Here is a 72089-nt window from a genome sequence, read left to right on the forward strand (position 1 = left end):
ACTTTTATTTTAGTAATCATGATTAATTTAATAATAATATAGATAACACTGATAATGACAATAGTGATAGTTTTAATGATAGTAAAATAATAATTTTAATAAAAATGATAATAAGGTTAACAATTTTTAGTAATAACAATACTATTTATGCTAATTCTTTTATTAATAATAAAATGATAATATTTATAATAATACTTATGTTACTAATAATAATAATAATAATAGTACTAAAAATGATACTAATACTAAAAATTAATGATAATATTATAGTTATAATACTTATAACAATTATAATACTAATAATTAATAGTAATAACAATTAATAATAACAATAATAATAATAATAATAATAATAATAATAATAATAATAATAATAACAATAATAATAAATGAATATGCTAGTAAACTACCTTATAAATAAGTTCTAAAAATAATAGGCCATTGCAGGTCTCGAACCTGTGACCCCTCGTATACCTGACAACATCCACGACCACTCTTCTGCCTCTGTCTTTCCTGATTTAATTCCACATTCAAATTTACTTAACCTTTTCTATCTGTTACCATTCTTCTTCATCCTATAAATCAATCCCAGGATCGACCCCAGCTTATTAGCTAATTCATATGACACTTTAGAATTTATAACAGGCACAGAATCGACTGTTAAGTGATTTAAGTTAATTAAAATGAAAAAAATTAAAGAAAGGAAGAACTGAACCTGACTTTGTTGAACACGAGTGACCCAACATCCAATCTCGAAATCTAGGGTGTTTCAGACCACGATCACAACACGAAATATGTTTCAATTACCTCTTAAAAACTTTCTGTAACCTCAATTGAATCTAAAACATCGAATTGAGTTCGAATTTGATGATGAACAAGAAGTTTGACTTTTTGAAATAAAGGTTTGACTCGAAAATTCACGTTTGTTATTAGGAATTAGAAAGTGAAACTTTCCAGATAGTTTGAAGTAAAGGTTCCTAACAACATGGCATTTACACATTTTGAAATTGATAACGAAATCGATTGTTTTGAAAAATGAAGTATTGACAGGGACGTAAGCCTGTGTTCTTTGATTTTTTTAATTTAATTCGATTGATATGTAGTAGATAAATGAAATGTATAGGTCGCAATTGATGTTAAAAGGTCGTATGGATTGTCTCACACTGGAATGGATTGAGTTTTATGGCGATTAGAGATCAACAGACAATTAAATCGAGTACAGAAAAATAAAATAAAAAAATAATAAAAAGGAGATAGGGACGTATAACAGAGTTTGAACTCTTGTGCTAAACGTTGAAATCAATTCGTACCGCAAATCAGACAGGGAATATATTGTCAACAGTTTGAGAACGATGGAGAACAGATTTACTTAATTCTTGTGTTATTACATATATATTCGGTTATATTTATATATTAATAATTATATATATCTGTATAGGTATAGATATATATATATATATATATATATATATATATATATATATATATATATATATATATATATATATATATAGATAAATATATAACTCCAATTTATATATATATGTATATATATATATATATAGATAAATATATAACTCCAATTTATATATATATGTATATATATATATATATATATATATATATATATATATATATATATTTATTTATTTATTTATATCTGATTCTTTTTATTTTTGATAATATATCTATATATATATATATATAATTATATAATTGTATTTATATATAAATCCTTATTTATTTACTTAGTTTATATATCCGTTTTATGTATTTATATATATAAAATCCGTATATGCCTGTAAGATATATCTATATATTTCGTTATTTAATTATATCTGTATTTTACATATTAAGGAAGCATGATATTATTTATAATACAACTTTAATATTTAACATTATTATCAATCAATATTAATATTAATAATAATAATAATAATAACAAAACTAATAATAATTATAATAATAATAATAATAATAATAATAATAATAATAATAATAATAATAATAATAATAATAATAATAATAATAATAATAGAGAAAATAATAATATTAATGATGTGAGCTGTATTTTACAAGTCCACTTTGCACGTGAATTTAATATAATATATAATTAATTATATAAATTAATTATATTATATTTATAATTAAAAAATATGTCGACAAGCTAGTGTACAAAAGAGATGTGAGCTGTCCAGGCAAGCCATGCGATCGCATGGCATTTGCACTAGAAGCCCATGCGATCGCATGGGCATCAGATTCAGAAAACATTATAAAAGCTCGCGAGTTTTGAAATGTAACTTATACATTTGAGTGTTTTGGTCATTTACTTCTATAAATCATTGTCTCGTTATTTACTAATGTAATAATATTATCAAACGTTTTATAACCAAATTAATATTACATTTTATCATATTGATAAATATATATTTTCAATATTATATACATTTGGTTTCTCGAACGCATTTTCGTACGCTTAGAAAACTTGCATTTTACGTTTCGTGACTCGTACTTTTGTCAAAATATAGTCTTAAATTACCAATAATTTATCTTATTTGAAATGTAACTTATACATTTGAGTGTTTTGGTCATTTACTTCTATAAATCATTGTCTCGTTATTTACTAATGTAATAATATTATCAAACGTTTTATAACCAAATTAATATTACATTTTATCATATTGATAAATATATATTTTCAATATTAATAAACACGTTTTAAAATACATATCGCAAGTTAATCATATAGCTAATTCCAACAGTTAATATTCCTTATTATTGTATGTGTTCAAATTACGTTATTTAAACAAACATTTTAACATTTATTTCGAATGTCGTTAAAAATGAACGATTTCCCAAATCAACGTGGACCTTACAACAGAGACTCGTAATAATATTATAATCCTTAAGAGACTCAATAAATATCTTTTAATTCAATTATTTGGCATAATCTTTTAACTCCGTAGTTAAATATATCAATCATGTAATCAAACCAATAAGTTTAATGCACAGTAACATATACTCAACACTTAGTTACGTTTTCAAGTTATAGTATGTATCTATTTACATATAATTGTTCGCGAATCGATGAGAACAATCGAAGGGTAATTGAATAGTTCAAAATTTTGGGATTCAATTTCATAGACTTTGCTTATCGTGTCGGAAATATTAATTCACTTATAGATTTTCGTTTAAAATAAGTCGAAATTTTCAGGGTCATCACATTCACATAGCAGTGAAAGTAGGTAATAGCATGCAACAAGTTCATATAGCAGTAAAAGTAAGCAGTAGCATGCAGTAGTAGTAAGCAGTAACATGTAGTAATATAATACAGTAGCATGCAGCAGTTCCGCAGAAATAGGTAAACAAGCAAGTTGTAGATTAGTCCTATTAGTGAATCCTACTCGGCCTGGTCTAGACTCACTAATGCAATCTAATTCCCTACAACCAATGCTCTGATACCAAATGTGACGCCCCGTACAAAACCATCGTGTACGGTTCATCAACAACAGGATCATTACAAGGTCAAACACTATATGATGTTTGAAAACCAGTTTTGCATTCATAAAAAGATAGCGTTTTACAAAAGATAACGTGCTTCGTATGAATAAAAGCGTTAACATAAGTATGTGACCTAAAGGTCATTACAAAGCCATTGTTTGAAAAATAACGTAAGTTACGAATACAAAAGAAAAGTTCCATGATTGAGACATCTCTAAGTAATGCAGCGGAAATCTAACACAGCAGGTCCATAACAGCAAGTCTATAACACTAAGACAGCAATTCTAACAGCGGAAGCAACATCGTCTAAGCACCTGAGAAATACACGCTTAAAAGTCAACACGAATGTTGGTGAGCTATAGTTTGTTTGTAATCAGTAATGTAGACTACGAGATTTCAGTGCTTCAACAAGCAGTTTAAATCAGTAATTCGAATCAGTATGATAAAGTATATGCTTATCTGTGGGCACCCGGTAACTAACTTAACGTAATAGTAATACCCCCTAAAAGTGCACTTGGCGAGTGCGTATGTCCTCGAAGTATCAAACACCCATTAAATGCTAGCGCGACTAGCCCGAGTGGGGATGTCAAACCCTATGGATCCATATCTAATATTCGCGTTCACTGGTTCAAAACCAATGATTAAACATTACCGTGCTAAAGGGAATGTTTATGCCATTATATAACCCACACATATGTAAAGTTTAAGTTCTCGTGTCAAGTAAGCAAAACATAAAAAGCACATGTATTCTCAGTCCCAAAAATAGTATAAGTAAAAAGGGATGCTATAACTCAGAGTGAAAATGCGGTAAAAGTCGATACAAGGTAAGTAAGCAAGTAAGTCGGTCCGAAAGGTCCTCAACCTAAGTCAAAAGTTACTAAGTCAGTAAGTTGTCCCAAAAGGGTTTAAAAGTACATAAGTTAAATCATAAGTGTCATCATCATCAACATCATACGTAAAAAGTAAAGTAAGATTTAAATCAAGAATAGAGATCGAAACAAAGGCTGACTTCGTTCAGTTGCTACGACCTCTATACAAAATGAAATGACATGAGACCAGTAGCCAAGCCTCCGTATATGAGTCCTCTAACCGCTGACCAATTTCCAGAACCTAACTCGTCTTTGTTTGACCGTGGTGAGGGTTTAAGTGTGAGTAGGTCAGAAATTTCAGCACAACGTTACAAGGGTGTAGTGACTTTCGGAAGGCTATAAATCCTAAAACGTATATCGGATTAAGACGAGGCCTAAACGGAAAATCATCTACTTGAACCAAACTAACAGAAAATAAAATTTTCCAGTAGCCTAGGTGAATAATCGGATCCAGAAAACAGTAAACAATGCTCTGGTAGGGTTCTTGGTGCTTGATGCTCATCACGGTTCTCATCCTTGATGCTTATAGCTTTAAGTGTACAACTCGTTGATGTGTTTGCATCACTATGACCAAGGTTCTACCATCAAAACACAACGATCAAGACTAAAAATCAAAACACAACTCATGTGAGAGTTTGAGCAAGGTGATGAACCAAAGTTGCATCACTTTTCTTAGTTTCAACACAATTACAAGTCTTATTAAGCTATAAACTTTGAATTAAACTAAATAAGCAAGACCCTAAGCTAGAGAGCTTAGATCTTAACTAGACATTAAAGATCTTAGACTAAAAAGTCTAGATCCCATGTTCTTGGTGAAACCCTAAGTCAAAACACTTAGACTTTCCACTTTACACAACCATAAGCTATGAAACTTAGATTTTGTAAAGTAAAGTGAGCATAAATAAATAAATTCTTGTTTTAACAAGTTAGATGACCATAAGTTATATATCCTAGATCAATCTTACATGTGTGAAAGTTATAAACTAGTAAGCTTAAACTTTCTTGTTCTTGAACCTTCAAAGTTAGACTTTGGTTACAAGATTTATGAGATCAAAGTTAACAAGTAATCTTTGACCAAGTAACTCAAACAAATCAAATTCCATAACAATAATAATAGATTTAAAGTTAAAAGTAAACAAGTTCAAGTAAGGATCCTTTATGTAAAAAGATATCAAGTCATAAACTTGAATCTTCATGAAATAAACTTCAAAGTTCCAATACTTGAATATAAAGAAGATCATAAAGTAACTTGATCTTAAAAGTTGTAATAAGTTCATGTAGAATCAAAAGCTACAAAGCTTTGATCCTTGTTCTTGCTTCTTTATCATAAAAGAGATCAAAGAATGCAAGATCACATGAGGATTGAAGTTATAAAAACCAAAATCCAAAAATAGATAATGATGATGGTGATTTACGATTTTGGGAAGAAAAAAGGAAGAGAAAAAGATTCAAACCTTCAAGTTTTCTTCAAGAAATGATGAGAGAAAGTAGAGAGAAAATTGAGAGGATAAGTGTGTGTGTTTGAAATGAAGTGAATGAGAATGTAATAAGCCTTACAAAAAAAGTGAGGGTGTGTGTGTGGGGGGTGGCCGATGGCCAAGGGAGCAGGGGGGACCATGGCTTGCTATTGGATGGTGGTACATGGTGGTGGTTGTACATGTTGGGTGGTTTGAGACATAATACTAGTATTAGTACACAAGCATGCATGATAATTGTCTCATTACTTCATAGACTTAATTATTAATTTCATGGGCTAATTAACCCATTAAGTGGTCCACTAAGTTGAGTAGGTTGGGCCATGGAAGTCCATTAAGGTTCTAAGTACATTAAGGTACTAGTAAGCCCAAGTAAACACCTAAGCATAATTAAGGAACCATAAAACTAAGTAATTGTCACTAATAAGCAACAATTATGTTTACGTAGCCATAATATCCCAATTATGGCAAAAATTTATCGTGTACCAAGTTTGTAGCTCGTTTCAAACGTCAAGTAACACTAACGGTCGTAAAAGCATTCGGGGATTAAGTTAAGTGATTACACACTTAATAGCACGTTGTAAGATATTAATGAAAGTAATTAATCATTAATTAAGATCCCAGAGCATAAACTAGCTCAGTACGCACATATACTCAGTTTTGTGAAAGCACAAAGCACAAAAGCAAGTCGAAAAAGCCGGGTCGTTACAAGTTTCTTCAGAAACTTATGTACCTACTGATCTCGAGAGTGCTATGCACACAATGTCACTTCATCCACCTGAGGATATATGGTACATGGATACGGAAGCAACTTCACACGTGACTTCTAGCTCAGGTAATATAAACTCTAATTCTCCTATATGTTTATCTAAACAGGTGTTTGTTGGAAATGGCCAAACTATTCCAATCAAGGGTTTCGGTCACACTCTACTCCATTACCCTTCACGAACTATTTCCTTACACAATATACAACATGTTCCTAATATAATTAAAAATCTTATATCTGTTCGACGTTTATCTATTGACAATAACATTTCTTTGGAATTTGACCCTATTGGTTTTACTGTAAAGGAATTCCCGAAAGGCAACCCCATCCTCAGATGTAATAGCCATGGAGATCTATATCCACTCACCACATCCATGCTCCGCCAAATAAAGGATCATCAATCCATATTTATTACTTTATCATCCAACGTATGGCATCATCGTCTAGGACATCCGGGCACTAATGTTTTACGTTCTCTTAGAAAAAATAAGTTTATTCAATGTAATAAGACTATGTCTTCTTCTATTTGTGAATCTTGCGTGTTTTTATTTCATCTACTTCTAATACTTTATTGCCCTTTGACATAATTCACAGTGATTTATGGACTTCACCTATTTTAAGCACCAGAGGACATCGTTATTATGTGATTTTTCTTGATAATTTCTCAAATTACCTTTGGACCTTTCCAATAGGTAGAAAATCCGATGTCTATTCTATATTTCTAAAATTTAGTGCTTACATTAAAGCCCAATTTGGCAAGTCCATCAAAACATTTCAATGTGACAATGGTACCGAATACAAAAACAAATCCTTTTATCAATTTTGTGCCACTAACGACATGGATTTTCATTTCTCATGTCCACACACTTCTTCTCAAAATGGAAAATCTGAAAGAAAAATACGGGCAATAAACAATATAATACGGACGTTACTATCTCACGCATCCATACCACCTTCTTTTTGGCATCACGCACTACAAATGGCCACTTATATCTTAAATTTTCTCCCATCTCACCTCTTGAAATTTCAATCTCCAACACAAATCCTCTACTCTAGAAATCCCTCATATGATCATCTTCGAATATTCGAATGTCTACGTTATCGCTCTTCCCTCCACCACCATAAATAAACTTCAACCCCGATCCACTCCATGTGTCTTTCTCGGGTATCCACAAAATCATCGTGGATATAAATGTTATGATATAAAAACCAAGAAAATAATCATTTCACGTCATGTTTTGTTTGACGAAAATAAGTTTCCTTTTGCTCAAATCTCTTCATCGCCACCTTCTACCTATACATTTCTTCAAGAACCACTTAATCCAATATTTGTTCATACACCTATGACACAAACCACTACTAATTCTACATCCCCTCTCACCACTCATCAGTCTAATTCTGGGCCTCCATCACCTACAAGCCCAACAATAACGCCATTGTCTTCTGTGTGACGACCCGGGAATTTCTGATCAAATTTAAACTTTATCTTTACATTATTCCGACACGACAACAAAAATTTGTCTCAAAGATTTTAAACTATGTTGATACATTCATTTAACCTCGACCAAGTTCCAATGATTCATGAACCATTAAATGAACATACATGATTATGTATGTATATGTGTATATATTATAACTTGAAAATATTAACAAAGTATTAGACGTATAATACTTTACATAAACGTAATTGTTTCAAAATATATATTCAAATAGTTATCGATGGGATTAGAAGATGTTATCAAATAATTGACTTAACAGATACATTGAATTAGAATTACGAGTATCTGTTAAGAGGTCCACTTAGATTTAGAAAACCTTTCATTTTAACGATATCCGAAATATTTGATAAAAGTGATTTACAAAAGTGTCATTAATGAGAGTTAGTCAAAAGTTAGTAATCATTTCCGTTTAAATTTCAAAAATATACTTTACTTGATTAACTCGTGTCCCTAGATAAAGCAACCCTTTAGTTTTCATATTAAAAACATTATTTGGTAAAATAACTACTATTATTTAAAAACGAGTTAAAACTAACTTTGAAATCTATTTGGTTTTGAAAGGCTGAATATTATATCATTAGTTAAAATATTTCAAATATATTTATTAGGTACAAATTTACAATTTTAAATAAAAATATATATATATTTTTAACTTAGTCATAAAACGTCCCAATTTAGAATAATATAGCTGGGTAAACAACGAGTCACTAATTTATAGAAGCAAATAACCACAACGCTCAAATTTTATAAGGTACATTTTTACAAAGTAATTTATTGATGAATAAATCAAAATATTATTAAAGGTACACGTCGCATAACGTAAAAGGCTAGTTTTCTAAATGTACGAAAGTGCGCTCGAAAAACCGAAAGTGGTACATGAGTCAAGTGACAACGTACGAGTCATTTGAACAAAAATTACATTTTTACCATGCACGTAAATATAATATAATATATAACTAATTGTATAGATTAAATAATAATTTATAATTAATATATTAAATTAATATGATAACAGATGTAATATGAAGGTACGGTGGCTAAAGATTTTCTATTCTTACACGTTTTTTTATAATTAATATGTTATATTATTATATTAAAAAAAAGAGACAATAAATCACGGATTGAAAAAGAAAAAGAAAAAGGGGATGGGATCCCTACTTTACTCACGTTCATGTATTTTTTTATTATTAATTATTATTAATATTATTATTATTATTATTATTATTATTATTATTATTATTATTATAAGTTGTAATTGCTATCATGAATAGAGAACGAAGTAGTTAGGTGGCTCAACTCCTTTAAAAATGGATCGGTGCAGTTTGTGAATTCATAAATCATTCCATTTATCTCTGTGCAACATATATACATAAATATATATTGTATTTAATTTTATTATTATTATTATTCTTTTTATTAAGATTATTATTATTATTAATCATATTAGCAATATTAGTAGTAGTATTATTATTAGTATTATACATAAAATACTACGACAAGGGTACGCGCGAGTTATTTCCAAACAGGTTTTGGGAGCGGGATAGGGCTAAGAAAATTATGGGTTGTAGCTATGGAGGTGATGGGTATGGTTCATGGGTATACTCATGAGGTCAAATTTAGTGTGGGTCATCTCCGTTGCGTCTACGTACCTTTCCTGCAATATTGAATCTCAATATTGATACGTGAGTACTCGTAAATTAATTTTTACATAATAATAGTGTATCCCTGACTAGTGCTCGAGTATTTAGGATTATGCATGCTTGTATTTTTAATATTGCCCTTAGATAGGTTATGTTGAATCTTGAATTAGTTACACCTGTGATTGAGATAAGGTATAAGATATGCATGTCCTTGGAAAGCTAGCGAAAAATTAAGAACTTTTCCTTTAGATATCGAATGGTTTCGATGAATAGATTAGAAGTTATAGTCAATTGAATTTTTGTAAAAATGATTATTATTATCGTCGTTATTATCGTCGTTCTAGTTTTTATCAAATTATTATTATTATTATTATTATTATTATTATTATTATTATTATTATTGTTATTATTATTATTATTATTATTATTATTATTATTATTATTATTATTATTATTATTGTTATCAATAAAAAGTATTATCATTCAAAATTGTTATTTTTTACTATTATTACTATTGTTATTATCGTTAAAGTTATAATTAATATTATTAGTATTTTTATCATTAAAATAGTTATTAGTATTAATATTATTATAATAGTTATTATTATTAGTATTATAATTAAAACTAATATTAGTAACACTTAATTATTATGATTATTATTATTACCATTAAAAGTGAACGCAATATAAAAGACGATTTAAAAACTACTAACAAATCGATTAGGAAATAATGAGTATGAGTATCATGATGAAATTTAAAATATTGTAAGATAATTATCATTTTTTTATTATTTTTATTACTAATATTATTAAAAGTATTAGTAATATTAAAAATATCATTTTTATGAAAATTATTATTTTTAAAAGGAATATCATTGTTAATCAAAAATTTTATTTTTATTATTATCGTTTTATCATAATTTCATTTTTTATAAAAATTAATATTTTTATAACAATAATTATTATTACAAAGTAATACAACTTTTACTTACTATTATTACCAATGTTAATTTATCAAATAAATAAGTAATACAAATAATGTAATTACCTTAATGAAACCTATTAAAATATTTTTATGAACTTTATAAATTTTATTACTTAAGATATATAAAAGTATATTTTTATATAAAATTATATTTATTAATAAAAGAATTATATCATTTACTCTAGTAAAATCTTTTAAAAATATTTAAAAATATAAAACGACGATATTTAAAATATATAATAATCATGTATAAATTTTGGAAATCATTTTGAGTCAAATTGACTTTTGTTGACTTCTGTATATTAGTCTCGAGCATTAAGATTGTGGTACACTATGACTTGACCTAATTTATTAAACAAATATTGACCAACATATAAAAATATATAATTAATATAGGTTCGTGAATCCGAGGCTAACCTTGCACTTGTTCAATGATGTTATATGTATTTTTACTACGAAATACAGTATGGTGAGTTTCATTTGTCTTTTTACCCTTTATATTTTTGGGCTGAGAATACATGCGAAAATTTTATAAATGTTTTACGAAATAGACACAAGTAATCGAAACTACATTATATGGTTGAATGATCGAAGCCGAATATGCCCCTTTTTACTTGGTAATCTAAGAATTAGTAAACCGATCTACTAATTGACGCGAATCCTAAAGATAGATCTATTGGGCCTAACGAACCCCATCCAAAGTACCGGATGCTTTAGTACTTCGAATTCGTTTTTATCATGTCCGAAGGATTTCTCGGAATGATAGGGGATATTCTTATATGCATCTTGTTAAGGTCGGTTACCAGGGGTTCACCATATGAATGATTTTTATCTCTATGCATGGGACGTATATTTATGAGAACTGGAAATGAAATTCTTGTGGTCTATTAAAATGATGAAAATGAATGATTATGATAAACTAATGAACTCACCAACCTTTTGGTTGACACTTTAAAGCATGTTTATTCTCAGTATTGAAAGAAATCTTCCGCTGTGCGTTTGCTCATTTTAAAGATATTACTTGGAGTCTTTCATGGCATATTTCGAAGAACGTTGCATTCGAGTCATTGAGTTCATCAAAGATTATTATTAAGTCAATTTATAGTTGGATAGTGGATATTATGAAATGGTATGCATGCCTGTCAATTTTCGATGTAAAGAAAGTTTGTCTTTTAAAAAACGAATGCAGTGCTTATAAAATGTATCATATAGAGGTCAAATACCTCGCGATGTAATCAACTATTATGAATCGTTTATAATGTATATGAATGGGTCCTTTCATTCTGGGCCTGCTACTCCTCTCGGCCCATCACCCTCTCATGACACTTTATCAACCGATCAGTTTACTCATACTCCTAGCCCTTCCTCATCTTCTACTACCAACTCAAATACTTCACACCATACTACTCCTATAAATGTTCCTGATTCCACTACATCTCCCTCTTCCTCACAAATACGTCTCCCATATCAAATTCAACTTCTCCTACCTCTTCTACTACTCCTACACCAAACGAAATGCCACCACCTCCTACTCGTTCCATTGTCACTCATAGAATGCATGGCATCTTCAAACCAAAACATCAATTTAATCTCTTAAACACCACATCTCTATCTCATATTCCATTGTCACTTCGACCGTGTCTGCATGTCAAAAGTTTTGCTTATCATTTTTGTCGGAAAATTGCCTGCTTATCATTCTTAGTCTAGACACATCTTATTGTATTGATTGCATGAATAGTGTATAGACAAAATTCATATCTTAGCGTATCTGTTAATTCATATCTTAGCGGATCTGTTACTGTAAACTTTGCCCGACATATCCCGTAAATTTCTCCGTAATCTACGAAATATTTTGCTCTATATATATAGATATTCTATGTAATTAGAATATCACCCGGTAGCCGAAAAAAAATTATTTCATATCGAAAAATCCTTTATTCAATCGTACAAAATGGAATTCGTCATCAGTTCAAGTCACTCGGATTCCGAAATAGAATCCCACTCAAGCTCCGAAAGCAGTGTGACCGGAATGGATCAACCAATCAGCCATCATCTATTCTGGAAAAATTGGGGATGGGTTCGTAGCCTTCTTAATCATTGGAGACAAGAAGAAGGTGATCCTTTCCATCCACCACATTGTCCTCTTGGCAAAGAACCTGAAGCACTTACTAGCGAACCTGTCCGAAACACCATTTTCTCTCTCATTTCCAGAGTATTTCGTCACGATTATATACTATATCAAATTCTAGATTTTATTTATCCACTCATCTGAACCGACAATCACCCCGGTGTAATAGAAGAAGTCAACGAGCTTCGCGCTCGGGTAGTGGCTTTGGAGAATATGGTGCAAAGGTTACAAACACCAGCAGCAGCACCAGTAGCATAACCAGTACCGCCATCATCAACGCCAATAGTATCATTACCACCCCCAACCACCACCGCGTTGTTAACCTCAACTTCACAATCTGTCCCACGAGCATCAACGTCATAAGCTCTATAGATAACAAGGAAGACCAACAACAACAAACAATGAAGTATTGATTCATAACTTCATTGGAGAAACATTCCGCGGTGATTATGTAATCTCCAAAGTCTTAGAGATTAACTATTCTAGCCCTAACCATAACTCAGATGAATGGACCAAAATGATAGAAGAAATAGTAGAAACCCTGATAAGAATGGTGCATGATTTACAAGCTAGACTTGTTTTACCAGCAGTATCAATAGTACCGTTAGTGTCACTAGCACAGTCAGTGCCGTCAGCATTGTCAAAATCAGCAGCACCTATAACATCACAAACTCCGCATTTCAAGAATCACCGTGGACATCATTACGAATCAATAACACGTATATTGTATCAACGAGTTATGAAGTATTAACTCATTCCCTCTGAAGAAAATATATGTATATTATATATATATATATATATATATATATATATATATATATATATATAAACTTTGAGATCAAAATAAATCTTTCCGTACTAAGCTATTATGTGTGAATCTTAACTACTCGGTTAATTCATATTACTAAAATGCAATAATGTACGTCCTTCGTCCGCAACTTAACCATCGTTAACTACGATCTCTGTCTCAATTCAATAAATTCCAATTCATAGAAAATCAAGTGTATTATTCAAACATATGTTTGATTTTACACTTTCATCTTCGATATACTCAAAACTCTCTAAGAAATATCATTCGTACCTTGCGAAGCTCCAGGGCCGGATTTAGGCCTGTGCAAGCTGTGCGGCTGCACAGGGCCCATGACTAATGAGGGCCCATAATTTATTACTCTCTATAATGGCTTACGGAACCGATAAATGGTAGAAATCCAAAAGCCCAACTAAAAATTTTGAAGTCCATAACCAATTCAGTATTTAAATTCTTAATAAGTTGTCATAAAGTGTCTGCTCCATTATTTTATACTAATACGATATTTTATCTACACAGCGATGTGGGATGTATTATTATCCAAAGAAACGTTTCATTTAATATCTAGTATGCTCTTAGTTTTTATGTTATATATATATATATATATATATATATATATATATATATATATATATATATATATATATATATATATATATATATATATATATATATATATATATATTAAATCATAGACGTTTTAACGTTTCACTCCGAAAGGCCTACTATTTAGTTAATGAACAGGGCCCATAAAATTGATGGGACGGCCCTGCGAAGCTCACAAGAATTCCACGAACACCAACATCATGCATCAACAAATATACACAGCGATGTGGGATGTATTATTATCCAAAGAAACGTTTCATTTAATATCTAGTATGCTCTTAGTTTTTATGTTATATATATATATATATATATATATATATATATATATATATATATATTAAATCATAGACGTTTTAACGTTTCACTCCGAAAGGCCTACTATTTAGTTAATGAACAGGGCCCATAAAATTGATGGGACGGCCCTGCGAAGCTCACAAGAATTCCACGAACACCAACATCATGCATCAACAAATAACGAAGTATTGATTCATAAATTCAATTTCATTGAAGAAATACTCCGTAAGAGTTATGTAATTTCTAAAGTCTTTAGGGATTATTCAATTCTAGTTTCAATCGTAAATCAAATGAGTTTAATTTAATATTAACTCATTAAATCTATGTTACATCTGAAGAAAATATGCACATATATATTTTCATAAAGACTGTAATAAAATTTTGTTGTACAAAATATTAATTGTGAAAAAAATTTTAACGGGTAGGTAATACCCAAGAGATATATAAATTCACAATTAATATGTTACATTCTTCGAATCTGATTAAGCAAATCATCAACTATACTCCCTGATCTCACAATAATATACATTCTTGTATAGAAATCAAAACAACCATTATCACCCAAATTTGATTATGCATTCTGATTTTGACAAATCAAAATCCAAGTCATGATTTAACAGAAGACATCACTCTTAGATTCCTACATTTTCAAAGCTAAACTTTGACTTCAAAACTGTGCTAGAACATCATATATATATTAACAATTACAATCGGTGTTCAAACTCTTTGAAATTCCTGAAGACGCTTCAAATAATGAACAATCGAGATGATGATCCAATCACATGTTACTTACAGTTATGTACATGAAAAATCCTCAAAAACAAAGTCATAGATTAACACGTATCCATGTCAGACCCTTTGTTATTTATTAGCTAAAATAACTTTTCAATCCCTTTCCAAAGTAGTCAATTTTGTCACAGCTCCAGCAAGTCAACTTCAACTTTTCAGTAGAAACAGCCTTATTATAACCCTGATATATACGTTGTTCTTTCGCCATCGTTACCGGGAAACCATTTATATTCCACCACATTGGCAATAAACTTATCAGCAACCGTAATGATCTAGGATTTTTCTAAAAAAAACCATTATATTTATCAAAAACCCATCATTTACTCATCTGCATTTTATAACGAGAATTTCCATACGAATCATCGGGAAAGCAATCAGTATTTTAAACTTTGTAACGTTTCTACGCCAACAGTTATATATGCACATATAACATACTTCGAATGTGAAGTTTCTGAGAAACACCCCAATCTACGATTTAGTTCTCTGAAGTTTTGGAAAAGCTGAATGAAGCAGCAAAAACTGTAAACAACCTTAACAGTAAAAAGTTTGATGATAAAGAATAGTGTATTGGCAAAACTCAGAAAAAGAGAAGTTTTGGAACTGGAAAACGGATTGAGCAAAGTATGAAGGAGACTGTGGACAAATCACAAAGGCTGAACCTGCCTTCAAAGAATCTAAATGATTCAATATCTGCTGAAGTCATTAACGAATACCTTGCTCCTGACTTTAAACCCCTGCGGACAATATTCTTCATCATCCTCTTATAATAGAAATCCTAAGATATTATCATATCTTTCATTATAAATATCTTCGACATTTCTGAAGATATTTTCACAACTAATCTTATCTGAAGTCATTTACCTCTTTGCGCTATCGGTGTTACATCATATAAGAAACTATTAGTTTCTATATTCTGTAAACTTTTGAGTTTAAACTATGAATGTTTTGAAGTAGTGTTGGGAACTGATGCATGAGTTAGTATAATATAATGACACTTGATCAACGTAATTATATTACAGTAAGTCATGCTGAGTTCTAATGAAACGTGATGATTCACAGACTCTAACGTCATCATGTGCCATGTTACACGACTCTTGTATTCTATTTAAACTTCTAGAATATCAAGAAAATATTTCTTGATGATTCGGTCTTTTCCAGGGTATTCTGGTAATTTAACAAATCAAAATCGTGACATTACCATTCCCTTCTTAGAACATTAACAACGTTCATTCTGAAACTTATATCTGCGAATTCTGGACCATTACGAGAGATGCCTAATCGCAAGAAGAAGAAACGGAGGGACAAAGCTCCGAAATAGAATTTAGAGTATAAATCGCAGCAAATAGGAGGGAGTATTAACTGTGGATGACAATGATTATAGGAAACAGAAATAAGGACATTGAAATATAAGGGGAGATATAAAACCCGATAACAACACATAAATTACAAACCGTGTATATCAATGTTTATCGCAACATAAAGACACGGGAGAACTATAAGTACTATAACCCCAAGGGCAAAGTAGAAATAAGCAAATTCCTCTGGTGGAAGTTGAAAAAGGAGAATAATTGTTGTGATAGTAAGGATAAGGACAAGGATTAGAACTGGATTAAGCATTTTCGTAATCTTTTGGAGGTATGAATTAAGAAAGAAAATATAGGAATGGTGAGAATAATGGAACGAAAGAGTTTAATTTATAATGGAAATATCAGACAGATTAATCGAGGCAGATCACCGTATTTAATTATAGAGATCTTAATTCCTTTACTCGTCGAAGAATCAAATCTTTTAGATTTCGAAGATTTTCTTTAAATACCTTGAATTCCAGAATTCAACCAGGACTACGTCACCAATTAATTCAAATCTGTATTTACTCATTTTCATTTGTTTGTGATAGCTTCATTCGTACATTTCGAAGAATTGAATTATTTATCCTTATTACTCTATAGCGACAAAACTCTATTTATCAACCCATATTCGTCATGAAAACATTTCTATTGTTAGCCATGACCACCTCACTCAAATTTAAGGACGAAATTTCTTTAACGGGTAGGTACTGTGACGACCCGGGAATTTCTGACCAAATTTAAACTTTATCTTTATATTATTCCGACACGACAAGCAAAAATTTGTCTCAAAGATTTTAAACTATGTTCATACATTCATTTAACCTCGACCAAGTTCCAATGATTCACGAACCATTAAATGAACATACATGATTATGTATGTATATGTGTATATATTATAACTTGAAAATATTAACAAAGTATTAAACGTATAATACTTTACATAAACGTAATTGTTTCGAAATATATATTCAAATAGTTATCGATGGGATTAGAAGATGTTATCAAATAATTGACTTAACAGATACATTGAATTAGAATTACGAGTATCTGTTAAGAGGTCCACTTTGATTTAGAATACCTTTCATTTTAACGATATCCGAAATATTTGATAAAAGTGATTTACAAAAGTGTCATTAATGAGAGTTAGTCAAAAGTTAGTAATCATTTTCGTTCAAATTTCAAAAATATACTTTACTTGATTAACTCGTGTCCCTAGATAAAGCAACCCTTTAGTTTTCATATTAAAAACATTATTTGGTAAAATAACTACTATTATTTAAAAACGAGTTAAAACTAACTTTGAAATCTATTTGGTTTTGAAAGGCTGAATATTATATCATTAGTTAAAATATTTCAAATATATTTATTAGGTACAAATTTACAATTTTAAATAAAAATATATATATATTTTTAACTTAGTCATAAAACGTCCCAATTTAGAATAATATAGCTGGGTAAACAACGAGTCACTAATTTATAGAAGCAAATGACCACAACGCTCAAATTTTATAAGGTACATTTTTACAAAGTAATTTATTGATGAATAAATCAAACTATTATTAAAGGTACACGTCGCATAACGTAAAAGACTAGTTTTCTAAACGTACGAAAGTGTGCTCGAAAAACCGAAAGTGGTACATGAGTCAAGTGACAACGTACGAGTCATTTGAACAAAAATTACATTTTTACCATGCACGTAAATATAATATAATATATAATTAATTGTATAGATTAAATAATAATTTATAATTAATATATTAAATTAATATGATGACAGATGTAATATGAAGGTACGGTGGCTAAAGATTTTCTATTCTTACACGTTTTTTTTTATAATTAATATGTTATATTATTATATTAAAAAAAAGAGACAACAAATCACGGATTGAAAAAGAAAAAGAAAAAGAAAAAGGGGATGGGATCCCTACTTTACTCACGTTCATGTATTTTTTTATTATTAATTATTATTAATATTATTATTATTATTATTATTATTATTATTATTATTATTATTATTATTATTATTATTATTATTATTATTATTATTATTATTATTATAAGTTGTAATTGCTATCATGAATAGAGAACGAAGTAGTTAGGTGGCTCAAAATCCTTTAAAAATGGATCGGTGCAGTTTGTGAATTCATAAATCATTCCATCTATCTCTCTGCAACATATATACATAAATATATATTGTAATTAATATTATTATTATTATTATTATTATTATTCTTATTAAGATTATTATTATTATTAATCATATTAGCAATATTAGTAGTAGTATTATTATTTGTATTATACATAAAATACTACGACAAGGGTACGCGCGAGTTATTTCCAAACACGTTTTGGGAGCGGGATAGGGCTAAGGAAATTATAGGTTGTAGCTATGGAGGTGATGGGTATGGTTCATGGGTATACTCATGAGGTTAAATTTAGTGTGGGTCATCTCCGTTGCGTCTACGTACCTTTCCTGCAATATTGAATCTCAATATTGATACGTGAGTACTCGTAAATTAATTTTTACATAATAATAGTGTATCCCTGACTAGTGCTCGAGTATTTAGGATTATGCATGCTTGTATTTTTGATATTGCCCTTAGATAGGTTATGTTGAATCTTGAATTAGTTACACCTGTGATTGAGATAAGGTATAAGATATGCATGTCCTTGGAAAGCTAGCGAAAAATTAAGAACTTTTCCTTTAGATATCGAATGGTTTCGATGAATGGATTAGAAGTTATAGTCAATTAAATTTTTGTAAAAATGATTATTATTATCGTCGTTATTATCGTCGTTCTAGTTTTTATCAAATTATTATTATTATTATTATTATTATTATTATTATTATTATTATTATTATTATTATTATTATTGTTATCAATAAAAAGTATTATCATTCAAAATTGTTATTTTTTACTATTATTACTATTGTTATTATTGTTAAAGTTATAATTAATATTATTAGTATTTTTATCATTAAAATAGTTATTAGTATTAATATTATTAAAATAGTTATTATTATTAGTATTATAATTAAAACTAATATTAGTAACACTTAATTATTATGATTATTATTATTACCATTAAAAGTGAACGCAATATAAAAGACGATTTAAAAACTACTAACAAATCGATTAGGAAATAATGAGTATGAGTATCATGATGAAATTTAAAATATTGTAAGATAATTATCATTTTTTTATTTATTATTTTTATCACTAATATTATTAAAAGTATTATTAATATTAAAAATATCATTTTTATGAAAATTATTATTTTTAAAAGGAATATCATTGTTAATCAAAAATTTTATTTTTATTATTATCGTTTTATCATAATTTCATTTTTTTATAAAAATTAATATTTTTATAACAATAATTATTATTACAAAGTAATACAACTTTTACTTACTATTATTACCAATGTTAATTTATCAAATAAATAAGTAATGCAAATAATGTAATTACCTTAATGAAACCTATCAAAATATTTTTATGAACTTTATAAATTTTATTACTTAAGATATATAAAAGTATATTTTTATATAAAATTATATTTATTAATAAAAGAATTATATCATTTACTCTAGTAAAATCTTTTAAAAATATTTAAAAATATAAAACGACGATATTTAAAATATATAATAATCATGTATAAATTTTGAAAATCATTTTGAGTCAAATTGACTTTTGTTGACTTCTGCATATTAGTCTCGAGCATTAAGATTGTGTTACACTATGACTTGACCTAATTTATTAAACAAATATTGACCAACATATAAAAATATATAATTAATATAGGTTCGTGAATCCGAGGCCAACCTTGCACTTGTTCAATGATGTTATATGTATTTTTACTACGAAATACAGTATGGTGAGTTTCATTTGCCTTTTTACCCTTTATATTTTTGGGCTGAGAATACATGCGAAAATTTTATAAATGTTTTACGAAATAGACACAAGTAATCGAAACTACATTATATGGTTGAATGATCGAAGCTGAATAAGCCCCTTTTTACTTGGTAATCTAAGAATTAGTAAACCGATCTACTAATTGACGCGAATCCTAAAGATAGATCTATTGGGCCTAACGAACCCCATCCAAAGTACCGGATGCTTTAGTACTTCGAATTCGTTTTTATCATGTCCGAAGGATTTCCCGGAATGATATGGGATATTCTTATATGCATCTTGTTAAGGTCGGTTACCAGGTGTTCACCATATGAATGATTTTTGTCTCTTTGCATGGGACGTATATTTATGAGAACTGGAAATGAAATTCTTGTGGTCTATTAAAATGATGAAAATGAATGATTATGATAAACTAATGAACTCACCAACCTTTTGGTTGACACTTTAAAGCGTGTTTATTCTCAGGATTGAAAGAAATCTTCCGCTGTGCGTTTGCTCATTTTAAAGATATTACTTGGAGTCTTTCATGGCATATTTCGAAGAACGTTGCATTCGAGTTATTGAGTTCATCAAAGATTATTATTAAGTCAATTTATAGTTGGATAGTGGATATTATGAAATGGTATGCATGCCTGTCAATTTTCGATGTAAATAAAGTTTGTCTTTTAAAAAACGAATGCAATGTTTATAAAATGTTTCACATAGAGGTCAAATACCTCGCGATGTAATCAACTATTGTGAATCGTTTATAATGTATATGAACGGGTCCTTTCATTCTGGGCCTGCTACTCCTCTCGGCCCATCACCCTCTCATGACACTTTATCAACCGATCAGTTTACTCATACTCCTAGCCCTTCCTCATCTTCTACTACCAACTCAAATACTTCACACCATACTACTCCTATAAATGTTCTTGATTCCACTACATCTCCCTCTTCCTCACAAATACGTCTCCCATATCGAATTCAACTTCTCCTACCTCTTCTACTACACCTACACCAAACGAAATGCCACCACCTCCTACTCGTTCCATTGTCACTCGTAGAATGCATGGCATCTTCAAACCAAAACATCAATTTAATCTCTTAAACACCACATCTCTATCTCCTATTCCAACCACTCCCAAAGAAGCCATCTCGGACCCTAATTGGAATAAAGCCATGACCGAAAAATATCAGGCACTCATGGAGAATAAGACTTGGATTCTTGTTCCTAGAAATAATGATATGAAAATTATTCGTAGTATGTGGATTTTCAGGCACAAATTTCGATCCGATGGTTCATTGGAACGTTACAAAGCTCGTTTAGTTGGTGATGGTCGTACGCAAACAGTTGGCATTGATTGTAACGAGACTTTTAGTCCCGTAGTTAAACCCGCTACCATCCGGGCTGTCTTAAGCATCGCTTTATCGAAATCATGGTTAATTAATCAACTTGATGTCAAAAATGCTTTTTACATGGCCATCTTCATGAGACAGTTTACATGCATCAACCGTACGGGTTTCGAGACCCTAACAAACCCGATCATGTTTGCCTTCTAAAACGGTCGTTATTGTGACGACCCGGAAATTTCCGACCAAATTTAAACTTAATCTTAATATGAAATCAATACGATAAGCAAAGTCTATAATGTTGAAGTCTCAAAAACTTTGAACTGTGTTTATGTATACTTTTGACCTTTGACTAATTCTGACGATTCACGAACAATTATGTGTAAATAAATATATATATATATATATATATAAATATAAAGGTATAAATATAATTATATGTGTATATATTAATTTAATATAATACAAATTTATCATTTGAATTGAATTGAAAATTTAAAGTAATATATAGAATAGTTAAGTTGCTAATAAAATGAACACACACACACACACACACACATATATATATATATATATATATATATATATATATATATATATATATATATATATATATATATATAATAAATATACAAGATATGTTATATTAGAATATATTATATAATTAGTAAAAAATAACATAAATAGTAATATATAATATTAGTATATTAAATTTATGTATAAGTTTAATTTTAACTGTTATGTTATTACTTTTATTATTATTATTAATGTCAATGTTAATATTAATATCTGTAATATTAATATTATTATTTCTAATAAAAATATATGGAGATGAAATTGGATACATATAACTTGTTATATTTTAAATATTATTTGTATTATTATTAGATATTATTAGTACCTTGATAATTAAAAATCATTGTTAGTATTATCAATAATAATATTATTATTACAACTATCATTTTTTTATATTAGTATTATTATTAATATAATTATTATTATTATTAGTACTATTGATATTATTATTATTATGATTAATTCTATTATTATTATTATTATTATTATTATTATTATTATTTGTATCTGTATTATTATTATGGAAATTATCATTATAATTATAGATTTATATTAAACATGTGCAAATTTCTAAACATAAAACCAAAATCAGTTTACCATCACTATCTTCTCTGTAATTGTCAGATGATTGATATAAGTTTGTTTCAATCACAATTAAAAATAAAGAGGCTCAATTATATAAAATCATTCTCTGTCAATTATAATTGAAGAACACTGTAAATAAAAGAAATCAAATTCGTTACCCTCTGTTATTAACTCAATTTAACAAAAGCTTGTTTTTGTATGGTTTATCAAAATCAATTAATGCAGTTCAGATAGGAATAATCTAATCACTCTATCTGTAAGTTTTCATGCTCAAATTCTTCTTATTAATCTTGAATTTTGAAGTCAAAGGTTAATTTCAAAAAGTCAAGTTGTTCATCAAGAAATTTGAATTCGATTTGATGATATTGAATCAATTGATGATTCAGAAAGCTTCTATAAATGATTTAAAACATAATTCATGTTATAATTTTAACCCAAAACAATCAAAAATTTGAAAATCGATTTTGAGTTCATAGAGTTCATGACAGGGATTTACAATAGATTGGAATCGAATAAATTTTCAAAATCTAAAAATGAAATTGTGTTAGGAATCATTCATGAAAACTATCTGGAAAATTTCAAACTCCAAATCATTATATCGAATTCTAATTTGAGAGTCAAAGTTTTAAAACTAAAAAGTCAACATTTGTTCGTTAATCAAATTCAAGTTTTCTGTTACGATTCAAACTAATTTGATGATTTGGATAGTTTCTAGGATTGTTTAAAAACATAATTCATGTTATGATTATTATATATAACGTTCTAAAAATCAAATTCATGAATTTTTTTTAAAAAAAAACTGCGACAGCAGTATATATATATATATATTTTTTTTTATTTTTTTTTTGTATTTATTGCAAACTATTAATTTGAATGATTTATAATTAGTTGGAGAATCTAAAAACTTATTTTGTAACTGATTCATGGAATGGATTCGTACCTGGGTTGGTTGGTTTTTGATGAAGATGAAGAACAAATTTTTTTTTTTGAACGAGTTATACATAATTAAAATGCATATTATTCAGAAAAACTCAGATGGAGGAGTGGTGAGAGGTGTTTTGTGAGACTGAGAGGTTACGGGTTCGAGCCCGGCTTGGGACATTTTTTTGAAGGGCTTTTTGAAGGTAGTTTCCCATTACAAAAATTATTATTATTATTATTATTATTATTATTATTATTATTATTATTATTGTTATAATGATTATTATTATAATTGTTAAAATTATTATTAATATGATATTGATTATTATTGTTATTATTAGTACTAGTATTATTATTATTAGTAAGATTATAAATACTATTGCTATTATTATTAAGTATTAGAAAGTAATATCATTATTGATAATATTTTTATTGTTAAGTATTAATAATATGGTTATCATTAATAATATTATCATTTAAGTATTGTTATCATTATTATTATTATGACTAATATTATTATTATGAAAAAAAATAGAATTTATTATTTTATTTCATTAATATTAGTATTAGTATTAGTTATAATATTATTATTAATTTTAAAACTTTAGTATTATTGTCATTATAATGAAAAGGTTTATTATTAGTATCATTATGAAAATAATACAAATTATTATTATCTTCGTAAATATTAGTATTAGTATCTTTTTATAAATAATAGAATTATTAATATTGACATAAGTATTATCATTTATATTATCACGAGTATTATTATTATGTAATTACTAAAATTAGTATCATAACTATCATTAACAGTAAAATTAATATTTATACAAGTATTATTATTAATATCATTGTTATTATCAATATTAGAGTTATTATTAACATAAGTATTTTATTAATGTTATTATCATTATTTTTACTAATATTAACTTAGTATAATTAGAACTCCTATTTTGATAAACAAATGAAACACATAAATATATATGTTTAACACATACAATATAACAAAATATTTTATTATATAAAAGGAATATATGAGATATAAATATATTATTAATATAAAAATAATATCATTAATAGGTTATATATATATAAACTTATTCGATTACGATTATATGTATTACTATATATACACAAATGATATAGGTTCGTGAATCCGAGGCCAACCCTACATTGTTCACTTGTTCCATGTCGTAATATGTATTTTTACTACAAAATACAATATGTTGAGTTTCATTTGCCTTTTTACCCTTTATATTTTTGGGCTGAGAATACATGCGCAATTTTTATAAATGTTTTATGAAATAGACACAAGTAATCGAAACTACATTATATGGTTTAATGATCGAAGCCGAATATGCCCCTTTTTGCTTAGTAGCCTAAGAATTAGGGAACATCACTAATTTTGAGAATTAGTGCACGCCTAATTGACGCGAATCCTAAAGATAGATATATTGGGCCTAACGAACCCCATCAAAAGTACTGGATGCTTTAGTACTTCGAATTCATTTTTATCATGTCCGAAGGATTTCCCGGAATGATAGGGGATATTCTTATATGCATCTTGTTAATGTCGGTTACTAGGTGTTCAATCCATATGAATGATTTTTGTCTCTATGCATGGGACGTATATTTATGATAAATGGAAATGAAATTCTTGTGGTCTATTAAAATAATGGAAATGATCGTTTATGATAAACTAATGAACTCACCAACCTTTTGGTTGACACTTTAAAGCATGTTTATTCTCAGGTATTAAAGAAATCTTCCGCTGTGCATTTGCTCATTTTAGAGATATTACTTGGAGTCATTCATGACATATTTCAAAATACGTAGCATTCGAGTCGTTAAGTTCATCAAGATTATTATTAAGTCAATTATAGTAGGATGTATTATGAAATGGTATGCATGCCGTCAACTTTCAATGTAAAGAAATTTTGTCTTTTAAAAATGAATGCAATGTTTGTAAAATGTATCATATAGAGGTCAAGTACCTCGCGATGTAACCAAATATAATGTATTCGTCCAGATGGATTAGGACGGGTCCTTTCAGTTGGTATCAGAGCGGTGGTCATAGCGAACCAGGTCTTGCATTAGTGTGTCTAACTAGTAGTTGTTTAGATGCATTAGTGTGTCTGGACTTCGACCGTGTCTGCATATCAAAAGTTTTGCTTATCATTTTTGTCGAAAAATTACCTGCTTATCATTTTTAGTCTAGATACATCATACTGCAATGATTGCATGAATAGTGTATAGACAAAATTCATATCTTAGCGTATCTGCTAATTCATATCTTGGCGTATCTGTTATTGTTACCTTTGCCTGACAGCTTCCGTAGATTCCTCCGTAACTTATGGGATTTTAGTATTATATATGTGTAACGACCCTACTTTTTTCGTTATCTTTTACCGTTTATTATTTAATGACCGTTAATTGTTATTCTTGCCACGTCATTTCTATGACCTATATTATTATTTTAGTAATAATATATTAATTATTATGTGTTAAATGAATATTTGTATTCATATTTTAAATTGTACGTTTATACGAATCGTGGATTTCTATCCGGCGAATCTTTTAGGTTTTCAAATCAACGGTCAAAATTTTGGGATTTTTAAATCTAAATTATTTTAAATATGATATTTTGATGTCATATGATTATATATAGTGTTTATATATTTTATTCATCGCGTATCTATTATCTCTCCGAATAATTAATCGCGTAGTAGCGTTTTCCCGTTTCGGGCTTCGTTCAGGCGTTCGGGCTAAGAGCTATTAGTCTATGTATCATTTTGGCCCACAAATGGGGCCTATCCTACACTAAATGGCCGGACACCCCATGGAGAGGGGGTGTTTAGCTTTTGTTTTCCCATTTTTTTTTTTATTTTTGCATTCCATTTAACACATTTCCTTAAAACCTAATATTTCTCTCTAGCATTTTTCTCCCTCCCTCTTTATTTTTTTGGCCGTCGACAACCACATCAACATCATCATCATCTCATCAAAAATTCTTGCTTGGATCATAGGGCTTTCAACATAATCGGGTTGCTCTCGTTCTTCTCTACATGCACATATCTTTTATTTCTCGATTAGGGTATAAACCCTAACCCTAGATTTTTAATTTTTCTTTACTTTTCTGTTTTTGATGATTATCTTGATAGTATGATAGTTACATGTTATTGTATTGATGATTGTATGGGTAGAATTGCTCAAATGCATATGTTTTTGGTTTGATTTGGTTGGGACAGCAGCATATTCGTTCATTTCTGGTTATATAACTGATATAAAAGTGAAATTGAAGTATCTAGATGAGTTCCTCTCATCAATACATTAATTTTAGACTCCGGATTCATGTCATTTCGATTCCCGGAGCTTAAGATATGATTAAAATGGTGTTATGTTGAGATTAAACTATGAAAACGAATTGAACCAGGTTTGGTCCGACTTTTTGACCATTTTTAGAGTCCTTAGGGTGTAATAGTGTGTTAGGATTAAGGATGGGATGAACTTTCATGTTCGAGTCATCGAAATCCGAGTCACGGATCACCCGTTATGACTAAAACACATTTTTGAGCGGATTAAAGTCCAACCTGATTAAGAGCTGTAAGTCAAGACTTGGTGACTGTTCTTGGGATGTTCTTGAGCACACTAATGTATCGGGTGGGTTGGTTAGGCTAAGATATATATAAGGCTCACCGAAAACTGATTCCCGAGGCTCAAGTTATGACCCGATGAACTTTCGATTAAAACTTATGGTTATTAAATAAAACTTATGATATAAATAATGATTTTCATTATTATTAAATTACTTATAATATAAAAAGTAATTATTATAATTTAAGACTTATGATACATATTTATTATATCATTTAATTATTACTTATGATTTAATTAAACTTTTAATTAAACTTATGATTAATAATACTTGTATTATTAATGGAAAATACTTATGATAAGTATTAAACTTATGTTATAAGATTATTATTATAAGACTTATAATAAGGATTAAATAATTATTTAATTATTATAAGGTTTAGTTATTATCTAATTATAATTTAATTATTAAATACTTATGGTTTAATAATTATAATTAGAAACTTATGATATAATTAATAATTCATTATTAATTAATAATACTTATGATATGATTTAAATTTTATTATTAATTAATAATACTTATATTATGACTAATATTTAATTAATTAATTAAATACTTATGTTATATTAAATATATCATTTAAACTTATGCTAACTTTAATAATTCATTTTAATTTAATTAAACTTATGTTATGACATAATTATACATATTTAACTTTAATTAACATTATAACTTATATTAATATTATAACTTATACTTTTAAAATTAATGTTGACTATGTTTGACTGAGGTTGACTTTTGAGTTGACTTTCGGTTGACTTTGACTTTCAGTTAACTTTTGTTGACTTTCTAAATAAGGAAACTTTCCTAACTTAAAACTTTCCAAAAATAGAAACTTTCCAAAAATAGAAACTTTCCAAAAATAGAAACTTTCCAAAAATGGAAACCTGCTAAAAATAGAAAGTGTGTATCCGTACGCTGTTTCGATCAAACCGATGCATGTTGAGTATTGTTCTATGTCTACTTGCAACATGTACAATAGCTATCATACTAAGACTTGACCTAAGTTAGTTATTTATATCGACCTGCTTTATTTATAGGTCGGCGTTATGATCATTCCTGATCACTTTACTTCGATTGCTGTTCGCTTATTTGTGTGGTTACTTCGTTTGCTATTAAGGTGAGTTATAGTCCCATTTTTCTATTTTAAATCTTTTGGGATGAGAATACATGCAATTTATTTTATATTTTGGACACAAGTGGAAGTTGGTTTAAATTATTCATTGTGAGTCGAACAAAAATATTCCCTAATCTGGTAACTGTAATCACTGGTTTCTACTGGTGAACGCGAATCCTATAGATAGATCTATCGGGTTTGACAACCCCATTTCGAGCTAGTCGCGCTAGCAATTTATAATCGGAACGTTTAGTACTTCGTATTTAGTTAAAGATACACTTGTTCGGTGTATATTATTTATTGTGTTTGGCAAGGGTAAATAAATGGTTAAGTGGTTACCAGGTGGCTCACGGAAAATGGAATAATGTTTTTATATGTTTTCTAGCATATAATTTTGTGGTCCATAAAGGAGTTGTTATGTTTTCAAACATAAATTTTATGGTTTAAATTAAATATTGTTTGCAATATTAAACCTATAATTCACTCAACATTTTTGTTGACAGTTACTCGCATGTTTTATTCTCAGGTTCATGATTGATTGCTTCCGCTGTACTTAGAGAGTCTGCATATTTATGATGGCAGCTTTTGTTAAACATTAACTTGCATTCTATTTTGATACATTTAATAGTAGATGTTGTTGACTTGTTTTGGTCAACTTTTGGTTAAGTAATAATGTACGATTTTTCTAAACTTACATATTTTGGTAGGTTTCCTTTATAGGAAATCATTTTTAAATAAAGAATGCATGGTTATTTATCAAATTCATATAGAGTTATGATCAAGCTGTGGGACCAAGATAACGATGGTCTTCAAGTGTACTTTGACGGGTCGTTAAAGTTGGTATCAGAGTGTTGGTTGTAGGGAATTAGGCTGCATTGATGTCGTTACCCGGGTCAATAGGGTGCATTAGTGAGTCTAGTCTACATATATTATTATATGTGATTATTTGTATCGTATTGATATGTATATTGTTATCATACATACACCCCTATTATGTTCTGAATCCGGGAGGAACTCCCATTCTGATTTAAACGTATTCTTCGACTCATGCGAACTTATCCTTATAAGAACACCTCGGGTAGTGAAACCGAGGGATGTCATTCTTGACTTCTGAAATTCTTGACATTTCTATGTCATCTATTATTCTTGACTCATGCGAACGTTTGAGTATATTACGCAAGATGTCATTCTTGACTTCTAAATGCTCAGCATTTCAATGTCAGCTATTATGTTTAGGTATATAACATTCTTGTTATATTACGTGCCTTTGTGCCGTTAAGCCATTGTGCCTATTGTAGTGACCCGAACTTTTCCATGTTTATATATATTAATTGAGATTGATATTTACATGATTAAATGTTTCCAACATGTTAAGCAATCAAACTTGTTAAGACTTGATTAATTGAAATATGTTTCATATAGACAATTGACCACCCAAGTTGATCGGTGATTCACGAACGTTAAAACTTGTAAAAACTATATGATGACATATATATGGATATATATATAGTTAACATGATACTATGATAAGAAAACATATCATAAAGTATATTAACAATGAACTACATATGTAAAAACAAGACTACTAACTTAATGATTTTTAAACGAGACATATATGTAACGATTATCGTTGTAAAGACATTTAATGTATATATATCATATTAAGAGATATTCATACATGATAATATCATGATAATATAATAATTTAAAATCTCATTTGATATTATAAACATTGGGTTAACAACATTTAACAAGATCGTTAACCTAAAGGTTTCAAAACAACACTTACATGTAACGACTAACGATGACTTAACGACTCAGTTAAAATGTATATACATGTAGTGTTTTAATATGTATTTATACACTTTTGAAAGACTTCAATACACTTATAAAAATACTTCTACTTAACAAAAATGCTTACAATTACATCCTCGTTCAGTTTAATCAACAATTCTACTCGTATGCACCCGTATTCGTACTCGTACAATACACAGCTTTTAGATGTATGTACTATTGGTATATACACTCCAATGATCAGCTCTTAGCAGCCCATGTGAGTCACCTAACACATGTGGGAACCATCATTTGGCAACTAGCATGAAATATCTCATAAAATTACAAAAATATGAGTAATCATTCATGACTTATTTACATGAAAATAAAATTACATATCCTTTATATCTAATCCATACACCAACGACCAAAAACACCTACAAACACTTTCATTCTTCAATTTTCTTCATCTAATTGATCTCTCTCAAGTTCTATCTTCAAGTTCTAAGTGTTCTTCATAAATTCCAAAAGTTCTAGTTTCATAAAATCAAGAATACTTTCAAGTTTGCTAGCTCACTTCCAATCTTGTAAGGTGATCATCCAACCTCAAGAAATCTTTGTTTCTTACAGTAGGTTATCATTCTAATACAAGGTAATAATCATATTCAAACTTTGGTTCAATTTCTATAACTATAACAATCTTATTTCAAGTGATGATCTTACTTGAACTTGTTTTCGTGTCATGATTCTGCTTCAAGAACTTCGAGCCATCCAAGGATCCATTGAAGCTAGATCCATTTTTCTCTTTTCCAGTAGGTTTATCCAAGGAAATTAAGGTAGTAATGATGTTCATAACATCATTCGATTCATACATATAAAGCTATCTTATTCGAAGGTTTAAACTTGTAATCACTAGAACATAGTTTAGTTAAATCTAAACTTGTTCGCAAACAAAAGTTAATCCTTCTAACTTGACTTTTAAAATCAACTAAACACATGTTCTATATCTATATGATATTCTAACTTAATGATTTAAAACCTGGAAACACGAAAAACACCGTAAAACCGGATTTACGCCGTCGTAGTAACACCGCGGGCTGTTTTGGGTTAGTTAATTAAAAACTATGATAAACTTTGATTTAAAAGTTGTTATTCTGAGAAAATGATTTTTATTATGAACATGAAACTATATCCAAAAATTATGATTAAACTCAAAGTGGAAGTATGTTTTCTAAAATGGTCATCTAGACGTCGTTCTTTCGACTGAAATGACTACCTTTACAAAAACGACTTGTAACTTATTTTTCCGACTATAAACCTATACTTTTCTGTTTAGATTCATAAAATAGAGTTCAATATGAAACCATAGCAATTTGATTCACTCAAAACGGATTTAAAATGAAGAAGTTATGGGTAAAACAAGATTGGATAATTTTTCTCATTTTAGCTACGTGAAAATTGGTAACAAATCTATTCCAACCATAACTTAATCAACTTGTATTGTATATTATGTAATCTTGAGATACCATAGACACGTATACAATGTTTCGACCTATCATGTCGATACATCTATATATATTTCGGAACAACCATAGACACTCTATATGTGAATGTTGGAGTTAGCTATACAGGGTTGAGGTTGATTCCAAAATATATATAGTTTGAGTTGTGATCAATACTGAGATACGTATACACTGGGTCGTGGATTGATTCAAGATAATATTTATCGATTTATTTCTGTACATCTAACTGTGGACAACTAGTTGTAGGTTACTAACGAGGACAGCTGACTTAATAAACTTAAAACATCAAAATATATTAAAAGTGTTGTAAATATATTTTGAACATACTTTGATATATATGTATATATTGTTATAGGTTCGTGAATCAACCAGTGGCCAAGTCTTACTTCCCGACGAAGTAAAAATCTGTGAAAGTGAGTTATAGTCCCACTTTTAAAATCTAATATTTTTGGGATGAGAATACATGCAGGTTTTATAAATGATTTACAAAATAGACACAAGTACGTGAAACTACATTCTATGGTTGAATTATCGAAATCGAATATGCCCCTTTTTATTAAGTCTGGTAATCTAAGAATTAGGGAACAGACACCCTAATTGACGCGAATCCTAAAGATAGATCTATTGGGCCTAACAAACCCCATCCAAAGTACCGGATGCTTTAGTACTTCGAAAGTTATATCATATCCGAAGGGTGTCCCGGAATGATGGGGATATTCTTATATATGCATCTTGTTAATGTCGGTTACCAGGTGTTCACCATATGAATGATTTTTATCTCTATGTATGGGATGTGTATTGAAATATGAAATCTTGTGGTCTATTGTTACGATTTGATATATATAGGTTAAACCTATAACTCACCAACATTTTTGTTGACGTTTAAAGCATGTTTATTCTCAGGTGAATATTAAGAGCTTCCGCTGTTGCATACTAAAATAAGGACAAGATTTGGAGTCCATATTTGTATGATATTGTGTAAAAACTGCATTCAAGAAACTGATTTCGATGTAACATATTTGTATTGTAAACCATTATGTAATGGTCGTGTGTAAACAGGATATTTTAGATTATCATTATTTGATAATCTACGTAAAGCTTTTTAAAACCTTTATCTATGAAATAAAGGTTATGGTTTGTTTTAAAAATGAATGCAGTCTTTGAAAAACGTCTCATATAGAGGTCAAAACCTCGCAACGAAATCAATTAATATGGAACGTTTTTAATCAATAAGAACGGGACATTTCAGTTGGTATCCGAGCGTTGGTCTTAGAGAACCAGAATTTTGCATTAGTGTGTCTTATCGAGTTTGTTAGGATGCATTAGTGAGTCTGGACTTCGACCGTGTTTATTTGAAAAATGATTGCTTAACAAATTTTGTTGGAAACTATATATTTTTAACATGTGAATATTATGTGATATATTAATCTCTTAACGCGTTTGATATTATGTGATAGATGTCTACCTCTAGAACAAGTCCCATTGACTCACCTAATAATAATGAAGAGTCAAATGTAAATTGGAATGATTCGTGGACTGATTCACAAGTTCCCGAAGAGGAACCGGAAGAAGAGTCGGAACCGGAAGAAGAATCGGAACCGGAAGAAGAATCGGAACCGGATGAAGAAATAGAACCGGTGGGGGAAATAATAAAACGGTTAAGTAAAAGAAAATCCTCAACCAACCGACCAAGGTTAATTATGGTCAATGGTGTTTCCGCCAAGGAAGCAAAATATTGGGTGGATTACCAATTCTCCGATGAATCGGATTCCGACGAGAATTCCGATGATGTTATAGAAATTACCCCAACTGAATTTAAAAAGGCAAAAGAAAATAATAAGGGAAAGGGCATAAAAATAGAGAAATCTAATTCCAACCCCGATGAACTTTATATGTATCGTCAACGCCCGAAGTCCTTAAGTTGTAACAATGACCCGGGAACCTCTAAACCACCAGGTTTTTCTAAACCAATGTGGACAACGACGGCTCGTATTAGGGGAACATCATATATCCCTAGAAACTTGGCAAAACGAACCAAAACCGAAGAAGAAGAAACGAGCGAGTCGGAATAAGATAGTTGTATTCGTGTGGTGTAATATATGTAATATAGTGTTCTTATGCTTTATGATATATGTAAAAATTGCTTGTATTAATAAGTATTTTTTTTATGAATCTAACTCTTGTCTATTTTACAGTTTAAAAACACAAAATGGATAGACAACCCAATATTTTAAGAGACCTACCCGGAGACATGATTGATGAAATCTTGTCTAGAGTCGGCCAGAATTCTTCGGCACAACTATTTAAGGCGAGATCAGTTTGTAAGACATTCGAAGAACGTTCCAAGAATGTCTTGGTTTATAAGAGACTTTCGTTTGAAAGATGGGGGATATCACATTGGGAAACCCATAAGTTACGATGTGTTTACTTTGACGCATATATTGCGGGGAACCCAAATGCTATTTTACGCAACGGGTTAAGAAATTATTTTGACTCAATATATCCGAATATTGGACTTCGTGATTTAGAAAAAGCGGCTAACATGCAACATAAAGAAGCATGTTATACTTATGGATTAGTAATGTTCGCTTCTCACCAAAGTGAGAACAAGAACATCGGGCTACAACTATTAAACAAAACGTTTCCACAAGTGACGGAGTCGGTAATTGGGGTAAGAAATGAGGTTTTTAGATTATTACGGGACTGTTGGACATTACGTAACCCTCATCCCTTTGATGACGTTACAACACGCTGTCTTATCAACGGCCATAACGGTTATGTTGCACAAGACCAAGGATGGGAAGTAGTCCTAGTAAAACCAGAATGCATGACTTGTTTCTGGACGTATGAATTACGTGTCTTTATTGCCTTTGCTGAACGACTTGTGTACTAGCTAGAATTGTCTTCACAACTACCTTGTATCAAAGTTATTGTGTGCTATATTTCATGCTTTATGTAAAATAAGCGGTATTGTAAGTTTGTAAAATATTGTATAAAAGTTTGAACGCGAAATATTATTATAATCAGTTTTTCATATAGAATTGTAGTAGTTGAATTGTATATTAGCTACTAAGTATGAACTTAACGGGTAGGTACTACCCGAATTTAAACTTATAAAACGCTAATATGAAGAAAAAGCTTTTATAAATGAGTTCATATTATGCTACGAAATACTATTAACTACTCTTAATATTCTGTATGATTAACTTGTTCCATTTAACTATTTTGAAGGAAATGGCACCGACTACTCGACACACCGTGAATATGAATGAAGAGGAATTCCGTACTTTTCTAGCTTCAAACATAGCCGCAGTACAGGCTGCGCTACATACCAACAATAACCTTGGATCTAGCAGTACAGGAAATCGTGTAGGATGCACCTACAAAGAATTCACTGCCTGCAAACCTTTGGAATTTGATGGAACCGAAGGACCGATCGGATTGAAACGGTGGACCGAGAAGGTCGAATCGGTGTTTGCCATAAGTAAGTGTACTGAAGAGGACAAAGTAAAGTACGCTACGCATACCTTCACAGGTTCTGCGTTAACATGGTGGAATACCTATCTAGAGCAAGTGGGACAAGACGATGCGTACGCACTACCGTGGTCAGCATTCAAGCACTTGATGAACGAGAAGTACCGTCCCAGAACCGAGGTCAATAAGCTCAAGACAGAACTTAGAGGGTTACGAACCCAAGGATTTGATATTACCACGTACGAAAGACGATTCACAGAATTGTGCCTATTGTGTCCGGGAGCATTCGAAGATGAGGAAGAGAAGATCGACGCGTTTGTGAAAGGATTACCGGAAAGAATCCAAGAAGATATAAGTTCACACGAGCCCGCCTCCATACAACATGCATGTAGAATGGCTCACAAACTCGTGAACCAAATTGAAGAAAGAATTAAAGAACAGACTGCTGAAGAGGCCAATGTGAAGCAAGTCAAAAGAAAGTGGGAGGAAAACGGTGATAAGAATCACCAATACAACAACAACAACAATTACAACAATAATCGCAACAATTATCCCAACAATCGCAACATCAATCGCAACTACAACAAACGGCCCAACAACAACAACAACAACAACAACAGCAACTACAACAATCATCCCAACAACAATAATAACCGCAACAACAACAATAATCAGAAGCAGCTATGCCAAAGGTGTGAAAAGAATCACTCGGGGTTCTGCACCAAATTTTGCAACAAGTGTAAAAGAAATGGTCATAGCGCGGCGAAGTGTGAGGTCTACGGACCAGGGGTTAATAGAACGAAAGGAACAAATGGTGTCGGAACGAGTAATGGCGGAGCAAGTAGTGTCGGAGCAAGTTATGCCAATGTAGTTTGTTATAAATGTGGAAAACCAGGCCACATTATTAGAAATTGCCCGAACCAGGAGAACACGAATGGACAAGGCCGTGGAAGAGTTTTCAATATTAATGCGGCAGAGGTACAGGAAGACCCGGAGCTTGTTACAGGTACGTTTCTTATTGACAATAAATCTGCTTACGTTTTATTTGATTCGGGTGCGGATAGAAGCTATATGAGTAGAGATTTTTGTGCTAAATTAAGTTGTCCATTGACGCCTTTGGATAGTAAATTTTTACTCGAATTAGCAAATGGTAAATTAATTTCAGCAGATAATATATGTCGGAATCGAGAAATTAAACTGGTTAGCGAAACATTTAAGATTGATTTGATACCAGTAGAGTTAGGGAGTTTTGATGTGATAATCGGTATGGACTGGTTGAAAGAAGTGAAAGCGGAGATCGTTTGTTACAAAAATGCAATTCGCATTATACGAGAAAAAGGAAAACCCTTAATGGTGTACGGAGAAAAGGGCAACACGAAGCTACATCTTATTAGTAATTTGAAGGCACAAAAACTAATAAGAAAAGGTTGCTATGCTGTTCTAGCACACGTCGAGAAAGTACAAACTGAAGAAAAGAGCATCAATGATGTTCCCGTCGCAAAAGAATTTCCTGATGTATTTCCGAAAGAATTACCGGGATTACCCCCACATCGATCCGTTGAATTTCAAATAGATCTTGTACCAGGAGCTGCACCAATAGCTCGTGCTCCTTACAGACTCGCACCCAGCGAGATGAAAGAACTACAAAGCCAATTACAAGAACTTTTAGAGCGTGGTTTCATTCGACCAAGCACATCACCGTGGGGAGCTCCTGTTTTGTTTGTCAAGAAGAAAGATGGTACATTCAGGTTGTGTATCGACTACCGAGAGTTGAACAAACTTACCATCAAGAACCGCTACCCACTACCGAGAATCGATGACTTATTTGATCAACTACAAGGCTCGTCTGTTTATTCAAAGATTGACTTACGTTCCGGGTATCATCAAATGCGGGTGAAAGAAGATGATATTCCAAAGACTGCTTTCAGAACACGTTACGGTCATTACGAGTTTATGGTCATGCCGTTTGGTTTAACTAATGCACCAGCTGTGTTCATGGACCTTATGAACCGAGTGTGTGGACCATACCTTGACAAGTTTGTCATTGTTTTCATTGATGACATACTTATTTACTCAAAGAATGACCAAGAACACGGTGAACATTTGAGAAAGGTGTTAGAAGTATTGAGGAAGGAAGAATTGTACGCTAAGTTTTCAAAGTGTGCATTTTGGTTGGAAGAAGTTCAATTCCTCGGTCACATAGTGAACAAAGAAGGTATTAAGGTGGATCCGGCAAAGATAGAAACTGTTGAAAAGTGGGAAACCCCGAAAACTCCGAAACACATACGCCAGTTTTTAGGACTAGCTGGTTACTACAGAAGGTTCATCCAAGACATTTCCAGAATAGCAAAACCCTTGACTGCATTAACGCATAAAGGGAAGAAATTTGAATGGAATGATGAACAAGAGAAAGCGTTTCAGTTATTGAAGAAAAAGCTAACTACGGCACCTATATTGTCATTGCCTGAAGGGAATGATGATTTTGTGATTTATTGTGATGCATCAAAGCAAGGTCTCGGTTGTGTATTAATGCAACGAACGAAGGTGATTGCTTATGCGTCTAGACAATTGAAGATTCACGAACAAAATTATACGACGCATGATTTGGAATTAGGCGCGGTTGTTTTTGCATTAAAGACTTGGAGGCACTACTTATATGGGGTCAAAAGTATTATATATACCGACCACAAAAGTCTTCAACACATATTTAATCAGAAACAACTGAATATGAGGCAGCGTAGGTGGATTGAATTATTGAATGATTACGACTTTGAGATTCGTTACCACCCGGGGAAGGCAAATGTGGTAGCCGATGCCTTGAGCAGGAAGGACAGAGAACCCATTCGAGTAAAATCTATGAATATAATGATTCATAATAACATTACTACTCAAATAAAGGAGGCGCAACAAGGAGTTTTAAAAGAGGGAAATTTAAAGGATGAAATACCCAAAGGATCGGAGAAGCATCTTAATATTCGGGAAGACGGAACCCGGTATAGGGCTGAAAAGATTTGGGTACCAAAATTTGGAGATATGAGAGAAATGGTACTTAGAGAAGCTCATAAAACCAGATACTCAATACATCCTGGAACGGGGAAGATGTACAAGGATCTCAAGAAACATTTTTGGTGGCCGGGTATGAAAGCCGATGTTGCTAAATACGTAGGAGAATGTTTGACGTGTTCTAAGGTTAAAGCTGAGCATCAGAAACCATCAGGTCTACTTCAACAACCCGAAATCCCGGAATGGAAATGGGAAAACATTACCATGGATTTCATCACTAAATTGCCAAGGACTGCAAGTGGTTTTGATACTATTTGGGTAATAGTTGACCGTCTCACCAAATCAGCACACTTATTTCCAATAAGAGAAGATGACAAGATGGAGAAGTTAGCACGACTGTATTTGAAGGAAGTCATCTCCAGACATGGAATACCAATCTCTATTATCTCTGATAGGGATGGCAGATTTATTTCAAGATTCTGGCAGACATTACAGCAAGCATTAGGAACTCGTCTAGACATGAGTACTGCCTATCATCCACAAAATGATGGGCAGAGCGAAAGGACGATACAAACGCTTGAAGACATGCTACGAGCATGTGTTATTGATTTCGGAAACAGTTGGGATCGACATCTACCGTTAGCAGAATTTTCCTACAACAACAGCTACCATTCAAGCATTGAGATGGCGCCGTTTGAAGCACTTTATGGTAGAAAGTGCAGGTCTCCGATTTGTTGGAGTGAAGTGGGGGATAGACAGATTACGGGTCCGGAGATTATACAAGAAACTACCGAGAAGATCATCCAAATTCAACAACGGTTGAAAACCGCCCAAAGTCGACAAAAGAGCTACGCTGACATTAAAAGAAAAGATATAGAATTTGAAATTGGAGAGATGGTCATGCTTAAAGTTGCACCTTGGAAAGGCGTTGTTCGATTTGGTAAACGAGGGAAATTAAATCCAAGGTATATTGGACCATTCAAGATTATTGATCGTATCGGACCAGTAGCTTACCGACTAGAGTTACCTCAACAACTCGCGGCTGTACATAACACTTTCCACGTCTCGAATTTAAAGAAATGTTTTGCTAAAGAAGATCTCACTATTCCGTTAGATGAAATCCAAATCAACGAAAAACTTCAATTCATCGAAGAACCCGTCGAAATAATGGATCGTGAGGTTAAAAGACTTGAGCAAAACAAGATACCAATTGTTAAGGTTCGATGGAATGCTCGTAGAGGACCCGAGTTCACCTGGGAGCGTGAAGATCAGATGAAGAAGAAATACCCGCATCTATTTCAAGAAGATTCGTCAACACCTTCAACAGCTTAAAATTTCGGGACGAAATTTATTTAACGGGTAGGTACTGTAGTGACCCGAACTTTTCCATGTTTATATATATTAATTGAGATTGATATTTACATGATTAAATGTTTCTAACATGTTAAGCAATCAAACTTGTTAAGACTTGATTAATTGAAATATGTTTCATATAGACAATTGACCACCCAAGTTGATCGGTGATTCACGAACGTTAAAACTTGTAAAAACTATATGATGACATATATATGGATATATATATAGTTAACATGATACTATGATAAGAAAACATATCATAAAGTATATTAACAATGAACTACATATGTAAAAACAAGACTACTAACTTAATGATTTTTAAACGAGACATATATGTAACGATTATCGTTGTAAAGACATTTAATGTATATATATCATATTAAGAGATATTCATACATGATAATATCATGATAATATAATAATTTAAAATCTCATTTGATATTATAAACATTGGGTTAACAACATTTAACAAGATCGTTAACCTAAAGGTTTCAAAACAACACTTACATGTAACGACTAACGATGACTTAACGACTCAGTTAAAATGTATATACATGTAGTGTTTTAATATGTATTTATACACTTTTGAAAGACTTCAATACACTTATAAAAATACTTCTACTTAACAAAAATGCTTACAATTACATCCTCGTTCAGTTTCATCAACAATTCTACTCGTATGCACCCGTATTCGTACTCGTACAATACACAGCTTTTAGATGTATGTACTATTGGTATATACACTCCAATGATCAGCTCTTAGCAGCCCATGTGAGTCACCTAACACATGTGGGAACCATCATTTGGCAACTAGCATGAAATATCTCATAAAATTACAAAAATATGAGTAATCATTCATGACTTATTTACATGAAAACAAAATTACATATCCTTTATATCTAATCCATACACCAACGACCAAAAACACCTACAAACACTTTCATTCTTCAATTTTCTTCATCTAATTGATCTCTCTCAAGTTCTATCTTCAAGTTCTAAGTGTTCTTCATAAATTCCAAAAGTTCTAGTTTCATAAAATCAAGAATACTTTCAAGTTTGCTAGCTCACTTCCAATCTTGTAAGGTGATCATCCAACCTCAAGAAATCTTTGTTTCTTACAGTAGGTTATCATTCTAATACAAGGTAATAATCATATTCAAACTTTGGTTCAATTTCTATAACTATAACAATCTTATTTCAAGTGATGATCTTACTTGAACTTGTTTTCGTGTCATGATTCTGCTTCAAGAACTTCGAGCCATCCAAGGATCCATTGAAGCTAGATCCATTTTTCTCTTTTCCAGTAGGTTTATCCAAGGAAATTAAGGTAGTAATGATGTTCATAACATCATTCGATTCATACATATAAAGCTATCTTATTCGAAGGTTTAAACTTGTAATCACTAGAACATAGTTTAGTTAATTCTAAACTTGTTCGCAAACAAAAGTTAATCCTTCTAACTTGAATTTTAAAATCAACTAAACACATGTTCTATATCTATATGATATTCTAACTTAATGATTTAAAACCTGGAAACACGAAAAACACCGTAAAACCGGATTTACGCCGTCGTAGTAACACCGCGGGCTGTTTTGGGTTAGTTAATTAAAAACTATGATAAACTTTGATTTAAAAGTTGTTATTCTGAGAAAATGATTTTTATTATGAACATGAAACTATATCCAAAAATTATGATTAAACTCAAAGTGGAAGTATGTTTTCTAAAATGGTCATCTAGACGTCGTTCTTTCGACTGAAATGACTACCTTTACAAAAACGACTTGTAACTTATTTTTCCGACTATAAACCTATACTTTTCTGTTTAGATTCATAAAATAGAGTTCAATATGAAACCATAGCAATTTGATTCACTCAAAACGGATTTAAAATGAAGAAGTTATGGGTAAAACAAGATTGGATAATTTTTCTCATTTTAGCTACGTGAAAATTGGTAACAAATCTATTCCAACCATAACTTAATCAACTTGTATTGTATATTATGTAATCTTGAGATACCATAGACACGTATACAATGTTTCGACCTATCATGTCGACACATCTATATATATTTCGGAACAACCATAGACACTCTATATGTGAATGTTGGAGTTAGCTATACAGGGTTGAGGTTGATTCCAAAATATATATAGTTTGAGTTGTGATCAATACTGAGATACGTATACACTGGGTCGTGGATTGATTCAAGATAATATTTATCGATTTATTTCTGTACATCTAACTGTGGACAACTAGTTGTAGGTTACTAACGAGGACAGCTGACTTAATAAACTTAAAACATCAAAATATATTAAAAGTGTTGTAAATATATTTTGAACATACTTTGATATATATGTATATATTGTTATAGGTTCGTGAATCAACCAGTGGCCAAGTCTTACTTCCCGACGAAGTAAAAATCTGTGAAAGTGAGTTATAGTCCCACTTTTAAAATCTAATATTTTTGGGATGAGAATACATGCAGGTTTTATAAATGATTTACAAAATAGACACAAGTACGTGAAACTACATTCTATGGTTGAATTATCGAAATCGAATATGCCCCTTTTTATTAAGTCTGGTAATCTAAGAATTAGGGAACAGACACCCTAATTGACGCGAATCCTAAAGATAGATCTATTGGGCCTAACAAACCCCATCCAAAGTACCGGATGCTTTAGTACTTCGAAAGTTATATCATATCCGAAGGGTGTCCCGGAATGATGGGGATATTCTTATATATGCATCTTGTTAATGTCGGTTACCAGGTGTTCACCATATGAATGATTTTTATCTCTATGTATGGGATGTGTATTGAAATATGAAATCTTGTGGTCTATTGTTACGATTTGATATATATAGGTTAAACCTATAACTCACCAACATTTTTGTTGACGTTTAAAGCATGTTTATTCTCAGGTGAATATTAAGAGCTTCCGCTATTGCATACTAAAATAAGGACAAGATTTGGAGTCCATATTTGTATGATATTGTGTAAAAACTGCATTCAAGAAACTGATTTCGATGTAACATATTTGTATTGTAAACCATTATGTAATGGTCGTGTGTAAACAGAATATTTTAGATTATCATTATTTGATAATCTACGTAAAGCTTTTTAAAACCTTTATCTATGAAATAAAGGTTATGGTTTGTTTTTAAAATGAATGCAGTCTTTGAAAAACGTCTCATATAGAGGTCAAAACCTCGCAACGAAATCAATTAATATGGAACGTTTTTAATCAATAAGAACGGGACATTTCACCTATGTGCTTTGGTTTTTGAACCGAAAAACGTCATTCTTGACTTTTAGAGATTCTTGGTACTTCGAAGACATTTCTATGTCGTCGTTACTCCTATTCATTACTTTTGATGTTTTGTCTCTTTGTGCTATCCTCAGTACACTGTTTAAGAAATCGTTCTAAAGAAAATTGTGTTGAAATTCGAGGTTAACCACGTGTCCTGACCGTATGTAGTGATATTGGAATGGAACTATGAGTTAGTAAAATATAATGGCGTCAGGCCAACGTGATTATATTACGTTAATTCATATAGAAGTCCCAATATTGTGACATGAGGAATAGAAAGCGAGTCAAAGAAAATTTTTACACTTCTCAATCAGAAATTCCGATATATTACATGAGTAGGGAAAATATTCATTATCTTATTTGTTGATATACGAGAAGCTCGTTTTAACCAGATTATCTATCTCACGCTCCATCCTTCATAACTCGCTTGTTAGCAACAGCTTCGCTCGGGAACAGTTTTGGCCCAAGGACTTATGTCCTGATAATAGTTAAAACAACATTTAACTCATTGGTTTTCATGACCTCGTAACATTTGTTGGTCAAATGTCGCACGACGATTCAAGTCCTTTACTCGATCTTCCACGACCTTACTTCAACTTGTAACCTCTGAAATACAAATACTCTGTTTATCATCGGGAGTTTTACACATTTGTTTAATTGAGTGGTTCTCACGAGATTTATGGGCGAATAGAAGTAATGAAATATTTTGTCATGTATACAATTTATTAAATCATATATGTACGTATAGATTTAAATGAATAAATTTATCCTTACCTATTTTGGCTAGTATATACTAAATCGTACCTTCAAAATTATTTTAAAACCACACATTTATTGAGCTGTTTGACTAAGTCAATTTGTTTTATATAAAATGGTACACGTTGTACATACTTCTAAATTTACTAAGAACTTCGTTCCGTTTATGTTGTCACATCAAACATTTAAAGCTTTTCAAAACTCCTTTGATCGATTTTATCAAATTTTTGCATTACCCTACAGAGTGTTTGGATCACAGTTCTCCTCATCCTCCGTTTAAGGATGAAACCTACCATCAAGTTCATTAATAGAAACTCTTACACCACTTTGGATGCCGGTTTTATTAAATTTGTTAGATAGTCTTTGCGCTCATAAATTTTTCCCTTTTATGGTTGGACAAGGCTGAAATGCGGACCGATAAATCAATTTTTTTGGGGGTACACTCGGTGTTCATCCTATTGTAGAAAAGGCGCTAGGTGGGTTTCTACCCCAACTGTTGTTATAGTGGGTATCATGGATATATATTGCACTAGACCGTTTGAGGAGTTTCTACTCTCAATATTTGCTGCTAACCACATCACCCTCGTAAACATCAATCATGTGATTCAATACTTTGAGGTGCACGAAATCATTTTTGGAAATTCATCTCACCTGGAGTCGACCATTCTTTATAACCCATGATTCGCGTTTCTTTTCATCCGTACGTAAATTGAAGAATAAGGATGAATCCTAGATTGCCTCGCTCATTGTGCAAGGGAGTTCACTGTCATTGAAAGATCACACCTTTTGTACGTCATCCTTTCAGAAATGTAATGAAAATTTACTTTGAAGTTCATGATCCTCGTTTTTCCCTTTGAAGGAATTGTCTTAAACATCGTTACCACTGATATGGTTACTCTCTATATTTCTTCCTTTGTTGGCTGCAACTATACCTCATTCGTCTTTATACGTCCCCTTGGGAAGCTTCTGTTTTGTTTGTTAAGAAGAAAGGTGGTTCGTTCCGATGGTGTATTGATTATCGTGAGTTGAACAAACTTACGGTTAAGGACCGTTACCCTCTTCCGAGAATTGATGATCTGTTCGATCAATTTCAAGGTTCGTCCGTTTATTCTAAGATTGATCTTCGTTCCGGTTATCACCAATTGCGCATTAAAGAAACTGATATTCCGAAAATCGCTTTTCGTACCCGTTATGGTCACTTCGAATTCCTTGTTATGCCGTTCGGATTGATAAATGCACCTGCTGTGTTCATGGACCTCATGAACCGTGTGTGAAGACCCTATCTAGACAAATTCGTTATTGTTTTCATCGACGACATCCTTATTTATTCTAAGAGTGATGAAGAGCACGAAGAACATTTGAAGTTGGTGCTTGATTTATTGAGAAAAGGAGAATTGTACGCTAAGTTCTCTAAGTGTGATTTTTGGTTACGAGAAGTTCAATTCCTTGGACATATTGTTAGTAAACAGGGAATACAAGTTGATCCTGCCAAGATTGAGGCAATCGAGAAGTAGGAAATTCTGAAAACTCCTACTCAGATTCGTCAGTTCCTAGGGTTGGCAGGTTACTATAGAAGGTTCATTCAAGATTTCTCTCGTATAGCGACACCTCTGACTGCTTTAACGCACAAGGGGAAGAAGTACGAGTGGAAGGATGAACAAGAGATTGCTTTTCAAACTTTGAAGAAGAAGTTGACTACTGCTCCAATATTGTCACTACCTGAGGGTAGTGATGATCTTGTTATCTATTGTGATGCTCCGTGTCAAGACTTTAGTTGTGTTTTGATGCAACGAAAGAAAGTCATTGTTTACGCGTCACGTCAGTTGAAGATTTATGAACAGAATTATACAACTCATGATGTAGAATTGGGAGCTGTTGCGTTCGCACTCAAGAATTGGAGACATTACTTATATGGTGTCAAAAGTACTGTGTACACTGATCACAAAAGTCTTCAACATATCCTTGATCAGAAACAGTTGAATATGAGGCAACGAAGATGGATTGAGACGTTGAATGATTATGATTGTAAACTTTTATATCATCCGGGGAAGGCTAATGTTGTGGCCGATACGTTAAGTCATAAAGAGAGGACTGAACCTCATAGGTTTAGGGCCTTAAATATGACCATTCAAATAAACCTCGCAAGGCAGATTCTTGAGGCACAACAAGAAGCCTTGAAGGATGAGAATTTTGTAACGGAAAGGTCCGAGGCTTGAGTAAACAGTTAGAGGTACGAACCGATGGTACTCGGTATTTTACGGGACGCCTTTGGGTTCCGAAGTTTGGTGATCTGCGACAACTTGTTTTAAATGAGGCTCATAAGTCTAGGTACTCTATTCATCCTGGTTCAGGAAAGATGTATCATGATCTTAAGGATTTGTATTGGTAGCCTCATTTGAAGGCTGATGTGGCTACGTATGTGGCTAATTGTTTAACCTGTGTTAAGGTTAAAGCTGAACATCAGAACTGTCAGGACTTTTGGTGCAACTTGAAATTCCCGAGTGGAAGTGGGAAGGTATTATGATGGACTTTATTACGAAGTTACCGAGAGTTGTGGGTGGTTATGATACCATTTGGGTGATTGTTGACCGATTCACTAAGTCAACTCATTTTTTGCCAATTAAGGAAATAGATTCAATGAAGAAGCTTACTCGTTTGTATTTGAAGGAGATTGTTTCGAGACATGGTGTTCCTGTATCGATTATTTCGGACCGGGACAGTTGATTTACATCGAGGTTTTGGCAGTCCTTACAAGATGCTTTGGGAACTAAATTGGATATGAGCACCGCTTATCATCCACAGTCGGATGGTCATAATGAAAGGACCATCCAAACGTTGGAAGGCATGTTGAGGGCATGCGTAATTGATTTTGGTAATGGTTAGGATAGATACTTGTCGTTGGCCAAATTTTCTTATAACAACAAGTTATCATGCAAGTATTAAAGTCACACCGTTTGAAGCTCTGTATGGTAGAAAGTGTAGGTCTCCTGTCTGTTAGAATGAGGTTGGGGATGCTCAAGTCATAGGTCCAGAAATCATTCATGAGACTACCGAGAAGATCGTACAGATTAAGGAAAGATTGAGAACCGCCAGAAGTCGGCAAAAGAGCTATGCCAATAAGAGAGGGAACGATATTGAATTTCAGGTCGGTGATCGTGTTATGTTGAAAGTATCACCTTGGAAAGGCGTGATACGTTTTGGTAAAAGGGAAAGTTGAGTCCTCATTTTGTGGGACCATTTGAGATTATTGAAAGAGTTGGACCAGTGGCTTATCGTTTGAAATTGCCACAAGAACTCAGTGTTGTTCATAATGTTTTTCATGTATCGAATTTAAAGAAGTGTTTGGCCGAGGCCGATAACACTATTCCTCTGGAGGAGATTCATGTTGATAAACAGCTCCATCCTATTGAGGAACCTGTCGAGATTATGGATCGAGAGGTTAAGACACTCAAGCAAAGTAAGATTCCTATCGTCCGAGTTAGATGAAATGCTAGACGCGGACCCGAGTTCACTTGGGACCGTGAAAGTCAGATGAAGCAGGAGTAACCGCATTTGTTCTCATATGGCGAGTCAACCCCTGCACCTGCTTAAATTTCGGGACGAAATTTCCGTAACGGGAAGGTACTGTAACGACCCCACTTTTTTCGTTATCTTTTACCGCTAATTATTTAACGACCGTTAATTGTTATTCATGCCACGTCATTTCTATGATCTATATTATTATTTTAGTAATAATATATTAATTATTATGCGTTAAATGAATATTTGTATTCATATTTTAAATTGAACGTTTATACGAATCGTGGATTTCTATCCGGCGAATCTTTTCGGTTTTCAAACCAACGGTCAAACATTTGGGATTTTTAAATCCAAATTATTTTAAATATGATATTTTGACGTCATATGATTATATATAGTGTTTATATATATTTTATTCATCGCGTATCTATTATCTCTTCGAATAATTAATCGCGTAGTAGCGTTTTCGCGTTTCAGGCTTCGTTCGGGCGTTCGGGCTAAGAGCTATTAGTCTATGTATCATTTTCGCCCATAAATGGGGCCCATCCTACACTAAATGGCCGGACACCCCATGGAGAGGGGGTGTTTAGCTTTTGTTTTCCCATTTTTTTTTTTTTTTTTTGCATTCCATTTAACACATTTCCTTAAAACCTAATATTTCTCTCTAGCATTTTTCTCCCTCCCTCTTTCTTTTTTTTGGCCGTCGACAACCACATCAACATCATCATCATCTCATCAAAAATTCTTGCTTGGATCATAGGGCTTTCAACATAATCGGGTTGCTCTCGTTCTTCTCTACACGCACATATCTTTTATTTCTCGATTAGGGTATAAACCCTAACCCTAGATTTTTAATTTTTCTTTACTTTTCTGTTTTTGATGATTATCTTGATAGTATGATAGTTACATGTTATTGTATTGATGATTGTATGCGTAGAATTGCTCAAATGCATATGTTTTTGGTTTGATTTGGTTGGGACAGCAGCATATTCATTCATTTCTGGTTATATAACTGATATAAAAGTGAAATTGAAGTATCTATATGAGTTCCTCTCATCAATACATTAATTTTAGACTCCGGATTCATGTCATTTCGATTCCTGGAGCTTAAGATATGATTAAAATGGTGTTATGTTGAGATTAAACTATGAAAACGAATTGAACCAGGTTTGGTCCGACTTTGTGACCATTTTTAGAGTCCTTAGGGTATAATAGTGTGTTAGGATTGATTATGGGATGAACTTTCATGTTCGGGTCATCGAAATCCGAGTCACGGATCACCCGTTATGACTAAAACATGTTTTTGAGCGGATTAAAGGTCCAAACTGATTAAGATCTGTAAGTCACGACTTGGTGACTGTTCTTGGGATGTTCTTGAGCACACTAATGTGTCAGGTGGGTTGGTTAGGCGAAGATATATATAAGGCTCGCCGAAAACTGATTCCCGGGGCTCAAGTTATGACCCGATGAACTTTTGATTAAAATTTATGGTTATTAAATAAAACATATGATATAAATAATGATTATCATTATTATTAAATTACTTATGATATAAAAAGTAATTATTATAATTTAAGACTTATGATACATATTTATTATATCATTTAATTATTACTTATGATTTAATTAAACTTATGATTAATAATACTTGTATTATTAATGGAAAATACTTATGATAAGTATTAAACTTATGTTATAAGATTATTATTATAAGACTTATAATAAGGATTAAATAATTATTTAATTATTATAAGGCTTAGTTATTATCTAATTATAATTTAATTATTAAATACTTATGGTTTAATAATTATAATTAGAAACTTATGATATAATTAATAATTCATTATTAATTAATAATACTTATGATATGATTTAAATTTTATTATTAATTAATAATACTTATATTATAACTAATAATTAATTAATTAATTAAATACTTATGTTATATTAAATATATCATTTAAACTTATGTTAACTTTAATAATTCATTTTAATTTAATTAAACTTATGTTATGACATAATTATACATATTTAACTTTAATTAACATTATAACTTATATTATTATTATAACTTATACTTTTAAAATTAATGTTGACTATGTTTGACCGAGGTTGACTTTTGAGTTGACTTTCAGTTGACTTTGACTTTCAGTTGACTTTCTAAATAAGGAAACTTTTCTAACTTAAAACTTTCCAAAAATAGAAACTTTCCTAAAATAGAAACTTTCCAAAAATAGAAACTTTCCAAAAATAGAAACTTTCCAAAGATGGAAACCTGCTAAAAATAGAAACTTTCTAAAAATAGAAAGTATGTGTCCGTACGCTGTTCCGATCAAACCGATACATGTTGAGCTATGTCTACTTGCAACATGTACAATAGCTATCATACTAAGACTTGACCTAAGTTAGTTATTTATATCGACCTGCTTTATTTATAGGTCGGCGTTATGATCATTCCTGATCACTTTACTTCGATTGCTGTTCGCTTATTTGTGTGGTTACTTCGTTTGCTATTAAGGTGAGTTATAGTCCCATTTTTCTATTTTAAATCTTTTGGGATGAGAATACATGCAATTTATTTTATATTTTGGACACAAGTGGAAGTTGGTTTAAATTATTCGTTGTGAGTCGAACAAAAATATTCCCTAATCTGGTAACTGTAATCACTGGTTTCTACTGGTGAACGCGAATCCTATAGATAGATCTATCGGGTTTGACAACCCCATTTCGAGCTAGTCGCGCTAGCAATTTATAATCGGAACGTTTAGTACGTCGTATTTAGTTGAAGATACACTTGTTCAGTGTATATTATTTATTGTGTTTGGCAAGGGTAAATAAATGGTTAAGTGGTTACCAGGTGGCTCGCAGAAAATGAAATAATATTTTTATATGTTTTATAACATATAATTTTGTGGTCCAGAAAGGAGTTGTTATATTTTCAAACATAAATTTTATGGTTTAAATTAAATATTGTTTGCAATATTAAACCTATAATTCACTCAACATTTTTGTTGACAGTTACTCGCATGTTTTATTCTCAGGTTCATGATTGATTGCTTCTGCTGTGCTTAGAGAGTCTGCATATTTATGATGGCAGCTTTTGTTAAACATTAACTTGCATTCTATTTTGATACATTTAATAGTGGATGTTGTTGACTTGTTTTGGTCAACTTTTGGTTAAGTAATAATGTACGGTTTTTCTAAACTTACATATTTTGGTAGGTTTCCTTTATAGGAAATTATTTTTAAATAAAGAATGCAAGGTTATTTATCAAATTCATATAGAATTATGATCAAGCTGTGGGACCCAGATAACGATGGTCGTCAAGTGTACTTTGACGGGTCGTTAAAATATGCATATGTAAATTATGTATTGCATGGTACTAATCTACATCCTATAATCTATTTTTTATCGAAAATCCTTCATCTGATCGTACGAGATGAATCCCTCAACCAGTTCGAATTCCTCGGATTCCGACAGCTATTTCGATATGGAGTTTCACCTAAGCTCCGGAAGCAGTGTAACCAGAATGAATCAACCAATCAACCATCCCCAATTCATCTGATGGGTTCGTAGTTGACATAACCGATGGAGACAAGAAGAAGGGGATCCCTTTCATCCACCACATTTCCCTCTTGGCGAAGAACCTGAAGCACTTACCGACGAACCTGTCTGAAACACTAGTTTCTCTCTCATTTCCAGAGTATCTCGTCATGATTATATACTACATCAAATTCTAGATTTTATTTATCCGCTCGTCCGAACCGACAATCACCCCGGTGTAATAGAAGAAGTCAACGAGCTTCGCGCTCGGGTGGTGGCTTTGGAGAATATGGTGCAAAGGTTACAAACACCAGCAGCATAAACAGTACCACCATCAGCAACACCAATAGTACCATCACCACCATCAACAGCAACATCCGCATCTCATGCCTCAACATCTCATTCTGTACCTCGAGTATAATCATCGTTCTACATGACATTCTATATCATTTATCTTCGTTCGGCATGGCGATTATGTAATCTCTAATATTTTAGAGATTATATATTCTTGTTCTAACGGTAAATCAAATGAGTTTAATATCATATTGACTCATTAAATCCATGATTACATCTGAAGAAAATATATATGTAAGTATATTTTCATAAAGATTGTAACTAAAAATTCTTTTGTACAAACTGTTAATGATGAAAATATTTTAACGGGTAGGTAATACCCGAGGAATATTTAGATTTTACATTAATAAGTTACACTATACATTCTTTCAAATCTGATTCAACAGTCATTTACTCTCCTATTTACAACCACCGATATACAAATCCATTCACCGCAAAATAACCATTTTCATTCAATTTCATATTTGGATTTTGATCTATCAGAATTCAACAAGTGGCATAATGAAGAAAACATTGGACAAAATAAAAATTTGTTAGAAACAAATGAATTAACTATGAGAAATTCTATTAAGAATCCATGCTAACAAAAATCCTAGCTAACTGATTACATTTTATTTATCGCAGTTTATTTATCGCAATTTAATTATCGCAATTTTATTTATCGTCATTTAATTTCTGTTATTTACTTTACGCACTTTATTTATCGTCATTTAATTTCTGTTATTTATTTTACGCACTTTAAATATCGGGACACGTATACAAGGTTTTGACATATCATATCGACGCATCTATATATATTATTTGGAATAACCATAGACACTCTATATGCAGTAATGCTGGAGTTAGCTATACAGGGTTGAGGTTAATTCTACAATAATATATATACTTTGAGTTGTGATCGAGTCTGAGACATGTACACGGGTCACGATACGTATTAATTAATTCGAATATTATAAACTATATATGAATTATTAACTGTGGACTGTTAACTGTAGACTACCAACATTGGACAATTAAAATGAATTAAAATATTGATTATAACATATGAAACTAAACAATTCTTCAAGTTTGCCACTTGATTTCATCTTAAACCCCATTTGTATCTTGACGATTACAATCTGCGTTCAAACCTTTCATGATTCTTGAAAACACCTCAATCGAGAGGATGAACCAACCGCACTTCATCTACAGAGAGAAAGATTGATGCGTATAGTTAGGCACCTGAAAACTCTCGGAAACTGAGTAAATGTTTAACGCATAGCTGTGCTAATTCTTTTAGCGTTATTATTACCGAAAATAACTTTGCAATCTCTTTCCAAATTAGTCAATTTTGTCACAGATCCAACAAGTCAACTTTGACTTTTCATTCGAAACAACCTTATTATAACCTTGATATATATGCGTTCTCTTTTATTATTACTGGGGAACCTTTTATATTCCACCATAGTACCATCAGCGTTTAATCATCTAAAAACACAATTCTCTTGAAACCACCTCGAATTGATAACCGATGATTCAAATATCGTAGCATTAAATGCAGAGGAAACAGAAAAATTGTAGATGGTCTAAACGGCCAAAAGTTTGATGATAAAGAAGGGAGTGTTAGGAACGCTCGATAGAAAATTTGGTACTGAAAAACAGATTGAATAAACCATAAAGGAGACCAAGACCAAATACATGGACCCTACCATATATTCAAAGAATCCAGGTAATTCTGGATCCAATGAAACCTTCAACGAATATCCTGCTCCGTACTCGTGTTAAAATCTTACGGAAAATCTTTCTCCATCAACCACCGAACTTAGAAATTCCAAAATATCATCATAAATATCTTCGATATTTCCGAAGATATTTTCATAAATATTATCGTCCGAAATTATTTATCTCTTCGTGCTATCTATATTACGTCATAAAGGAAACTACTTTAGTTTCTAAATTTCTTTAAAATTCGAGTTTGAATTATGAATGATTTTGAAGTAGTGTTGGAAATTGATGCATGATTTAGTATAATATAATGACACTTGATCAACGTGATTATATTACAGTAAGTCATGCTGAGTTTTTTTAATGGAACGTGATAATTCACAGATCATAATTTCATCATGTGTCATGTTACACGACTCTTACATTCTACCTAATCCACAAATATATCAAGAATATATCATCTTGATAATTCTATCTTTTCTCATGACTTCTGGTAATTTAACAAGTCAGATCGAGCTATCACAATTTCTTTCTTAGAACATTAACTATGTTCATTCCGAATTTTATACCTACGAATTCTGGACCATTATTCGCTTGATTTAAAGTCGGGAAGAGAAAACAAGAGTATGAAGCTCTGAAATATAAGGTAGAATATAAAGCCGATAACAACACATAAATTACAAACCGTGGATATCAATGTATCTCGCAACATAAAGACACGGGAGAATTAAAAATACTATAACCCCAAGGGTGAAATAGAAGTAAACAGATTCCTCCGGAGGAAGTTGGAAAAGGAGAATGATTGTTGCGATAGTCAGGATAAGGACAAGGATCAGAACTGGATTAAGCATTTTCAAAATCTTTTGAATTTGAGAATTGAGTATAGAAGTGGTGAAAACTAATGGAACTGAAAAGGTAAATTTATAATGGAAATATCAGACGTAGTAATCGGGACAGATCATCGTATTTAATTAAAGAGATCCTAATTTCCTTAAATCTTGAAGAATCAGATCTTATGGATTTCTAAGATTTTCTTTAAATCCCTTGAATTCCGGAATTCAACCAAGATAACGTCAAAAGTTAAGATGCACCTTGTTTTTTAAAATCAACCGTGACTACGTCACCGGTTAAGACGAACATGCAATTATTCATTCCACTCTTTTGTGATAGCTTCACTCGTATTCTTCACATAAACGATTTGTTTTATCCATATCACTCACTGATGACAAAACTCTAAATTCCAGCTCATATGAGTCATGAAAACCTACTTAATGTCAACCATGACCATCCCAATCAAATTTCGGGACGAAATTTCTTTAACGGGTATGTTCTGTGACGACCCGGAAATTTCCGACCAAATTTAAACTTAATCTTAATATGAAATCAACACGATATGCAAAGTCTGTAATGTTGAATTCTCAAAAACTTTGAACTGTGTTTATGTATACTTTTGACCTTTGACTAATTCTGACGATTCACGAACAATTGTGTGTAAATAAATATATATATATATATATATATATATATATAAACGTATAAATATAATTATATGTGTATATATTAATTTAATATAATACAAATTTATCATTTGAATTGAACTAAAAATTTAAAGTAATATATAGAAATAGTTAAGTTGCTAATAAAATGAACATATATATATATATATATATATATATATATATATATATATATATATATATATATATATATATATATATATATATATATATATATATATATATATATATATATATATATATATATATATATATATATAATAAATATACAAGATATGTTATATTAGAATATATTATATAATTAGTAAAAAATAACATAAATAGTAATATATAATATTAGTATATTAAATTTATGTATAAGTTTAATTTTAACTGTTATGTTATTACTTTTATTATTATTATTAATGTCAATGTTAATATTAATATCTGTAATATTAATATTATTATTTCTAATAAAAATATATGGAGATGAAATTGGATACATATAACTTGTTATATTTTAAATATTATTTGTATTATTATTAGATATTATTAGTACTTTGATAATTAAAAATCATTGTTAGTATTATCAATAATAATATTATTATTATCATTTTTATATTATTATTACAACTGTCATTTTTTTATATTAGTATTATTATTAATATAATTATTATTATTAGTACTATTGATATTATTATTATGATTAATTCTATTATTATTATTATTATTATTATTATTATTATTATTATTTGTATCTGTATTATTATTATGTAAATTATCAGTACAATTATAGATTTATATTAAACATGTGCAAATTTCTAAACATAAAACTAAAATCAGTTTACCATCACTATCTTCACTGTAATTGATTTCTGTAATTGTCGGATGATTGATATAAGTTTGTTTCCATCACGATTAAAAATAAAGAGGCTCAATTATATAAAATCATTCTCTGTCAATTATAATTAAAGAACACTGTAAATAAAAGAAATCAAATTCGTTACCCTCTGTTCTTAACTCAATTTAACAAAAGCTTGTTTTTGTATGGTTTATCAAAATCAGTTAATGCAATTCAGATAGGAATAATCTAATCACTCTATCTGTAAGTTTTCATGCTCAAATTCTTCTTATTAATCTTGAATTTTGAAGTCAAAGGTTAATTTCAAAAAGTCAAGGAAGTTGTTCATCAAAAAATTTGAATTCGATTTGATGATATTGAATCAATTGATGATTCAGAAAGCTTCTATAAATGATTTAAAACATAATTCATGTTATAATTTTAACCCAAAACAATCAAAAATTTGTAAATCGATTTTGAGTTCATAGAGTTCATGACAGGGATTTACAATAGATTGGAATCGAATAAATTTTCAAAATCTAAAAATGAAATTGTGATAGGAATCATTCATGAAAACTATCTGGAAAATTTCAAACTCCAAATCATTATATCGAATTCTAATTTGAGTCAAAGTTTTAAAACTAAAAATTCAACATTTGTTCGTTAATCAAATTCAAGTTTTCTGTTATGATTCAAGCTAATTTGATGATTTGGATAGTTTCTAGGATTGTTTAAAAACATAATTCATGTTGTGATTATTATATATAACTGTGATGACCCGGAAATTTCTGACCAAATTTAAACTTAATCTTTAACGTTTCCGACACGATAAGCAAAGTCTATGAAGTTGAATCTCAAAATTTTAGAACTGTTTCATGTATTCAATTACATTTGACTGCTATCGATGATTCATGAACAATTATATGTATGTATATATATATATATATATATATATATATATATATATATATATATATATATATCTATATATTATAACGACCCTCATTTTTTTTTCTCTTTCCATCTATATAATGCCCGAACAAAAGATTTAAGTAAAATGAATAAACTCTAAGTATTAATAAAAGGTCGTTATATAACATACAAAATTAACGAATGTTAAACGAATAATAAATTTTATTCAACAACGTACGCGTAAGAATTTTTTTATAAAAAAAAATATGTCATAACAGGATTACATATAAAATACTTATATTATTTTTTTTGTTAATATATTATACAATTAACTATATAATAAAAACAAGTATATATAAATGTAGTAACATATATAAAACTAATAAAATTATAAAGTAATAATTTAATTAAATAAAAACCACATTTAGTATTTATAATTTTATAAATACCGAATATATATTTATATTTATCAAAATTCGTATTTAATAATTAAATAAAAATAGAAATTAATTTAGTTAACATTTTTAGAACTATGAAATATAAATATTCTATTTATATATATATATATATATATATATATATATATATATATATATATATATATATATATATATATATATATATAAACACCCCATCATGGGCTTCGGCCGATTGTAAAAAAAAAGTATTTTTATATATAAACTAGATCTAGATCCACTTTTATTTATTTTATTCCTACTTTTAATTTTACTTTTATTTATTTATATTTTGAAATGATGGCATGACTGGCCATAAATACTTTTAAATTTTTTTACAAGACACTAGTTATTTTTTATAAACTTTTATATTTTTTTATTTTCTCTTTACCAAAAATTTTAACTATAAATACCATTGCCTAGTTCACAAATTTGTACACCAAAAAAAAAACTTGAAGAATTCTCTCTCAAATCTCTGGAAATTTTTTTTGTAAGTTCTCTATATTTTTTTATAGTTTTATTTCAGTTTTTATTATGTTTTTATGTTAGCCAATTGTTAAATACAAATTAAATTCAAGATAATTATAAATAAATAAAATAAATACATGATAATTAGTATAAAGTATCATAATGGTTATAAAAATTATTTTTATGATTTATATATTCGGAAACTATATTAATTTATATTTAAAAACGAATTATTAAATTATCAGTAAATACATGTAAATGCATAATAAATATTAAACGAATTTATATAACAGATCTAATAATTTTTGAGTGTCACACAAGATGTAAAAACATTTCTGGAACTGAATGCTTGGTTTATTTATCAATTTATATATTTATTTTCTATTTATCATTGTTTCGGTAATTATATGTAAATACATATAAATAGAGATAAAAGGTTTTTAAATAATGAGAACTATATGTACTGAAGGAAAACAGTTGGAAAACAATTAAAAATGATGTAAAAATTATTTTTAGAATTATTAACTATTTATTTATATTTAATTCTGATTATATACATAAAACAAAACAAAATTTGAAATAAATAGTTAACTCAGTAATATAAGTATACAAATAATTTTCCTGAGATTGTAATACCTCAAGAAACAAGCGAAAATTATAAAAGTTGATTTTCAAAGTTGAATTATATTTTTTTTTAATATTAAAAATAATGCAAATTTCGAATTAAATATTTAAATCTATAACATATATATATAAATAATTTTCTTAAGTTTAGTACACTTATGGAAGGTCACGAAAAATATAAAATATTTTATTTGAGTTAAATTGGTATTTTATACATAATTAACTATGAATTATTTTAAACCGAGAGCAAAATTTGAAATAAATACTTAAACATCATAACAATGAATTATAAAATTTCCCTATGTTTATATTGATCAGTAGATCCTAAGAAAAATATTAGATGTGATTTAAAACATATTTATCTATTTAATTGTATTTAGCTATTAAAACAATAATAGCAAATAATAATTAATGCATAAAAACTAGTATTAATGTATAGAAAATTTTTATAAAGTTTTAAACATGTTACCTTCTAATAAGAAGTCAATAAAATGTTAGTGAGCATTATTAGACAATTATTAATGCTTATATTGATCTAAAACTTAAATTTAAACTATATATATATGTATCCTTACATGTATAATAAATATAAGATATAAATTAAAATACTAAACCCTAAACCTTTAATACTACCTCTAATTACTACTACACTAATTTAACCTACTTATCTAATACTACTATTATTACGTATAAGTATAACTTAAACTTTAAACCTAAAACGTATTGGAAGGGTATATTAGACGGGTATAGATCTTGATCTTTCTCGGAAGAGTGGACGCTCGAAAGTCTAGGCGGAGAGTTTGGGCTTCCGATTTAAAGGGTCATGTGGCTCAGAACCCTATGACCTGAAAAGGCCATTCGAATTGAAAGTGTTAGATTGGAAGTTCGTCTAATATGAAAAGCCTTTCCAAAACGAGAAACCTTCTTTAATAAGAAACTCACTAAACATGGAAACTTAGTAAAGGAAACTACACTTAAATATTCATAAATTTATCTTAACAAAGGGCAAAACATCTAAACTATTCTCAACTTATTCTTAGGTTGACTTCTCCGTGCTTCGATCATCCATACTTTCTCTTTAAGGAATACTTTCACTCACCGAATTACTAAGGTGACTTTCATAGCCCCACTCTTATTGCTATAGCACTTTTTATACTTACTGGGGTGAGACACATGCTGCTTTTATACTTTAAACAACTTAGATACAAGTACGAACTTAAACTGTGCTATGACTAGCTTATGCTACTAAGACCCCACAGTGATATTTTTTAATTGTCTTCAGGATAAGGCATTCTTAATTATTGGGGGTAGGCCTATCGGGAGTAACGTCCCCGATACACTTGACCGCGATGTCTTTGTATTACTTAATAATGATTTAAACATGGTGATAAGGTACTGTCAACTTATCATCGGGGCAACAAAACAAACGTTTAGTCTAAAATATCACAAATCAGTACTACTTTTGGATCTGCGTGATCTACTTTTATAACAAATCTTGTGGTCTAAGAACAAACGGTCAATCATATTTGTTAAACCTATGAATTTCACTCAACTTTTTTGGTTGACACTTTTAGCATGTTTGTCTCAGGTACTGAATGATCAGGACCTCTATATCTACTGCTTATGTGATGACTTACTTGGCTAGGATCAAGACTTATCGCATATTTACTTTTCTGCATTTGAACAATTTATAATTCTTGTAACGACATTATTAATCCTTCCGCTGCAATTTGGTTTTATTCATATAATTATTATTCTCATTTTATAATATGTTGGAATGTATTATGATATTGAATCACATTTCGCCCAGGCCCTAACTGGGGGTGTGACAGATTGGTATCAGAGCTTAACCAGGCTGTTATAGAGAACCAGGATTGCATTTTATGTGTGTCTTACTTGTTAACTAGGGTACCTTAGCAATCTAATAAACTATAACCTTTCCTGCCTTAGAGTTTAAAGCACTTAGGATTACCTTAGAATGTTAAAGCAAAGAGTTCAACCCTACCTCTCATTCTTTACAATCCTAGCTTAAAAATCTAATCAAAATCTCTATCTTAATGTTAGGATGTCAAGCTATCATCAAATAAACAAAATGACTCTTTTCAAACCAGCTGAGGAAGATACTGAAGGATCTTCTACCGAAAAATCAGTTCGAAGCCCACTTTATAGTCCTCCTTCACCACCAATGAACTATAGCCCAAACACTCGTTACAACTCACGTGGGTCTCCCGAATATTATCCAACCCCGAGAAATGAAAGCAAAGGAAAACATCCTGCCAATTCTGCTGACTCTGACTCTCATCAACCGATGAATACTCCCGAACGGAATGCTCTTCAAGACCTCCCTAACTACGACAGTGACTTCTCAGATTATGAGCCTGAAGAAGAGCCTATTAAAGAATCATCTGAAAACTCTTCTCGAAAGAGAAAACAAACCGAACCCGCCGCCACTAGAGAAGCCGGTCCATTATTTTGTAAAAACATTGAGCACGTGATGGTGAAGAGTAACCTCCTCAACCTTCATCGAAGTTGTGATAAGAATAAAGAGTATAGTAGGCGCCATGTTGCTCGGATAGAAATGCGTCTAAACAACCTAGAAAAAAAAACACAATCTTGAAAGAAATCATCAAAGAGTCCTTCGACTCTCAAACGGAAAGACTAGAAAAACTTGTGAAAAATAACATGGACAAATTGATGGAGACAGTAATGAAAGTGAAGACTGAGGAAGAACGGAATACCCGTTGGGGAAAGCAATCTCTTGCCTACCTCCAAGAACTAGTTGAGTCTAAGATGAAAATAGAGAAAAACCGAATCAATCATCAACTGGCTATCAAGGAATTCAACAACAACTTTGTCAAAAGCCGCATCACTAACCTCTACGATAATCTTGAATACCTCCACGAGAAACAAAAGGAGAAAAATGAAAAGATAGAGAAATTTATGAAGGAAGCTGAGAACGAGAAAAAGAAGAACTAAAACCTATCTTTTGTTTTCCTATTTTCCGTTTACCCATCTACGTAAAGGCTTATGCCTAAACTTTTTCCATTCCAAACTCGTGTAATAAAGGCTTATATAATGCCTCGTTTCTAATAATGTTAGGTGTTTATTTAAGCATAATGTCTTATTCACCTATGTGTGTTGTGCAAACGTTATAAATCATGATTGTAAACTTATAACACCTTGATTCTTCAACTAATAATGTATTTATGTATTGAAGATCAATGGCTCACTCAACTCGTGGCAACAACAACAACGACAACAACAACAATCTTATACCAAATGTCACTCTTTCTACTGAGCAATTTCAATTACTGCTAGCGGCCGCCCAAGGCAATAACAATAACAATCATAATGTTCCTTCTAAAACTTGCTCCTATAAAGATTTTACGAACTGTAAACCACCCACTTTTAGTGGAAAAGAAGAAGCCGTAGAACTGGTCCGATGGTTTGAAAAGCTAGAATCAATCTTCCGTGTCTGTAACTGCGGAGATAATGATCGAGTGAAATTTTCCACAAGTTCACTCACTGGCAATGCTATGACATGGTGGACTGCTCATACCAAATTTGTGGGAATAGATAATGCTAATGCTACCCCATGGGATGAACTCAAAGGCATGATGATCACTAAGTTTTGCCCAAGAAGTCAAGTCCAAAAGCTCGAAGCTGAGTACTGGGAACTCAGAGTTAAAGGAACCGATATCGAAAGCTATACCAATCGTTTTTTGGAGCTTTCTACCTTATGTCCAGAAATGTTCCCAACTGAAGCCCGCAAGATAGATCGGTATATCGAGGGTCTACCCGAGGATGTTCAAGGAAATGTGATTTCTGCCGAAAAGGTTACTGTGGATGCTGTGATCCACATGGCACAGAGTTTAATGATGGCTAAACGTAGGAGAGTTTCGGCTAATAAACAAGTCGAAGTTAAAAACGGTGACAATAAGAGGAAATTTGAACCATCTCAGGGTTCAGCTCAAAATGTTAACAAGAAACCAGGGAATGGTACGAGACCCGGTTATCAGGGTACTAGTCCGCTTTGTTCTAAATGTGAAAGGCATCATCCGGGAAAGTGCACTGCTGTGTGTACAATATGTAAGAAGATAGGCCATGCTGCAAAGACTTGTAGAACCCTACCTCAGAATAGAGCCATTGTTCCGGCTAGAGCTCCTCCAACATGCTATACTTGTGGTGAAAAGGGGCATATTAGCCCGAATTGTCCAAAGAAGAAAGATACTCCAGCTACTGGAGCAAATGCTACTGCCAAAGGTCGTGCTTTTGTGATTACTGCTGCAGAAGCCAGTGATGAGGATGAGGTCATTACCGGTACGTACCTCGTCAATAATTGTTATGCCACTATTTTATTTGATACGGGAGCCGATAAGAGTTATGTGTCAAATGAGTTTTGCACCCTTTTTACTGAAAAGCCCCAAACCCTACAAACCAGACGATTAGTAGAAGTGGCTAATGGGAAGTTAATGAAAGTTGATAAAATATATAAAAACTGCAACCTAATTCTAGCCGATAAGGAATTCAAGATAGACCTTTTGCTGGTCGAGCTAGGTAGTTTCGATGTAGTGGTTGGAATGGATTGGTTAGGTCCATTGAGAGCAGCCATCATGTGTTTCGATAAGACCGTTCAAATTCCGTTAGGAAGTGGAGAAACTCTTGTTATCCAAGGCAAACGGAGTTGTTCCAATCTTAATATCATCTCATGTCTTAAAGCCCGTAAATACCTTGTGAAAGGTTACTCCGCCATACTAGCTCACGTTAAAATGATCGAATCCGAAGAAACGCGTATTGAAAATGTCCCGGTTGTTAAAGATTTTCCCGATGTGTTTCCCGAAGATCTCCCTGGTCTTCCACCGCCTCATCAAGTTGAGTTTCAAATCGATTTATCTCCAGGTGCTGCACCCATTGCTAAAGCACCGTATCGTTTAGTACCTTCCGAAATGAAGGAACTTTCTAACCAACTCCAAGAACTTTTGGATCTAGGTTTTATTCGTCCAAGTTCGTCCCCGTGGGGAGCTCCTATCTTATTTGTCAAAAAGAAGGATGGTACGTTGAGAATGTGTATTGATTACCGAGAACTCAACAAGCTTACCATAAAGAACCGTTACCCGTTACCTCGCATTGATGATCTATTCGACCAACTTCAAGGGTCAAGCGTTTATTATAAGATTGATTTAAGATCCGGTTATCACCAGCTCAGAGTCAAGGAGTCCGACATTCCTAAGACTGCATTTCGCACCCGATACGGACATCACGAATTTTGTGTTATGCCTTTCGGTTTAACCAATGCTCCAGCCGTATTTATGGATCTTATGAACCGTGTTTGCAAGCCCTACCTTGATAAATTCGTTATTGTTTTCATCGACGACATCTTGATCTATTCTAAAAGCGAGAAAGAACATGAGCAACATTTACGATTGATTCTTGAACTCTTAAGAAAAGAACAACTCTACGCAAATTTTTCTAAGTGTGAGTTTTGGCTTAGAACCATACAATTCCTTGGACATGTTGTAGATAGTAATGCAATACATGTCGATCCCGCTAAAATCACCGCTGTTCAGAATTGGGAAGTGCCAAAGACTGCGAAGCATATTCGCCAATTTTTGGGACTTGTCGGTTACTACCGAAGATTTATTAAAGATTTTTCTCTTCTTGCAAAGCCTCTCACCAAGTTAACTCACAAAGGGAAGAAATTCGAGTGGTCCGAAGAACAAGAGTCTGCGTTTAAGATTCTGAAAGAGAAGTTGACCACTGCTCCGATCTTATCTTTACCTGAAGGTTCTGACGATTTTGTTGTCTACTGCGATGCCCCGAAACAAGGGTTCGGTTGTGTTCTAATGCAACGCAAGAAGGTTATCGCTTATGCCTCCTGACAATTAAAGAAACATGAAGTTAATTACACCACACACGATTTGGAGTTAGGTGCCGTGGTATTCGCTCTGAAGATGTGGCGACATTATCTATACGGTACTAAGTTTACGATATTCACCGACCATAAGAGTCTTCAGCATGTCTTTAATCAGAAACAGCTAAACATGAGACAGAGACGATGGCTCGAATTGTTAAATGATTATGATTGTGAACTAAAGTATCATCCGGGAAAGGCAAATGTAGATGTCGATGCTCTAAGTCGAAAGGACGAAGTTAGGCGTGTTCGTGCCTTAAATCTTAAGATCAAATCGAATCTCATCTCTCGAATCTGCGAAGTTCAAGTTGAAGCTATCAAACCTACACTTATCGAAGGAGAAGGACCTATAAATTTCGAAAACCAACTGCAAGTTAAGTCCAATGGTACAAGATACTTTGGTAATCGAATTTGGGTTCCTCGTTATGGTAATCTCCGTGAACTAGTCTTGGATGAAGCACATAAGAGTAGGTATTCTATTCATCCCGGTTCTAATAAAATGTATCAGGATATGAAAGAGTTCTACTGGTGGCCCAACATGAAAGGCGACATTGCTACTTATGTGAGTAAGTGTCTTACTTGTTCGAAATTCAAAGCTGAACACCAAAAGCCTTCTGGTCTTCTAACTCAACCCGATATTCCACAGTGGAAGTGGGATGGTATAGCTATGGACTTTATCACAAAATTGCCTAAGACTGCAAATGGCAATGATACGATTTGGGTCATAGTTGATCGTCTCACTAAGTCTGTACATTTCATATCAATCAAAGAGACTGAAAGTATGGAAAAGTTAGCTCGACTCTATGTTAAAGAGATTGTTACTCGTCATGGTGTCCCTACTTCTATTATCTCGGATCGCGATAGTCGATTTACTTCCAATTTCTGAAAATCCTTGCAAGCGTCTCTTGGAACTCGACTCGACATGAGTACAGCTTATCATCCGCAAACGGATGGTCAAAGTGAACGAACTATCCAAACTTTGGAGGATATGCTACGAGCATGTGTTATCGATTTCGGTAAAGGGTGGGATAAACACCTACCTTTAGTCGAGTTTTCTTACAACAACAGCTATCACTCTAGTATTAAAGCTGCACCATTCGAAGCTTTATACGGTCGCAAATGTAGATCTCCGTTATGTTGGGATGAACTCGAGGACAGACAATTAACTGGTCCTGAACTTATACATGAAACTTCCGAAAAGATCGTGCAAATCAAGAAGCGTTTAGAAACCGCTCGTATTCGACAAAAGAGTTATGCAGACCCTCACCGAAAACCGTTAGAATTCCAAGTTAGAGATAACGCTATGTTGAAAGTATCTCCTTGGAAAGTTGTTATCCGCTTTGGTAAACGAAGTAAACTCAGTCCGCGTTATGTTGGACCTTTCAAAGTTATTCAAAGAATCGGTCCCATTGCGTATCGATTAGAAATTCCAGCTGAACTAAGTCAAGTACATGATGTGTTTCATGTCTTAAATCTGAAAAAGTGTCTCGCCGAAGATACTCTTGTTATTCCTTTGAATGATATCCGCATTGATGAGCAAATGCACTTTGTCGAAGAACCTATAGAGATTATGAAAGAAGAGGTCAAAGAGACTCGTAAGAGCAACATACCTATTGTTAAAGTCCGTTGGAATTCGCGTAGGGGCCCCGAATATACCTGGGAACGCAAAGACCAAATGATACGAAAATACCCCCATCTCTTCCCAACTGTTGATGAAGCAGACGGGAACTCCACTTAAAACTTCGGGACGAAGTTTTCATTAACGGGGAGGTACTATAACGACCCTCATTTTTTTTTTCTCTTTCCATCTATATAATGCCCGAACAAAAGATTTAAGTAAAATGAATAAACTCTAAGTATTAATAAAAGGTCGTTATATAACATACGAAATTAACGAATGTTAAACGAATAATAAATTTTATTCAACAACATACGCGTAAGAATTTTTTTATAAAAAAAAGTTATGTCATAACATGATTACATATAAAATACTTATATTATTTTTTTTTAGTTAATATATTATACAATTAACTATATAATAAATACAAGTATATATAAATGTAGTAACATATATAAAACTAATAAAATTATAAAGTAATAATTTAATTAAATAAAAACCACATTTAGTATTTATAATTTTATAAATACCGAATATATATATTTATATTTATCAAAATTCGTATTTAATAATTAAATAAAAATAGAAATTAATTTAGTTAACATTTTTAGAACTATGAAATATAAATATTCTGTTTTTATAATAAAAAAAATATATAAACACCCCATCATGGGCTCCGGCCGATTGTAAAAAAAAAGGTATTTTTATATATAAACTAGATCTAGATCCACTTTTATTTATTTTATTCCTACTTTTAATTTTACTTTTATTTATTTATATTTTGAAATGATGGCATGACTGGCCATAAATACTTTTAAATTTTTTTACAAGACACTAGTTATTTTTTATAAACTTTTGTATTTTTTTATTTTCTCTTTACCAAAAATTGTAACTATAAATACCATAGCCTAGTTCACAAATTTGTACACCAAAAAAAAAAACTTGAAGAATTCTCTCTCAAATCTCTGGAAATTTTTTTTTTGTAAGTTCTCTATATTTTTTTTATAGTTTTATTTCAGTTTTTATTATGTTTTTATGTTAGCCGATTGTTAAATACAAATTAAATTCAAGATAATTATAAATAAATAAAATAAATACATGATAATTAGTATAAAGTATCATAATGGTTATAAAAATTATTTTTATGATTTATATATTCGGAAACTATATTAATTTATATTTAAAAACGAATTATTAAATTATCGGTAAATACATGTAAATGCATAATAAATATTAAACGAATTTATATAATTGATCTAATAATACACATGATGTAAAAACATTTCTGGAACTGAATGTTTGGTTTATTTATCATTTTATATATTTATTTTCTATTTATCATTGTTCGGTAATTATATGTAAATACATATAAATAGAGATAAAAGGTTTTTAAATAATGAGAACTATATGTACTGAAGGAAAACAGTTGGAAAACAATTAAAAATGATGTAAAAATTATTTTTAGAATTATTAACTATTTATTTATATTTAATTCCGATTATATACATAAAACAAAACAAAATTTGAAATAAATAGTTAATTCAGTAATATAAGTATACAAATAATTTTCCTGAGATTGTAATACCTGAACAAACAAGCAAAAATTATAAAAGTTGATTTTCAAAGTCAAATTATATTTTTTTTAATATTAGAAATAATGCAAATTTCGAATTAAATATTTAAATCTATAACATATATATATATATATAAATAATTTTCTTAAGTTTAGTACACTTATGGAAGGTCACGAAAAATATAAAATATTTTATTTGAGTTAAATTGGTATTTTATACATAATTAACTATGAATTATTGTAAACCGAGAGCAAAATTTGAAATAAATACTTAAACATTATAACAATGAATTATAAAATTTCCCAATGTTTATATTGATCAGTAGATCCTAAGAAAAATATTAGATGTGATTTAAAACATATTTATCTATTTAATTGTATTTAGCTATTAAAACAATAATAGCAAATAATAATTAATGCATAAAAACTAGTATTAATGTATAGAAAATTTTTTATAAAGTTTTAAACATGTTACCTTCTAATAAGAAGTCAATAAAATGTTAGTGAGCATTATTAGACAATTATTAATGCTTATATTGATCTAAAACTTAAATTTAAACTATATATATATGTATCCTTACATGTATAATAAATATAAGATATAAATTAAAATACTAAACCCTAAACCTTTAATACTACCTCTAATTACTACTACACTAATTTAACCTACTTATCTAATACTACTATTATTACGTATAAGTATAACTTAAACTTTAAACCTAAAACGTATTGGAAGGGTATATTAGACAGGTATAGATCTTGATCTTTCTCGGAGGAGTGGACGCTCGAAAGTCTAGGCGGAGAGTTTGGGCTTCCGATTTAAAGGGTCCTGTGGCTCAGAACCCTATGACCTGAAAAGGCCATTCGAATTGAAAGTGTTAGATTGGAAGTTCGTCTAATATGAAAAGCCTTTCCAAAACGAGAAACCTTCTTTAATAAGAAACTCACTAAACATGGAAACTTAGTAAAGGAAACTACACTTAAACATTCATAAATTTATCTTAACAAAGGGCAAAACATCTAAACTATTCTCAACTTATTCTTAGGTTGACTTCTCCGTACTTCGATCATCCATACTTTCTCTTTAAGGAATACTTTCACTCACCGAATTACTAAGGTGACTTTCATAGCTCCACTCTTATTGCTATAGCACTTTTTATACTTACTGGGGTGAGACACATGCTGCTTTTATACTTTAAACAACTTAGATACAAGTACAAACTTAAACTGTGCTATGACTAGCTTATGCTACTAAGACCCCACAGTGATATTTTTTAATTGTCTTCAGGATAAGGCATTCTTAATTATTGGGGGTAGGCCTATCGGGAGTAACGTCCCCGATACACTTGACCGCGATATCTTTGTATTACTTAATAATGATTTAAACATGGTGATAAGGTACTGTCAACTTATCATCGGGGTAACAAAACAAACGTTTAGTCTAAAATATCACAAATCAGTACTACTTTTGGATCTGCGTGATCTACTTTTATAACAAATCTTGTGGTCTAAGAACAAACGGTCAATCATATTTGTTAAACCTATGAATTTCACTCAACCTTTTTGGTTGACACTTTTAGCATGTTTGTCTCAGGTACTGAATGATCAGGACCTCTATATCTACTGCTTATGTGATGACTTACTTGGCTAGGATCAAGACTTATCACATATTTACTTTTCTGCATTTGAACAATTTATAATTCTTGTAACGACATTATTAATCCTTCTGCTGCAATTTGGTTTTATTCATATAATTATTATTCTCATTTTATAATATGTTGGTATGTATTATGATATTGAATCACATTTCGCCCAGGCCCTAACTGGGGGTGTGACATATATGTACAAGTAAAAACGACTTTCCTACAGTAAAACACTATTTGCTACAGTAAAACACTATTTGCTACAGTGAAACCGTACTTTCCTACAGTGCTACAATAAACACTATTTGCTACAGTAAAACACTGTTTGCTACAGTACACAATATTTGCTACAGTGAAGCACTATTTGCTACAGTAACACTATTTGATGTCGACTAACTAGCAAACAAAAATGGATAAGGCGGCCATGCGATCGCATGGCAAAAACACTGAAAACTCATGCGATCGCATGAGGTACTGTAGTAGGCCACATGTATAAAAGCTCGAAGTCTGGCTCAGTTTCATATCCTCCAACTATCTCTATCTCTTTCTCTATTGTATTTATATTATTATTTTATTATTATTATTATTATTATTATTATTATTATTATTATTATTATTATTATTATTATTATTATTATTATTATTATTAATCTTATTATTAATAGTATTAGTATTATTATTTTTACAATACAAAAATAATAATATACATAAAATATTACGACGGAGTGATATCCAAATGATTTCAAAATGAGTTTTCGAGCAAGCTAGAGCTAAGGAAATTATGGGTTATTACTAAGGAGGTTATGGGTATGATTTGAGGGTTTTGCTCGTGAGTCAAACTAGTGTTTATCATCTCCGTTACGTCTACGTACTTTCTTACAATATTGAATCTCAATATTGATACGTAAGCACTCATATTTTATCTTTCATAAATTAATTGTGTATCCATGTCTAGTGCTCAAGTATATATAGTTATACATGCTTGTATGCTAAATTTCGTCGTTAAACAGTTTATAATGAATCACGAATTAAATACATATATTACTGGTAAAAGGTATATGATATACATGTTTTTGGAAAGCTGGCGAAAAATCAATAACTTTTCATTTAGATATCAAATAATTTCGATAAACGGATTAAAAGATATGATCAACTGAATTATGATTGACGTTAATTGAAATTGCTTTTGAATCTACAATTAAGATTTAAACAACTTGTTTACGAGATTGATAAATTGGATTTTTGAATATTACCAACCGAGTAAATGAATCCTTATATAAGGTACGTCTCGTTTTGTTAAACAACTGTCAAAATTGACTTTTTGAAACGACTTTGGATAACTTTTGTATGTCGATATCGAGCATTAGGATTGTGATACACTATGACCTGACCTAGCTTGATAGACATTTATTGACCAACATATATTCTCTAGGTTGAGATCTACGGTTATTTGGTAATCCGAGTTTCGATCACATTTTGATGAACGACTTTATATGCTGCTAAGGTGAGTTTCATTTGCTCCCCTTTTAAATGCTTTTGCAATATATATTTTTGGGCTGAGAATACATGCACTTTATTTTAAACACAATGGATACAAGTACATACTAAATTCTACACTGAGTTTGAACCGAAAATCCCTTAGCTTTGGTAACTAGTAACTGCCAGTTATAAGAACTGGTGGGCGCGAGTAGTAGTATATGGATCCATAGGGCTTGACATCCCCGTCTGTTCCAGGTATAGAAACCCTAGCCTGAACTATAAAACAGACGTATACTATTTGAGTTTAGTACACATTGTATTGCGTGTATTGTACATGTTGGTTGCATGTATGTTAAAACAGGGGTACTTATTATAACGTTAAAGCTTAGTTACCAGGGTGCTCAATCTTGTAGAATATTTGATAAACGTTTCTGGATGAAACAACTGAAATATTGTGATCCACTTTTATATACAGATTATGCGAAACACTAAAACTATGAACTCACCAACCTTTGTGTTGACACTTGTTAGCATGTTTATTCTCAGGTTCCTAGAAGTCTTCCGCTGTTTGCTTATATGTTAGACAAGCTATGTGCATGGAGTCTTACATGGCATATTTTTCAAGGAAACGTTGCATTCACCAAATCATCACCATGTATCTTATTTTGACTGCATTGTCAATGGAAGTACTATTGTAAACTATTATTTACGGTGATTGTCTATATGTAGAAATCATCAGATGTCGAAAACCTTTGATTTAAATATTCATTTATGATGTGCCTTTTCAAAAGAATGCAATGTTTACAAAACATATCATATAGAGGTCAAATACCTCACAATGAAATCGATGAATGACGTGTTCGTCCATATGGATTTGGAGCGATCGTCACAATAACGTTCTAAAAATCAAATTCATGATTTTTTTTTTTAAAAACTGCGACAGCAGTATATATATATTTTTATTTTTTTTATTTTTTTGTATTTATTGCAAACTATTAATTTGAATGATTTATAATTAGTTGGAGAATCTAAAAACTTGTTTTATAACTGATTCATGGATTGGATTCGTACCTGGGTTGGTTGGTTTTTGATGAAGATGCAGAACAAATTTTTTTTTGAACGAGTTATACATAATTAAAACGCATATTATTTAGAAAAACTCAAATGGAGGAGTGGTGAGAGGTGTTTTGTGAGACTGAGAGGTCACGGGTTCGAGCCCGGCTTGGGACATTTTTTTGAAGGGCTTTTTGAAGGTAGTTTCCCATTACAAAAATTATTATTATTATTATTATTATTATTATTATTATTATTATTATTATTATTATTATTATTATTATTATTATTATTGTTATAATGATTATTATTATAATTGTTAACATTATTATTAATATGATATTGATTATTATTGTTATTATTAGTACTAGTATTATTATTATTAGTAAGATTATAAATACTATTGCTATTATTATTAAGTATTAGAAAGTAATATCATTATTGATAATATTATTATTGTTAAGTATTAATAATATGGTTATCATTAATAATATTATCATTTAAGTATTGTTATCATTATTATTATTATGACTAATATTATTATTATGGAAAAATAGAATTTATTATTTTATTTCATTAATATTAGTATTGGTATTAGTTATAATATTATTATTAATTTTAAAACTTTAGTATTATTGTCATTATAATGAAAAGGTTTATTATTAGTATCATTATGAAAATAATACAAATTATTATTATCTTCGTAAATATTAGTATTAGTATCTTTTTATAAATAATAGAATTGTTAATATTGACATAAGTATTATCATTTATATTATCACGAGTATTATTATTATGTAATTACTAAAATTAGTATCATAACTATCATTAACATTAAAATTAATATTTATACAAGTATTATTATTAATATCATTGTTATTATCAATATTAG

At 30.9% G+C, this 72089-nt stretch overlaps 1 protein-coding gene across 1 annotated transcript; it reads left to right on the forward strand.

The window, feature by feature from the left end:
* The first annotated feature begins 21631 nt into the window (after window positions 1-21631).
* LOC139888132 (uncharacterized mitochondrial protein AtMg00820-like) lies at window positions 21632-22165 on the forward strand. The gene has a single exon (XM_071871165.1). The coding sequence runs from the start codon at window positions 21632-21634 to the stop codon at window positions 22163-22165; it is 534 nt and encodes a 177-aa protein (XP_071727266.1).
* Window positions 22166-72089: the final 49924 nt, after the last annotated feature.

The sequence above is a fragment of the Rutidosis leptorrhynchoides genome, chromosome 2 (genome assembly GCF_046630445.1).
Source record: "Rutidosis leptorrhynchoides isolate AG116_Rl617_1_P2 chromosome 2, CSIRO_AGI_Rlap_v1, whole genome shotgun sequence".
NCBI lineage: Eukaryota > Viridiplantae > Streptophyta > Magnoliopsida > Asterales > Asteraceae > Rutidosis > Rutidosis leptorrhynchoides.

Excerpts from the sequence above, each read along its gene's own strand:
- LOC139888132 (XM_071871165.1), top strand. The coding sequence starts at position 21,632 with ATGCCACCACCTCCTACTCGTTCCATTGTCACTCGTAGAATGCATGGC.